At 41.5% G+C, this 72089-nt stretch overlaps 2 protein-coding genes and 1 long non-coding RNA gene across 3 annotated transcripts; 2 read left to right on the forward strand and 1 right to left on the reverse strand.

The window, feature by feature from the left end:
* The first annotated feature begins 4490 nt into the window (after window positions 1–4490).
* On the forward strand, window positions 4491–23157 carry COLEC10 (collectin subfamily member 10). Its single transcript, XM_027726970.2, has 6 exons — window positions 4491–4804; window positions 16674–16745; window positions 18161–18232; window positions 20224–20277; window positions 21127–21222; window positions 22693–23157. Exons 1-6 carry the CDS (start codon window positions 4657–4659, stop codon window positions 23082–23084), a joined length of 834 nt encoding a protein of 277 aa, XP_027582771.1. The 5' UTR covers window positions 4491–4656; the 3' UTR covers window positions 23085–23157.
* An 11069-nt stretch (window positions 23158–34226) lies between these two features.
* Window positions 34227–39011, reverse strand: LOC120323428. Its single transcript, XR_005563843.1, has 2 exons — window positions 38933–39011; window positions 34227–34439 (listed from the first exon to the last, which is right to left on the reverse strand). It is a non-coding gene; the product is annotated as an uncharacterized LOC120323428 (long non-coding RNA).
* MAL2 (mal, T cell differentiation protein 2) lies at window positions 38603–49563 on the forward strand. The gene is made up of 4 exons (XM_027726971.2): window positions 38603–38963; window positions 41106–41276; window positions 45266–45424; window positions 47671–49563. Exons 1-4 carry the CDS (start codon window positions 38829–38831, stop codon window positions 47749–47751), a joined length of 546 nt encoding a protein of 181 aa, XP_027582772.1. The 5' UTR covers window positions 38603–38828; the 3' UTR covers window positions 47752–49563.
* The last annotated feature ends 22526 nt before the right edge of the window (window positions 49564–72089 follow it).

Here is a 72089-nt window from a genome sequence, read left to right on the forward strand (position 1 = left end):
ATGACTCAAGACATTCAATTTCTAGGAGGAGACTGAAGAACAACTCTAAAAGATAGAAATGCCTGAGATAAGAATGTAAAAATCTAAGGCTGGGTAGATGCCCATAATCTCTCATGTGTAAACAAATAGTTAAATTTATGTCAGGGAGCAGCATGTTCAGTTTTCTGAAGAAGACATGTTTCCCAGAAGGAATTACATAAATATTTATGAAAATGAAGCAGGAAATATTTTCCCAGGGTAGGACACTGTTCGGCACTGCATCAGGTCAGTAGAAGCTGGGGTTTATTTTGTCAGTCTTCCCCTGGAACTGAATCATTGCCCTCTTGTTTGCAAAAATCTGTTCTGACACAGGAAGAGGTTGCACTTATATAAACACAATTACAAACCACACTGAGTATTTCACTTTCTATCACATCTCTGAATGCATATGTGAATGACTTATATTTTTGGACAGCTTCTCTGAGTGACTGCCTGGAAAACAATAGCAATAGGTATCTCTTAGGCCTCTCTGGAAGGCTGGCACTGTAAGTCAAAGGTGTCTTCAACAGAACTGAAAACCTGCATCCTAACTGATAGAGAAGTATTCTCAATCCTAGTGTTCACAATAAAAGTGCATATAACACATTCCCTGTAAGCCAGGACATTTTTGCTAAGTGCAAAAGTTAGAAGTGCAAAGTTATAATGCCGTGCTACCTGCGTGAGCAGAAGTCACACACAGCTGAGGTCTATTTAAAAAAGGGAGTACAGGGTTCAGTACTGCTACTCATACAGCATCCAGTAGCTCTCTGAATCTGTGGTCTGCAACCCAAGCTCCCTCTGAAATTTCAGTGCTGACCAGCTATTCTTCTCCCTGGACAACAGTTGTCTCCAAATCCCTCCTACCTCACAGCAGACACTTACAGCTGGAATCTGGGTCAGCGTTTCTGTTTAGAGGCTAAAAGCTGAGGCGGATAGGAATGTGGAAGGAGAGGTAGGAACATCCCAAGAAGGGGCTGTAAGCTCTAATGTAGATCTAAGGATCCCCCAGAGCACCATGCCTGTGTCAGACCAGGAAAAGCTCACACCTATCCCTCAAGACACTCAACTCAACAGAGAGTAAAACTCATCAGCAGGAAACCAGGGGGATTATAGTTGAGAGGGGAACATATATTTCTATACTGCTGAGGTTGATAAAGCCTTTCAAATATCCAACAAGAATTATCTATAACCATTAGAGTCCTAGAAGCTCTGTTTACTAAACATATAAGCAAGGAGATTTTGGAGAATTTTGTCCTTCATTTGTTTTTTTTTTTTCCAGTTATTTTCAGGCATATCAAGATCTAGTAATTGTTTATATCTTACTCAGAGGAACAACAACTGGTGAAGACTGTGTTTACAGGCTCAAGTAGTCATTGAAGGGTGTCAAAACCAAAAATGAGGTTTTACAAAATAGCCCTAGGATTACTTTCCTCCCTACACTTTGCAAATCATGTGTTACTGCTCTTCCATTTTCTCTAAGCTTTGCCACTGCAATTGATGTATACGGTATGACAGACTGAAATATCTCAAATGATCATGACCTCTGACACCAGGAGAACTGAAACCACCCCAAAGTGGAGAAATACTCTAATTTTTTTTTTCTTTCAGATGTTCCCAGATTTACTCAGTACAGTAAGGTACAGAAGAGGAAAGTTCTCCTTAATACTCAGTTTGGGTTAGAAAGGATGCCATCAGACTCTCAAAACTGATGGCTGAATCAGCAAGATGTATTAACCTAGAGTCCAACCACAGGATCTGGGACTCTATAAATTATTAAAATTGTTTTTTTATGAACACTATTTCAGGATGTTATCTGTATTCTTTATAGTGTGTTGACACTTAACTACTAACAGCTGAAGAATAAGCAAATGAAGGAATTACAAATTTTGAAGGAAGTTACTTGGACTCCAAATAGGCAATGCATGACACAAAGATTACCTGACCAGTGCTCATCTCAAAGAACAGAATCTTTCAAGATATTCTTTTGCGTCTTAGAGTTTTCTTGTAAAACATTCATGTCCCTCAAAGTGTTTGCTTTATGTCTTTTATGTCTGGACAACGCTGTTTGTTTTTCTCTCTTGCCTACAGACATTTCTTTAAGCCTGATTCAATGAGAATTAACATGCACAATAGGCACTTTGCCTCATTAAATCTTCATCAGCAATGAAGCTGCTTGAAGATTTTTCAGTGAAACTGGTTTGATAAATACTGATTTGCCAAAAATCAAGCTTTTCATGCTAGTATATCAATTTTGATGGATTGCCTGCTAAGGGAGGTTTTCTAGCTCCAGGACAGTGTTTCTGGTCCAACATACAGTAAGACCTAACTGATTAGCATACAGCCTTGTAATAAGGGAATATAACCTTAAGGCTCTAGTGCAAACATTGGTTTGAATTAGGCAGAGAAATAATCTGAATCTGGAGCTCCTACATTTTAAGTGTCTCCGTTACCAAGTTTTCAGATACATTAAACTGAATTTCTCACTGTGTGTTCAGGAGGTTTCTGACTGTCATGCAGGGGGGAAGTAGGGTCTTGATTTATTTTCTTATGTGGAATGAGAACATTTGTAAATGATCACAGCACTATTAGAAAAATGTTCCCTGCTTAGTCCCAGACAGTGACTGAAGTGGCTAAACAAATGGTTTCCTCTCTCACTTACACTTACCCCTCTTTATCCCCGATAAATAACAAAGAAGTCGCTGTAAGTCTCTCAGTACTGTGTAACAGATAGCATCATTCATGTCAGTTTGGCAACAGTTCCCAAAATGCCTCCTCCAAAGCTAAGTACACTAGCTTCCCACTCCTACGCTCTCTATTCTTGCTCTTACGTTGACCTTCTGCTCACAAAATGGAAAGTGAAGAAAAAGATAAATAAAACAGATTTACAGTGTACAAGTCAGAGGCACAGTGCCCAACGCAAATCACAGAGGAACAAGTTTTTCCTGGTATGACTCTACTCAACTATAATCCTGCCTTTCTCTTTCCTCCCCCTCTAACTGTGTGTACCCATTATCAAGGCCACATTTGAGGGGGTTAGTTAGATGACATTCTTTAGGATAGAGACCACTATTTATTTCTGAAGTACTGTATACATTTTAACAAAAAAGAAAAGTGTTTTGAAAAGGCGGACAGTCTGTGACCAGTCTAGAAAGAAAGAGGGAGAGGAGTGCCTTGATGCCTCTTGGGACTTAGGCCAACATTTTATCCCAGATGAAAGCCTGAAATTGAAGCCTTCCTTCAACCTTTACAGAAAGGTATTCGCTTTTACATCAGTACTGCTATTTATTCTGTCTGCCCAAAGGCTGAAACATTGTAGGACTAGGGAATTAATACTCTCTTAAATAATGAGGAAAACCTCTGATAAGCTATTATCATATTTTGCCTAGAATGGAGAGCAAACACGCTCTCATACACTACACAGTTCAAAACCATGGTTTGGCTTTTAGAGTAGCTATGTCCTTCACTGTGGGTGAAACCAGAAGTTAACAAAATTACTGGAAATATTACAAATACTCATCTCCCCTTTCTTTTCTGCCAGGCTATGTCAGTCTTCTGTCCCTGGTTACTGTGCTCTCCTTAAGAGAAAGTTAGAGTTTTTTCTAGGAAGGGAGTGCACATAGAGAGATATCTGTCACAGTTCCTTTCAAAAGGAAGGATGCACACTACTTGTTCCTCCATCCAAGAGGCCTCCTACACCTATTTTCAAAGTCTCAGCAGCCAACTGAAAACCTGGTAGCTGCCTCATGCAGATTTGAACCAGCTGCAGCTTCCTGGACAACCCGAACATAATATTACATATGCTACACCACTGTCCCAGTAGATGGCCTTTCCCAGTGCACGGAAAAAGCGTTATGGGAGGAGGTGCTGCAGTCATTCAAGTTCATCTTGTTCTGTGTCTTCAGTTCTGAAGTGTGCCCTTTCTGTACTGTGTCTACCAACATAATCTGGGCTTGGAGCAAGCATTGTGAAGTTATCTCTAAGCATAAAACCATCACTTGTGGGTTTGGGGCTAAAATACCCATTGATCACATAAACTTTTCATTTGCCGCTCTGGGGACTGTGGGTACATGGCACCCAAAGGGTGTGAAATAGCACCAGTGATTTCCACCCACAGAGAACTGGCAGCTCGTCCGTGGTCACTGACAGTCCCCTTGGAGGAAAGCTTTTGTGGAAAAGTATCTCTATATGTTATATGGAGTTTGCATTACTTTCAACCCACAACCTGCCAAAAGTATCCTATAACTAATTAGTACACACTTGGATACCATACCAAAGTCTTTTGTCTCTTGAGTAAGTGAAAAGCTGAGCATAAAAAAAATCAGTGCTGAAAGGAAAAAATATTACAAAAGAGATATTCCCAAATGTTGAAGAAATTTTCCACAGCAAATGTAGCTAAACGTCTCGCAGATAAGAGATAAATTGGAATAAACAGCTGTCAGTGTTAAATAAATATCCTGGATAATGTGCAGGACAGAAATAACTACAGCATCGTCAAACTTCTTTCTTCACTTTATTTAGCTGTTCTTGCATGTAGCTCCCAATCTTTCCACTGCTCCAGTTAGTGAAGCATTTATTTTTGAGTCAGCTGCATTTCTTAAGACAGTAACAACGAAAGGCATTTCCTGAGAAGCTGCAAGGATGAGCAGCAAGAAAGAACAACAGCTAAGAAAATATGGGACCCTTATAGTGCTTTTTATCTTCCAGGTTCAGATTTTTGGTTTTGATGTTGACAATCGACCTACAACAGATGTCTGCTCAACACACACAATTTTACCTGGACCAAAAGGTGAGGAATTATCAGGTTGCTAATGTGGAGACCAGTACTGACAAAGGCTGATTTTTTAAAAATTAGAGACATGGAGGGTTTGTGGCATGGGCTGGGCAGGAAAGATGTGAATTACTGTGGACTGTACAAACATCTAGGAAAGTGGAACTGTAATGGGGGAAAATGATGAAGCAAAGACAGTTAAATTTGCTTTTCTTCAGTTTCAGGAACAGTGTCACATATTTTCATATAAGTTAGAGGTGTCCTTTTGCATCTTTCTCCAGCCATATAAATCTTCTCTTAACTTTTTGTGTTCATCACGCAACTAGTACAGCAACAAACTGAGGAACTTGTCTAAAAGTAGGTACCTATTGTGAACTGTTAGTTGTCTGCTTTGCACTTACAGATAGAGAGAGGTATGCAATATTTAAAATGACCGAACCGTCTTTATTCCCAAATGTTTACTTGTAAACACATCTCTCTCTGCTGCACTCATCAGACCTGATCCAGTAGCTCTTGTTGAATTAAACAGGACCTCAGCTACAGATTTCAAGAACTGGATCAGCCCTGGCATATACAGGTCTTTTATTTTCAAAACACTTTGGAAATACGAGAAATCAAATTTTCTGCATTAACTAAGCTTTTCTGTAACACAATTAATGTTGCTGGAATTGCCTGGAGGGTATCTTAGCAAAAAATTCAGATTCATGACATACAAATCTATCTTGTACTAACAGATCTAAAATATATATTCCACACCATGGCTATTGCAGTTCAAACTATTGCTTTCTTTTTAGTAATTCATTGTATTTTTCTATGGGTTACAGACTGAGAGAAAAAAAAAGTACAACTGATGTAAATTTAAAGCAGAAAAAAGATTATCAAATCAAGAGCACTGCTATAGACTCATTTGTTTTTATGATGGATTATTCAAATGCATGTTGCTTAAAGGACCATTTTTAATCAGCAAGTTAATTTCTTTATGATTACAATCCAAGCTTAAACTTTTGCTGCCACAGCATAAATGCAGAGAGATTTAATGATCCCCAAGGGAGCTAGTGGGCGTTAGTTTATTTAGTATCTAAATAATGGCAGGCTGGAGAACAAAGTTTGACAAGACTGTGTTTAACAAGTCACAAGGCTAATGAGGTGGTCTCATGAAAACACAGAGTAGCTGGAACTCCGGCTGGTTTCTGTGGTCTAGTTTGTATAGGGAGCATTTGAAGGTTAGGTATTATGGCTCTTTGTAAGTGTGGTGCTGAGAAAGTCAGAATTTAGTTATTAGCAGTCCTACTGCCTCCTGGCTGACACCAAGACACAAGATGAGACAACTAACGTATTGGCATAGCCCGCACTACCACTTTAGATTACTATGCCCAAGATCCATGACTGATAGAAGGAGTATCAAATAAATCACCTCCAAATTACTGGCTCTCATCCACTGCAGGTCATTAAATACTATTTTGCAGACTATGTGATGTAATTCTATAGATTAATTTCAGTTCCTACCAGAGCTGAGCTCATCTAGGACAGTTACAAGCAGCTCTCAGTGGCACTAGTTTTAACTACCAGTTATCTGGGCAACTGGAGACCAAGCAGGCTGAGTGTATGAACTATCCTATTACTCCTCAGGCACCCCTTGTAGTCAAGTATGAAAAATGCTGACCTAATATGGCAGAAGAAAGTCTGTCCTGCTGCCAGTTTTCCTCTATTCATCTTATGTCTATGAACTCAGAGCACATGATCCAAGCTTATGACCACAGCCACAGGCAGCAGTTTGCTGCTTAAACTCTAACCTCAGTAGTGGACAAGCCTCTGAGTTTTGCTGCTGTAGGTTTTATTTCCTGTGCTACATCTGTTGTGTCCCTTTGTCCACCGTTCTCACAAAAATGGGTTTTGACCCACCTGGCACAAGTTTCACCCCCTCACCTCCCTCTGCTCAGCATCCCAGCTATGGTAAAACATGGTGGTGCTCCCACAAGACAGAGGTGCTGAGGTCACTCAGTATATTGGCCAGCTTTTTCTACCACCACAGGTCAGATTCCCGTCGTGGCAACTTCCTCCTTCCATGACAACATGGAAGTGTCTAATGGTTCAAAGCAACCAGAAGTCAAAGGAATTAAAAGATATTCAATAGCTGTTAAGACTTCCTACACTGTTCCACCTCACCTATCCCAGTGCAAGGTACAAATTGTCCTGTAGGCTAGACCCAGTCTGTGTGCTACGAGTGGGATGGCTCCTGGTTCTATGCAACAGCAATACTGCCATTTCCATCACACAGCCCAGAGAAGAGTAGAAAGCTGAGGGAGAAGTGAGTTTGTTTGAAGAGGCTCAGAATTTATAATCCTTTATTGCTTGCACTGTTGGGGGCTGCATTTCTCACTTCATCATCTAGGCATTCACAGTTGCTACAGGAGCAAGCTCCCAACCTCTCCACATGCTCACCCTGAAAATTACCTGTTTAAGAAGGGTCATTAGTGTTGTGAAATTAGGCCACTTTGTCCACATGTAAGCCACATGTAACTCATCCAAGTTACTTTGTGCAAGGCATATTCTTCCCCTTCAAAAATATACTATTTGGTATGCTCATAACTGAGATGTCCCAAGAGTAGTATGACATGAGTGACGGGATGTAAAAAAAAAGGGTAATTCCAGGCTAATTATCAGGAAAGCCTTCAAACCACTTATGACACTCGCACCAGCTCCCACAAAGCATGAGGCAAAACGAGAGGCCATCGTGTATAACACTGAGCTAGAAAATACTCTCGAAGACTGCAGTCTCCCAGCAACAAAAGGAATGTACTAATGTCCTGTCAGCCTTTGCACTTTGTATAGCAATGACAGAAGTGGGTCCGAGTTAAACTGCTCAGTGTGACAAACCATCAGGGTTCAGCCTGACCTCTGGTGGTTCACGTGATGATCACCAGGCGCCCGCAGTCCGTGCCATCCATCTGCTACTTTCCATCGTTGGTGCAAGAAAATGAAAACTGAAGTCTGTTTGCAAAGAATTATGCAAAGAAATTTGCTAAATTGGCACTCCCTAAAAATGGGAAATTAAAAAAAAAAAAAGAATAAGAGACAGGCAAAGGCTGGCAATTTTCTCCCAGTTTCCTTTTCTAGGCAACACTCAGATTTCTTCTCAAAAAGAGGGGATTATTTTCAATGAAAATAGCCCCACTGCAATGGTTGTCTAGTGTTGTCTTTCTGAAAACGCTTTTGAGATACACAACAATCTGGCTTACATGGCAGTGTGAGGCATTTTCTAGGGTTCTTATTGAAATACCCAAGGAACAAAACAAACAAACAAAAAGTACAGATTTTCAGTGTTTCTAACTAGTGATTTTTGGTGTTTGATCTGAATCTGAGGCGTTAGGAACACCTTGGTCCTAGCTGGGTTGTTGTGGCACAGGAACTGGGCTGAAAATTTACACTAGGTAATGCTGATCCACAGCTGAGCAACTGGGGCAATAAAGGCCAAGTTCTGTACTTCATTCACTTCTTGGGTCCAAAGAGAACAAGATCAAGCACAAACAAAACAATGAATTTTCCAGGGCAGCCAGATGCTTGGCCTAGCAAAACTAGTCACGGCCCTATTGCTTGCTTTCTACCCTTCCAAGCTTGGAAGCAGGCTGGCTGTTCCTGCTGCTGAGAAAGGATCTGGGACTGTGGGGAGGCAACAACTAAACAGTTAGAGCAATGGCACCAGTTGTTGGTCCATGCCCTGGCAGCATCAGGAAAACCAGGCTCTGCTCCCCTGGGCTCTGTCCTTTCTTCCAGCTTGCTCTTGCCTAGAGACTGCAAGCTCAGTTCTGTCTAACCCACAAAGGAAATAGACAAGATGAGATTTGACCTGTTCTGAGGAAATCAATAAGCAAGAACATGAGGGTAAAAATAAGCAGAGAACCCAAAGCTTTGACTCCTAAACTCCCATTAAAAACATGAGCAGGGGGAGAAGATGACTGGGGTGGGGGTTGGCTCTGTGGAAGCTCATTTCACATGGATTCAGGGGAGCTCAGCACTTCAGAAGGTTGGCTCTAGATCTTGCTGTCTGTCCCAGGTCCCAGCTCATTTCCTTTGAAATCCAGACACAGAAACTTTGAAGGTCTTGAATCAGATCCAGGTTGAGAAACTGAAATGAGATGAAATCTGAAGAGTACTGGGAGTTTTCCCCAGCAATTTAGATGTTTCCTTATCATTATTTCTGACAAGTGATGCTTATAAACTCTTTGACATTGGCTGTTGCCTCAAAATAGCATTTACTGTGGTCTCCAATATAGCTGTCCATCTCTCAACTTTAATTGTGCTTACGCAATTTCACTCCTGGAAAATCTCAAACTCTCTCAGAAACCAGATATGCTCTTATGCACATTTCCTTCCGAAAATATAAAATGCTTTACCACATCCTATAAGCCGTTCAAAACTATAGCTAAACTTCCCTCTTAGTGCCTCAAGTTTGATCTGAAGAGCCCTTTAATTTCAACACATAATTCTTTTTTTCATGGTTTTTAAAATTCCTCATTTTAGTGTACATTAAATTTCTGACATTTATCAGCCTGAGCTACAAAGCATGTATGTGGGGGCTTAAATACATAAATTCAAATGATAGTGAGTCTGTATTTCTTACCAATGGCAGTCTGATTCCTCCCTGAAGCCAAAATAATTAATGAGTCTCTGAGACCATGCCAGAATGGCAGGGAAACAGGCTGGGAAAATTAAATCAAACAGATGAGGTAAAAGGAGAATCAGGGATAATTTAAATTATTTCTGTTATTAAAGAAATAATGTATGTTCCACTCATGCACAAAAGCCCCCAGTTTCAAATAATATAAGTCAGCAGAGGTTCACTGAGCCTCCTGAAGGCTTAGGTATGACTCATGCAATGCAATAGGAGTGGAGGGTATTCCTACTGAAGTCAATGGATATTTACAAGTAGAAAAGCAAGCAGAGAATTCAGGTTTTTTTGAAGATTCTATTTCACAAGGAAAGAGATTCTGTTGTCTAGTTTGAATCTGGGTGAAAAAAGACAACATGTCTAAGAATGGAGGAATATGTGGGAGCCCTGTATGTTCCTGCAGGACACCTGGGAGAGTGGCCATGGGTGCAGTTTCCCACTGCACTCAACTTTCAGGCTTTCTACCAAAAAGGGAGGCCAAACATTATCTCCTTCTTACACTTTGACCATGTGGCCCCACCTTCACCTTGTGCTGGGTCAGCTATTTACTCACCATACTTTTCACTGGGCTGATTCAGCTCACTCACTAAAAATGTGTATTTGCCTTACCGGTATTCCTCTGTTAAGGGAGTTGAATTCCTTCAACACAGAGTCAAAAGAGTGCTCAACATCAGGCAGAGGGGAGGGAGGTGTGCAGGACAGTGCTGGGAGCTGAAGTGAGGAGGAAGGACAGGGAAGATGACATCATGTCAGATAGGCAGATGACATCAAGAAATCCTGTCCTCACTAGACATGTATAGTGTGAAAGCAAGAATGCACACTGCTATGGAAATTTGCTAAGGATCTAAAAGACGCTGAAAGTGAAATTAGAGGAAATCTTGAGTCTCTCCACTGACGTAACTGTGACGTGCTCATACATTGGAAATACAAACTGGGATGTGTTTGCTTATTTTTTAAGGTCTGTGACTCCCTCTGGTGACAAACTCTCTCAGGAGCTATTGCGCATGTGAAAGTGCTGCAAAGGTTCTCCCTGCTCAGGGTCAGTCGGCACCCCAGGCTGCAGAGCTAATCCTGTGGCTATCTGCAAGGTTCTTCCAGGAGGGCAAGGCATTCAGTTGTTCCTGCAGGGTTCTCAAGGCTTCAGAATTATGCACATCTCCTTATCCCTTTAGTTTAACACCCAAGACAGGCAGAAATCATCTGCACTCTTCACACTCTCTCTCTGGAGATGGGGGAGGTCTGTCCCTCTGGTGCCTCTGGTGGGACTAAGAGCATGAAACGTTGCTCAGCAGAACTGTGTCACACATAGTCAGATGGTAAAACCACATAACAAATTCCATACAAAACCTTTGTGATGGGACATTGGCTATGCCCAGCAATGCTAAATGTATGCAAGGCAAGCTGTGCAAAGCACCCATGTGGTATACTAATCGAGATTAACCATCCTGCCCCCTTCATAGCAGATTAGTCATGGCCCAGGGCTTCTCAAGGACTTTTTGGCTGGTAGTGGGCTTTTTTTCATTTCAGAGTATCTGATGTAGGAGGACAACTGCGCTGTAGCCCAGCATAAGTGGTGTTTCATTTGGAAGGGTGGGCATGCCCTGGAGTGTGGAGGAAGATATAGCTGCCAAAGAGAGGATGAGAGAGCATTAACATTTCTGTAGTGGTTTTGCTCAGAAGACAGGAACTGGAGCTGACCTGAGGCCATGGCTTGCCAGCACACCTGACTAAGTGTCCCTGCATGGACCCAGGGAGTCTGAGCAGAGCTCCAAGAGAACAGGCTATGTGCTGAGAGAGATACACATGCATAAGCCCAGATAGGAGTCTCCTCCTGGTGTTAGCCCTTAGGCAGCCTGCAGATGTGCTCTCACCCTGATGCAGGGCTGCCTCTGTTGATAAACGCGGGCTCTGTAACCTCTGGGAATTACACCCTGGTTCTCCAAAAAACAGGGTCAGCCCTTGATCACAAGATTCAGAGAGTCATTACATATATGTGAACAATATATATGAACCAGAAAACATCCTCAGTTCATGAATATAAACGAAATAAATTGCCTACAAAAGATTCAGCAGGGAAATCTAAGCCACTTGAAGGTCAGTAAAACCTTACTACTTAAATTCTTACCAAATGTAACCTCTCAATACTGTGTTCTCTAGTGAAAGTCCTAAAAAGACTGAGCCCCTTTCAACTGTCTAGAAATCCTGCTGGTGATTAGACCTTTAGCATTTTCCTGAACTTGTTTATAGGAGAAAGAAGGTCTGTTGTTCCCTCTCAATTATAATTAAAATTTTCTAATGGCTGCAAAAGTCACTTTCTATTTATGGCTTCTGCTTTTCTTTTGTCTTGCACAGTCCCAAGATGGAAGAGTCGAGTAATGTACTGCTTCAGGTGTTCAATTCAGTAATCTGGTATTTTAAATCTGTAACACAGAAGAAACAAATCAACTTGAGGGAATACTAACAAGGTTGAGAAATGGTCTTACTTCAGTTACTGACTTCAAGTGCTTCTTCACTCATGCTTCAAATGCCAATGCAGTGCATTATCTGACATCCCTGCAACCACAGTTTTAAGGTGACAATCTGCTAATTAGGTTAAAATTTAACCAGACACTGCCACGAGTGTAAAGCAGCACAAAGGAGAGGTGATCCTCTAGGTATAGATTACAAGCATATCAGGTCAAGGGTCAGAAAAATCACGTTGCACAAAGCACAGTAGTACGGAATTCAAAAATCCAGCCCAGAGTACTAGCAGGAGAGATTTTTTTTTTCTGGATAATCAAAAAAACAACAAAAAAAAGGGGGCTAATACAATGGGATGGCTTGTCCACGTGAAGCCCCAGAGGAAAGGGAGGAATAGTTATTATAAATTAGAAAGGAAGCCAACTCAACCTCTGCCCAGAACAGTCAGCCCCTCCTACTTGGTTGCAAATCATAGCGAGACCACAAGAGGGGAGCACAACACAAGAGTTCAAGTTTCGTGCCAAAATTTGAGATCACTGCACACAACACCAGCTAAAGGAGGACACAAAACATTTTAAAACCATATTAGCAAGCACTGGGCTTAATCCAGTCTTAAATTAACAATTAGATGGTACCACTAACTAATACGGGTTTGTGTCTACCCTTGTTTTGTAATGGCCTACCTATTCTCAGCTACATGGGGAGAAAAGCAGGATTACTCTCCTTTACAGACAAATTATTTTTCTTCCCGTTTTTCTGGATAGGGAAACTAAGACAGAATGTGGTAGGCTGCTTTATGCCAAGGTGATAGATATTACTTCCCTCTCCCTTAGGCTTTTGGATGGTTTAAGCAAAAATTTGGACTATACAAGGTATAAACAATAAAAGTTGAGGCCCTTCCATAACCTCTCAAAATCTCAGAACAAACTTTCCAAAACCTATCATTCCTTTCACCTGTCGGCTCTCAGTCTGATGGTCCATACAGGACAACCTTCATCTGCAGCAGTCCCATGTGTGAAAAGCTTACTCCAGTGTCTCTCAGAAAAAGTCACTGTAGCTTTCAATGGCTCAAAATGTTGAAACTGAGATAGGAATAAAACATCTTTGGAAAGGAATCACAGCTTCTCTGCTTTTATACTGGCTTTCTTTTTTGGGTTCTATTTCTAGGATTAACTGTCTAAGCAAGGTTTCTTTAAAAAGAAAAAAAAATGAAAAGGCATCTTGCACAGAGGTCTTTCTTCTGCAGCAAACAAGAATCCTTCTGGAGATTTTAACCCCACAGAGCAGCCTGCAGGCCACAGGGAATGTAACTAACCAGCCTGAAAGATGATGAGGACTGCCAGGGTGACAAGCAATGGTTTGAAAGGTCAGCAGAAATTTGGTTTGCTCCAAAGAAACTCCAAAGAAACAAAGCTTCTATACCAGACTCAGAATTACAACCTATCTTACATAAAGCAATTAATTGCACAGGGAAAGGTTGGACCTGAAAAGCCTCCCACAATTCTCTCTTGTCAGAGAACATAGTCCATTTGTTAAATATCCCCATATTGTATTTATAGTCAAGATTCATCCAGTTTTTCCAGTCTTTGAATCATGCCCTGTTTCCTTTCTATTATCACACAATTTTCCCCCTGTATGGGTTTCATGATTATATTGGTTCTTAACCTCCTCCCAGAATTTCATTTCACAAGCTCTTTGTCAGCCTCTGGGAACCTTTTCTGAATTTCTGAGCTACTGAGAAGTGACTTTTACACTTTTCTCAAGGGTTTCATAGATGGATTTGGAGAGGACAATATCTTATCCACTGAAGTCAACAACAAAATTAAACTGTACATTCTCTAGCTCTGCTGTTTGATGACCAGTAGAATCATAGAATGGCTTGGGTTGAAAGGGACCTTAAAGATGATCTAGTTCCAATCACTCTGCTGTAGGCAAGGACACCTTTTACTAGGCCAGGTTGCTCAGAGCTCCAACCTGGACTTAAACACTGCCAGGTATGGAGCATCTACAGCTTCTCTGGGAAACCTGATCCAGTGCCTCACCACACTCACAGTACAGAATTTCTTCCTCATATCTACTCTAAACCTACTCTCCTTCAGTTTAAATTCATTTCCCCTTGTCCTGTCACTACATGCTCTTGTAAAGTCTCTTCCATCTTTCTTCCTTCAGGTACTGGCAGGCAGCAATTAGGTCACTCAGAGCCTTCTCTTTTTCTGGCTGAACAAACAAAATTCTCTCAACATTTCCTCGTAGGAGAGGTGCTCCATCCCTCTGATTATCTTGGTGGCCCTCCTCTGACTCGATCCAACAGGTCCATGTCCTTCCTGTGCTGGGGACCCCAGAGCTGGAGGCAGTACCCAAGGTGGGGTCTCACCAGAGCAAAGTAGAGGGGTACAATCACATCCCTCACCCTGCTGGTCATGCTGCCTTGGATGCACCCCAGGACACAGTTGGCTTTCTGGGCTGCAAGTGCACATTGCCAGCTCATACCCAGCCTCTCATTGACCAGCACCCCCAAGTCCTTCTCAGCGGGATTGGAAGCCAGTAAAAGCAGGCTGATCCTTCCATCAGCTTCAGGCTCAGACCCACAGCTTCAGCTGAATATTTAAAGAGCTTGGCTTTTGGAAATATATACTAAGTTTTTCAGTATTTTTAAGACCCAGTGGAAATAGAGATGTTTAAAATTTCTATTGCTGCCTGCTTATAGCCTTTTCTCTTCCTATTTTGTCCTGTGGCAGCTGGTGTTAAAAACAAAGTGCCTGAGTGAGCCAGCCCACACATACATCATGTTTCCTCTCCTTGTCTATCCCTCTAGAAACTGCTTCCTCCCTCCAACACAGACTGAAGTTCAGCCCTTTATCTTTCTCAGCTTGGACCACTGACCTTTTACCCCAAATGGTATCCTGACCAACAGACTGAATCTGCTCTCCACAAAAAAGTCCCAACACTGAAGGGTTTTTTGGCAAAAAGGGACAGACTCAGCTCGGTCCATGCAACTGGCACGGAAAGGTGCCAGACATCTAAAATTACATTTTATATGCTACAACCAATATGCAGCACTTCTCATCCGGCATCACTCCACAGAACAGCCTCATGGCACACTACCTATGACTACAGAAGTAGAGGAAGGTAAATCAGGAATGAATGGACAGTATTTCTCAGGAAAAAAAATGAGACCAATGTAATGATCAGTCTTACAGCAACCACGGGAAGGTACTTTCTCCTCACCACATAAAAAAACCACTGAGCTCTTTGCCACAGGATATTTATTATAAGGGCCAAAAATATACATGGATTTAAAAGGCACAAGGCTATTTGGTGGAGGGAAGAATCACTAGTTCATAAGAGGTCTGGATGCAGTGTTTGGCTCAGGTGAGCCTTTAAACCACTGCTCGTGAGAGTCTGGAAATGGCTGCCTGGGTCATAGTCACCCTCAGTACACCCAGTTCCCTAAACACCTCCTGTCAGGGCTTGGAGGCACCATCCTCAGTGAGACAGGTTATTGGTCTTGTCACATACTGCTGTTCTGTCCTCATTTCTCATTTTGCTGACGTCCAGGCAGACTTCCCTCCCCTGGTTCTCCATACACTGAACTGCAGCCTCTTCTTCCCTTACGTGCTGCAGGCACAGCCACAACTGGCTGCCAGTAACAGGTGAGATCCTGGCTGAGCCAAGAGACTGTGGCACTGCTTCCCACTGCATGGCAAGGCTTACTGCCAACAAGGGTAGGGAACAGGGGGAGAGGCTTTGGAAGACTGCCTGTATTCAGTGCTGCTGTTTGGTGCAGGTGAGTTGTGTCCCCTGCCTGCACCTCCTGGGGGAGGGTAGGGGGGAAAAACGAGAGAGAGCAAATCTCTTCTTGGGATTTGGCTCAAAACTAAGAAGTAAAAAATAAGAAAATCAACTTTAGTTGTGCCTCAAATTTCCTGCGTAGTGCAAAGAAACATTGTATGCTACCTATGGAAGGAGATAATATTTCTTTCCGACTAATTGCTGCCCTGCACCTTTGGACTGTAAGCTGCACAGTGAGAGACTGTCTGTTACAACAGTAAAAATGTTTGTACGGTACTACACAGGAACCTGTGTAAGAGGGTCTTGATCTCATTTGGAGAAATCTCTGCACTACTATAATAAATGCAATGATTTTGCCTCTTACAGATACCCTGTGTATGATTTTTCAAAATAAAGCATTGGAGTAACTCCAAAACAAGTTTGTTATATCAACATACAAATGTTATCTGTCGAAAACTGAAGGCAAGAATTCTGCCATATTAAGTGCCAAGGTCTATGTTAAGAAATATTTCAACATATTTACATTTCTCCCATTTTGAAAGCATCTGCATACCTTGAACACAGAGTCACTAGGAAGAGAATCACTAGGAACAATTAATAAACACCTACTGCCTCCCCTGGTAGTATGTCTGTGTGTTCACAAGTTTCCCAACAGAGAAAGATTGGTTTATTTATCTGTTTTATAGCTAATAAGGCTTAACGTGTGGGAGTAGGAATTGGTGTTGTTGAATTCTCATGTTGTAACAGCCTCTCAGAAAGGGAAAGTTAATAGCTTTTCCTAATGATGGTCAGATTCACCATCTCTTCTCTGGAAATTTATCCCATGGCTACTGTGCCTTCAATGTGAAATAGAAAGAAATTAATAGGAAAAAAACCCTGTGAACTTTACTTTCTGAGCATGTATAGTTGTACTTACTGCACTGAGAGAAATGTACCATGTTGTTTTATTTTCTGGTTTTTTGGAAGGGGATGAAGGTGAAAAAGGAGACAGAGGAGAAGCAGGCAAACAAGGAAAGGTTGGACCAAAAGGACCAAAAGGTATTTATAACATTTTGTTGGTTATTACTGATATATGAATATCATTATGCACAACTGTAATGATGCATATGATTGCTGATGTTTAATGCTTTTCATTCCTGTTGAACCAGTGGATTTCACAATCCTGTCAAACATTAATCAGAGAACCTAACAATACTAAGAGAGCTTGGAGCAATTCCTACCGATACTTAAGACAACCATATATGGCTGTTATGAGTGTGATTCAGAAGACCCAGATCATATGTATAATCAGAAAGATTACTGATCCTTATTCAAATGATTCTTTAGTTGAAACTGAATTTTGAAAGTTATTTCCTAGTAATACATCAGGATGCTCAATAACATTGGGTCTCAGTTGTCTGTATTCTGCAGAAGAACCAACAAAGCCATTGAAAACAGAAGTTCCTCTAATCAAGCAGCATCTGAGCTGAGAACAAAGAGTCACAGATGCTTCAGAACTTGGCTCAATTAAACATATTCCATATCCACAGTGTGACCTGTGGAGGGCATTTGGAGGCACCAAATGTGATGGTGTTGGCCTTGTTTGCATTCTGCAATTCAAAACCTTAATTTATCTTTAGAGTTTGATGATAATGTGTATCCATGGTCTTTCTTCCTTGATAGTGGTGTAAGACTAACCAGGAAAGTTTTTACTTTCCTAGAACCTTTAAAATCACCCTGTTATTATTGCTATAATAAAAAACTTTTTCCATTTTTAAATGCATTCTTATGATTTTGATTCTTACCTTAAAATGAACATCAGGTAAGACACAAGGGAGTCAGCTAACCAACCATTTACAAAGCATCTTACTGATGTTAAATTCAGTGTGCAAGCTGAGATTCCCTAGATTGGCCTGTCATCATTAGACAGTTATTTTAGAACTTGAACTACTAATCAATTAAAAACTACATCCGTTATTTTGGTGCTCTGAAGACAGGGAAAGCACATACAGCAAAACTAGCTCCCTACTTGCAATTCTGCTTTTAGAAGGATTCCCAGCAAAGCTGCAAGGACTTTACCTCAAGAAAGAAGGGAAGACTTTTGTCAGGGGTGGAGAAAAATGAAAACAAATAAAGCTGCTGTCAGCCTTGTTTGACTGTGAAGTAAAATCAATATTTGAATATTCACTAGCAGTTTTAGTTTGTATTTTCTGTAAGAAAATATGATATTTCTGGGCATTGAACAGGCAGTTCTATTAAGGTGCCTTGCAACGTCCCACTGTCGTATCCTACAGCAGCAGACATCTGTGCTGTACTCCTCCAAACATCCTCAGGGCTGCGCTCATTCTGACTTTGCCACACATGCAGACTAGCCACACTCAGGAAAAATAGCAGCAGTAGATACCTAAACAGTGCCTTGGAAAAGAAATTACAGAAACCATCCATACTCATTTCCTTTTTATTTCTTCTCTTAGGAAACGAAGGACCAGTGGGGGATGCTGGTGACCAGGGAATGCTTGGGAAAATTGGCCCAATTGGTGGCAAGGGTAAGCTCTGGTCTGGGAGTTTTCTTGGTTTTTTCCCTTAAGGTAAAAATGTGTTTTGCAAGAGTTCCAGAGATGGAGTAATATCAGATAATGGCTGTGACCAATGCTCTCCAAATAAAGTTATGCATAAAAATTGGTGATGAGAGCTAATGGAGATATTCTTGTTTTATTTCCCATGTGCGCTATATCTGTCTTATTTGGATAAAATAATTTGGTTTATGAGTTAAAAAACCAACTCTTTTCGATGGATCTAGCTGAAGGTGTCTTGGCTCATTGCAGGAGGGTTGGACTAGAAGATCTCTAAAGGTCCTCTCCAACCCAAATTATTCCATGATTCTATGGTAAAAGAGGAAAGGAGAAATCTAGCCCTTGTGAGGCAAATCCTCTGCATGTTATAAAAAAGAAAGACAAATTTATGCCTCTCATTTGGACACAAAGGCCTAAGTTAATGTTCTGCTGCTGTTCAGGATGCCACCCCTGGTCACCTGCACTGTTCTGGGTCACATGTGCACAGGACAGCTTGGTAAGGAAGGGATTTAGGAGTCTTAAGAAGATACTCATATAAGCAGGGACAACAACTACTTGCAAATCAAGGTAGACTCCAAGTCTGCCTGGACAATAATTTCATGAAATTATGCTCTATTTATCTTAAGAAGAAGCTCAGGCATTTCTTTCTGGTATTTCTAAAGAGTTACTTAAGAAGGAATATCAATTCTGCCACAAGGAGACCTTCCTTGAAAGCTGATCAGAAACTCCACCATCCCCAGGGGAACTCTGTGGTCTCTAACCAGTGCATCAAGCCAGGTATGCTGGTGAATGGGAGGAACAATCTCTCCAGGGAGCTTCTCAAACCAGTGTTTTCAGTAGGCCTTTGGTGGCCTCTAGCCAGCGTCAGTATCAGAGAAGAAAAGAATTTTGTCTGAGGGACTAATTTTAAATGAAGTATCTCACAAATTGCTTTTCTTTATCTGAAAATAAACCAATGATCTGAGCCTTTAAACCAAGCTCTCTCAATCTGAATGCACAATTTTCCTCTTACAGTTTTTCTCATTTTCTTTATTTGTGGAAGCAAAGGTCATTAAGTCACTGTTTAAATCTACAATTAAACATTTTAGTTCTTAATGAAGTAACTCTGAAATTCCAGCTTGCAAGTATGCATGTCAAGCAATGCTAATTAAAATGACAGCCAACATGTAAATTCTTTTAAAAATCACAACCATATAAAGTAAAAAGTTCATCAAAACATGGCTTTCAATAAAGCAGAGTAAGCAGTATTTTTTCACTTCTAAAGGTTTAATTCATAAAAGAAGAGCTGACATGAATTCCAGATAAAGTCCAGCTGCTCCTGATCCAAATTACAGCTGAGATCTTTTAAAAAGCTAGTCACCTCCACTTATATACTAGCAGAGCATTGTAAATCATTTTTATGATTTACAAAAGAGGAAAGCAGTTGGATGAAAATAATTCACATTTCCATAAACTGCAACTGAGATTAAATGCTGTTCCTTACTGACCTCCCTCTGTGCAGCTGCCAACTGCTGCCCACACACACAATCTGTGGCACACATGAATTCAGTGGCTTAGTGCACATGAGCCTTGTCTGGTGCCTCAGCCCATCATGGAGCTACTGAACCCAGGGAAGGGCTCTGTCCTGTAGCCCGTGAGAGAACCCAGATCTCACCTCTCCAAGATTTCTGGAGTGCTTTCAGCCTCTGAGGATCGTTTTGCAGTTTATATTTAAAGTAAGTAGTACCAGGAACCAGCAGAACACAAGATGCCTGTGTTATCAGCAAGTTAGCTATTAAAGGGTTCTCATTTCCATACACCAGAATTAATCATGGTTTGTTTAACTTGGCATGTCTTCCAGCACAGCACATCAGAGCTTCCTATCAGAAGCACGCTGTTAATATATTATTAAACAGGTTTTCGAATACACTCCCCTGACATGTGCACTGTCTGAGATCTGAGAATATATTCTCCTCTTTATTCAGGTGACAAAGGAGCCAAGGGCTTATCAGGGGTTCCTGGAAAAAAAGGAAAAGCAGGTATGCTATGCATCCTTCTCTGCAGAATGGTCAAGTCTGCTGGATTTTTGATTTCAGGACTGGTTTGTCTGGAGTTTCGGGAAATTTTGAGGTCCACGGGAAAACATGAGAATAAACAGGAGGAGACTGAAAATGTTTTGTTGAGCAAAATGAAGACTAGGATAGGACGTGACTGATGCCTATGAACACACCAACACAAAATAAGAAGAGTCACCCAAATTAATGGACAATGTTTGTTATCACAAAAACTAACACATAGACAGGCCAGCAGTTTACATTTATACTGGATTCTAGAAGAAAGATACTAACATAGTTAGTTCACTAACATAGTCCTTCTACCGAAAGTTTTGCCAATCCCACCTCTATGCATACTCACAAAACTCCTTCACTGAGAAAGCAGCAGTTCCCCATTTCATGGATGCTGTTTCTGTTAGAAGGCTGGGGGACCTGCGCTGATTACAGATACAAAGGTAGATCTTTGGTATTCAGAGGTGAGGCTGTAGTGATCCTCCTGACAAGCCACATCTCTGGAGCTAGATGGAATCAATAATGAGAGGGGCAGAGGATGTACAAATCCCACACTGATATGGGTCAAAAGAAGATGGCAAACTCTTCTATCCACATTTTTAAAAGCAGGGACTCTTAAGCCAGTAGCAAGGGATTATACAGAGCCAAAATATTTAGCGCTTTGATCAGCAGAAGTACAGTCAGTGGGTCAAGGTGAGACTGGCTGTCCACACGTAAAGCCTGGGTCTTCAGAAGCTGTGGAAGTGGGCTATGGGTGACTCTCCATGCACACACACAAATGCTTCTAAACAGATAAATCCTCTACCCTTTGTATTGCATTAGGCACGGTCTGTGACTGTGGAAGATACCGCAGATTTGTTGGACAACTGAATATAAATGTTGCTCGTCTTAATACATCCATCAAGTTTGTAAAGAATGGTAAGGATCTTTATGTATTTGATGGGTTTTAATTGGCTTCAATAGCCGTTATCATTGCTATTCTTCTACCATTGCTTCTCTATGGCAGAAGCCACAAATGACCCAGAGAGAGGGTCCTGCTGTGCCAGGCACTCTAAAAACCTACAAGAGACAGTCTTATACCTATAAGAATGTAAGGACCAGATGACTAAAGGCAAAAACAATAAAGAATTATCTACAGCACAACAGAATGAATAATGAAAAGCACAAGGCACAGCTTGCTAATCACCTCTGCACTGTCAGTCTGCTTAGGCTCAGTGTCCAGTCACGCAATGTAAGGAAAAAGTTTGTGTCAATCTAATCCAAAGAGGCAGGAAAAGCAATAGGAACCTCTTGATCTTTCTGCTGCCCAGGAAGGCTGAAAACATTGTATTCCTAGTGCTCCCTTCAGTGCAAGCATCATTTTTCTGTAACAGGGAGCCAAAGTTCAAAGACATGGGTTATAAGAAGCCACATTTGCAGGCAGTGCTGTCAGGTGGACAGTGCAAACTGCCTCACTGAAAGGAAAGCAGAGAGTTTCCTGGCATATCAGAGATTTTGAGACAGTTCCACCACTGCTTCCAGGACTAGGGCTGCATCAGTAAATTAAATGCATTTGAGACTGTTCTCTGTCGCTGCAGGCATCCAGCACAGAACTCATCTGTATTATAAATCCCACAAAACTGAATGACATATTATCAAGGAGTATCTCTCTACTAACTCCTAAACTGTGCGTGGGATAACTCCTAAATTGTTTGGGAGAGTGTTAAATGTCCCAGGCCAAACACTGCTCAGGACCATGCCAGCAATCCATCAGCAGAGACTACCAACTTCCAGCTGCCCAGGCACGCTCCTTGTCACTGCTTAATTCACGAGGTTATACACTGGTTGAGAGGTCTGCCTTTTAAAGCTGCTGAGCAGCCACAATTTTCTTCCTAGTCAATGCCACATGGTGCTACAGCAGCTCTGAATATCGGGCTGTATTTAAAATGTCTTATTTTAGCAGTCACATTCATTTTGCTCTTTATGGAAAGGACCTGAAAAGCTATCTATATTCCTGTGTTTCTATCCCTGGGCACTCTTTCACAATTTATATTCAAACACGTACAATGGAGGTGATTCAGAGTTAGACATTGCTATTTGACCATTTAGCATGCCTTAATTTGGTTAGTACTAGATATCTATGAAGTAAAACTTATGTGTCACAGGAGACACACCAACCAGGACTGAATAGTTCTTGTCCAAATGCGTGCAAGGTGCTTGTCAGTCCCATTAGTTGCATCACTCTCTGATCATGTCTTCATTGTTCATCACAAATTCAGTGCTGCGAATACTTTTCCTCTTTCCCTTTTATCAATTCTAATCTAAAAATCATCTCGCTGTCATGTTGGAATAGAAGCACCTTCAGCACCTGTTGACATGCCATTAAGCAATTTTTCTTCTCCTTTAAAGTAATAGCAGGTATCAGGGAGACAGATGAGAAATTCTATTACATCGTGAAAGAAGAGAAGAATTACAGAGAAGCCTTGATCCACTGCAGGGACAGAGGAGGAACACTGGCCATGCCTAAAGATGAGGCAACCAATGCCCTGATTGCCGACTACATCTCCAGCAGTGGTCTCTTCCGAGCCTTCATTGGGCTGAATGACATGGAAAAAGAAGGACGGTTTGTGTATGCAGACAACAGCCCACTGCAGAACTACAGTAACTGGAAGCAAGGGGAGCCTCATGACCCAGCTGGCCATGAGGACTGTGTGGAAATGCTCAGCACAGGAGAGTGGAACGACTCTGAGTGCCAAGTCACCATCTACTTTGTATGTGAATTCCTCAAGAAGAGGAAATAAAGGTGCTAGAGAATGTGCCTGGCACCTGCTGTGTATACAATAACCCATCCTCATTCATCTGCTGTAGAGAGAGCAAACCTCATTCATCTGCTGTAGAGAGAGCAAACCAGGGATAGCAAACTAGGGATAGGACCGAATCCAGCCTTCACGTCACTGGGTTAAACAAGAGCAGCTAAGGTTTAGTCATCAGTGACGATAAAGTCAGCAAAGATTTGCAGAGGGCATCCAGCCAGTTGTGAATTTTTGTTTCATTTATACATGCATTTTAGGGTGGGCATTTCTTTGTGTAATTTAGGGGTAAATTTAGAGCATGCAGAGGTGAATATAATTTCACCAATGCCAGAAATAGTAAGCTCATTGGTATATTAATCACTGATGTGATTTGCAAAGTCCACAAAGTGGAAAAAAAGTGAAAGAGTATGATTTTCACTAATCTCTGACCTGTGCAGAAGTCCCAGCAACCTCCCTGGTGACTTTAGAGCTGGGAGAAGAGATTTACAGCTTCTCTTGAAAAAATCCTTCTTTTGTTAGAATCATAGAGTAATCTGAGTTGGAAGGGATCTCTGGAGGTAATCTGGTTGAATCATCCATGCAAAGCATGGCCAACTTCAAACTTAGAAGTTGGAATATTCCCTTAATTTGGCTGTGCAATTATATTGCCTGATATGCATTTATCTGGACTTCTGCGAAGCCTTTGACATGGATGCCCACAACATCCTTCTCTTTAAATTGGAGTGAGATGGATTCTCTGGGTGGACTATTAAATGAATAAAGAATTGGTTGGACTGTGACATCCAGATGTCAGTGGTTGATGGCTCGAGTCCTGATGGTCATCAATGACAAATGTTGTGTGTGTCCCTCAGGAGTCCGTTTTGGGACCAGTATTATTTCATAGCTTCATTAATCACATGACCAAAAGGATTGAGTGCACCCTCAGCAAATTTGCAGATGACACTGAGCTGAGTGGTACAGTTGACAGACCTGAAGGACAGGGTGCCATCCAGAGGGACCTGGACAAGCTCAAGAAGTGGGCCCATTGGAATCTTATGAGGTTTAACAAGACCAGGTGCAAGATGCTGCACCTGGGTCAGGGCAACCCCTGGTATTAAAAACAGGCTGGGGATGAACAGACTGAGAGCAGCTCTGCTGAGAAGGACTTGGGGGTGCTGATGGATGAGAGGCTGGACATGAGCAGGCAAGGTGCACTCACAGCCCAGAAAGCCAATTATGCCCTGGGCTGCACCCAAAGCAGCGTGGGCAGCAGGGCAAGGGAGAGGATTCTGCCCCACTACTCCACTCCTGTGAGGCCACATCTGCAGTGCTGCATCCAGCTCTAGAGTCCCCAGCACAAGAGGGACATAGACCTGTTGGAGTGAGTCCAGAGGAGGGCCACCAAGATGATCAGAGGGATGGAGCACCTTTCCTGTGAGGAAAGGTTGAAAAAATTGGGTTTGTTCAGCCTGAAAAAGAGAAGGTTATGGGTGACCTAATTGCGGCCTTCTAGTACCTGAAATGGGAGCCTACAAGACAGTTGGAGAAAGACTTTTTGCAAGGGCATGAAGTGACAGGATAAGGGGGAATGAATTTAAACTGAAGGAGAGTAGGTTTATATTAGATATCAGGAAGAAATTCTGTGTGATATCAGGAAGAACCACTGTGAGGGTGGTGAGGCACCGGATCAGATTGCCAGAGAAGTTGTGGATGCCTCATCCCTGGAAGTATTCAAGGCCAGGTTGTATGGAGCTCTGAGCAATCTGGTCTAGTGAAAGGTGTCCCTGCCTATGGCATGGGGGTTGGAACAAAATCTTTAAGGTCACTTCCAACCCAAGCCATTCTATGATTTTACAAAGGAGAGGTCTTGCTTATTTCTGCTTCCAACTCTATCTTTTATCAGGCTGGTCTGAGTTGTGAGGAATTAATGGTACTTCTGCATACAAGCCTGCACAGCTTGTAGGAAACCTGAGAATAGGTGGAGAAGTTCTAGTCTCTGAAGTCTCCCAAAATCTATGAAAGACAAAGAAAAATAAATCTAGTACAAAGAGAACTGCGCAAAGGAAGCAAAACCATTCCTGTAGGTTGTAAACAGCCCCATGTAGTATAAGCTATACCTTGTGCATTGCTGGTTTAACAAGAGATTCTAGAAACATATTAACTCCCTAACTCAGAAGGCAGTGACATGTGATGTCTAATGCTAAAATCACCCATGCCTTTGCAACACAGGGCACAGCTATGCAACAGGCTTTATCTCCCAAGAATTCAGGTGTTGTTGAGCAACTTAGTCATGCACTTCAGAGGGACTCCCCAAAAATGATAAGCAGTGAACATGAAGGCTCTGCCGTCCGTGCCTGGCTGCTCACATCTGTGCATCAGAATGCCCACAATGGATCACAGCTTCATGTCTTTGAGAATATTGACAGACCTTTTTTCTTCAGACACAGCAACCACTTTGCCTTCAGAAGTGAGCCTGTTCTTAATCATGGTTCACGTTTCCTCACAGCAGGAGATGTCAAGAGACATCCCAGGGCCATTGCCATGAAATTTTCCTTTCCCACTTGACACTAAAAATTAAGGAATGATATCTGGAAGCTAAGGAGAATGCTAGACATTAAGCACCATACAGCGACGTACCCTGCAGGTCACTCTGAGCACCAGCTGCACACAGTCTTCCTCTGAGTGTATGAAGAGGTGGACATGTCATCAGCTGGTAATGCAGAGGATCAGCTCCAAGTCTCCTACTACTTTACACAGCACTGCAAAGGCAAACAGACAGTAGCCAAATTTCCTCAACCTCACCCTCAACAGGAAAATCCTCCAAACCATTTAGCTCGTTGTTAGTTTGACTCCAGGTTCACCTCTGAGCAACGACCAATGCAGGAAGATCCCAGAAGACTCTGTGACTCAGAACCACTCTTGTAATCCAGTTTCTCTGACACTTGTTCCTCCAGAGAACCTGTTACCAGCAGTAAAATATCTGTGTTGCTACACGCCATCCAGAAAACTATTCAGGTACATGAATGAAGGGGTGGGACCACATTTGTTTTCATTGCTCCCCTACTGTGCCATGAGAGTATTTGGGCAAACAGGTTCACTTACCGCAACATAACTCAACATGAATTGTTCTTTCTCTGGGAATTGATATTCCCCAAAATTAAGCAGCATTACACTTTTTAGGATCTATACTAATAAACTCATTAAGCTAAACATTTTTGGTTTAGAATCATTCATGGGTAATGATAGAGTTAATGACTAATTCGAGGCCAAGTTTCTTGACTAAAAGTAATACCTTTTAGAAGTTCAAGGCCAGGGCTGCTGGCCTCACTCACAGCAGATCAGTTCCTACCAGTCATGCAGAAGTGTCATAGTAACATCCCTGTGAGTAGGCCCAATCATTTCTCTTCATCTCATCTTCTGACCCAAAAAGCCACCAAAACATGCTTGCCAAACTGGGAGCCATATTTTGAAACCCTCTAGCCATACTGAGACCACTGAATGACAAAATTTAGAGGTGTCCTTAATGCTACAACCATCAGGAACTGGATATTTTCCTGTTCTTTAGGAGGAAACTCAGAGCTCATAGAAGGTGAAAGAGGAGCATTACTTTGCTGCAGGATCAAGTTCTGCCTCATATTAGACCAGGTACTCTCCTACACATTCAAAATTGGGGAATACATGTCTAAATTGAAACTCTAGGGGTTTTTCAGGTGACCATGAGTTATGAGTAATCCTGAAGCATGCTCCACATACAGGAAGGAGTGACTGTCACAACCTCTGGCTGCATGGCTGAGGGAAGTGAGTGAGGACCTTGTGTCAGGTTTGTACAATGGAAAGGCTGGAACTGCCCTCATCCTCTCCTACCACACCAGCTTCATCCTTTCTTAAACAGAAAAAAATAAACAAAACCAATCCTTTTACACACTATGTAGTAATGTAACACTGGGCAAGGCAAGGCCAGTTAAAACAAGCAGGCTCGAGGTTGCAGTTCCTTTGCTGACTACAGAAGAGGGGCACAGCAGATGTTAACCCAGCCAGGCATAAGTGTGATCAGGCGCTTGTGCAACCCATTCCTGCAGCACTAGGTCCCAGTTAATAAATTCTGCCAAGAAGCCTAACCCATAGGCCAGGCCAAATAAATAAAGCTATCCCATAGAGGAAAATTGGCAGGCAGGTGCATGCAGCCCTGCACCATGCCATGCAGACACTGGCTTGAGCCTTCACTAACTGAAATACTACAGCTGTGTTTTGCAGAAAAAAATATTCTTGTTATAATTAAGAATATGGGATATATCAAAGGTTTCATTGCTAGCCAATGGAAATTCACCGTGGTAGGTAAAGTATCTTAGGTTTCTGCACTAGGTAGATGGAGCCAGGAACACAGGAAATGGTGTCTGACTATTCACTATTTATGGTCTGTTAGTGCTTGACACTAAACCATTTTACCCAATCCCAATATTATTTTTCACATGTTTTTCTTTTCATCATTGCCAGGCTGAACATTTCTTGTTTCAATTTATACCTGCTGTTTCTTGTTCTCCCACCAGTTACCACTGTGAAAAGCTTGGCTTTTTCTTCTTGAAAACTCTCTCATAGGTCCTGGCAGGCTGCTACCAGGTCCACCTGAAGCCACTTCTTCTTCAGGCTGAATAAATCCAGTTCCTTTAGCTCTCTATCACATGGCTCTGACTCTAACCATCTTGGGAGGCCTCAGCAGAACTCGGCTCCAAGTTTTCAACGCCTTTTCTGGAGGGGCTCAAAAGGACACAGTGTCTAGATGCGGTCTAACAGGTGCTGAGCAGGAGCATAATCCCTTCTCACAAGCTCCTGGCTGTGCTCCCTCTAGCACAGTCCAGATGCTGTTACCATCTCTGCTGCCAGGGCACTTTGATGCATGAGGAGCGTGCTCTCTGCCAGGACTCTCCAGAGCCTTTGCAGTAAAGCCAGTCAGCCCCAGTATGTATTGATGCAAGGGCTCAGCATTCCCAGGTGACAGAAACTTTCATTTGTCCTTGCTGAATTTCATAAGGTTCCTCTTGGCCCATTCCTCCAGCCTGCCTAGGTTCCTCTGTACGGTAGCACTGCCCACAGCATATTCACTGTTCCCTCCAATTTGGTGCCATCTGCAAATCTGAGGAAAGTGGACTTCATCACCTCCTCAAGGCAACTGGTGAAGATGTTAAACAGGATCTTTCTAGCATCTAGATCTCTGTGGTACTCTACTAGAAAACCAGGTAAATGTTCTCAGGGTAGAGAACAACTCATTTAACCATCCTCTTTTGAACCAAATCATCCACAGACCACAAAATTCTAACTCAGATGTAAGAATATTGTTGGAGACAATGTCAAAAGCCTTGCTAAATTTGAGGTAATGACATCCACTTCTCTCCCCTCATCCATAGATCCAGTCATAGAATCATAAATACAATCAGGTGGTCAGGCATGATTTACCCTTGGTAGATCTATGGTGATTGTTTCCAATCACCTTCTTCATATGCCCAGAAATGTGCTTCAAGAGGACCCATTCCTAAAGTTCCAAGGGGACCGAGGTGATGTTGATCATTTTACAGTTCCCCAGATTGTCTTTGGCCTTTTTGAAGAAGGGTGCAACATTTATCTATTTGCAGTTATTAAGAACCTTCTATTACCTCCATTACTCTTCTGATTTGATAGAGTGACTCTGCAGAGACATCTAATCAGTTTTTTTGGCACCTTGGACCACTCCATGGTCCATGTGCTCCCATGGAGTTTTCTCGTCAAACTCTCTCAAGTAATCCCTGGCTAAACACTTTAAGTTCTCTTCGGACCCTTTCCCTAAGCACAGAGGAATGGGATATTTTGGTGGTAAAGATGGCAAATAAACTTCAGAACATCTCCATTCTATCCGTGTCTGCCGTCACTGCGTCCCCTCCTCCATTCAGCAATAGTTCCACGTATTCTTGCTCAGGCTTTTTATACTAATACAGCAGTGGAAACTCTTCTTGCTCTGCTTCCCATGTAAGTCTCAACTGCATTTAGGCTACCCCTACAAACTCAGGCAATGTTTCTAAATTATTCCATTGTAGCCTGTCCTTGCTTCCATCCCCTCTACACTCCCTTTTTGTATTGGATCTCCACCAAGCTCCATGTTTAGCCACTCCAATCTCCTGACACATTTGCTTGTGGATATACAGTGAATACAAGACATCTCCTTAAGATCTTGCTACATCATAGGAGGAATACTTCAGCACACTTCCTGCTCTTTCTCAGTCAGCCAGGAATTTATGATCTTCTATATTCTGACGACTGTCACTTGACTCAGTGCAAGCATTATCATCCTGTTCTCCCAGGCTCATAACACACATATGGCAAGGATACCTATGGTAAATATAATGTTTTAAAAACTAATTATAATAAAAATTATCACAGAATCAATATACCCCATTAAGAATACATTTTCCTCAAGCATTTTAAACAATCTCACACGGGCAGTTCCAATTCTTTCTTTCTTTCTGCTTCTTTCACTGCCTTTAATCACTTTTCTAAAAAAACAATTTAGCACCTAGAGCAATGAAATGACACATTCTTGACCATAGCCACAAGAATATGTAGGCATCTCTATTTAGTTCCACATACAGTCTTAAATAGTATATTGCAGTTGTAGTTCAGCTGACTGAAATGGTTAATGAGATGTAATTTGACACCAAATATGATAATAAAAATAGTAAATGTCTCACAGAGAGAGGGATTACCATAGTTATTTGGAAAGCATTGCTCTAGATTGTCTTGATTTAATAAGGTTGCACAGGTACAGAAGCTGCAAATTGATATTTCTTTTTTCCCTCTCTTTTTTGTCATTTATTGAAGTCACATGTAACCTACTCACGTGGGGAAAAAAGAATGAGCAAGATCAAAGCAGTAGCTTCATCTGGGTTTCTTTTATGCTTGTGTGGTAAGGAAGAACAGCAAATTGTAAAAGAATTGTCTGCCTACCTGCTGCATACAGCGCGCCCGACTGCAGACTCGGGGCCCCACCCCCTCCTGGCCTGGAAAGGTTTCTCCACGCGGATCTTTCAACATAGGGAGGAAAAGTTTCACTTGATTGTCGTTATGTGGGTGGGACCAGTAACTCTCGTCACTCTGTTTTGCCGGCAGCAGCAACAGCCTACCGAAGTACAGTGGCTAACCACACAAAACTCCATGCCTGGGAAGTGTGGGTGGACACGTGCATTTCTGAGTTCTGAATCCCTAAGGCCCTTAGTGGTATACCTCAGCACCCTCAGTGCTATACCCGTGCTTAAATCCCATGGAGGGATTGCACTTGCCTAATCAAGTGCAGATCTGCAGGTGCTGAGCTGTAAAGGGACTGTAGCTTCTCACTGGGTGTGATGCAGTGCATCACAGGTGCATCTGCAGAGCCATTACCTTCACAGACAGTGCAAATCCATTATATATCTTCTCTTTTGTCACATTTGTCTTTTCTCATGTGCTTTACAAAATAGACGTAACTTTATAAAAGTAGCCAGATGCCAATCATTACTTGGATTTTATTGATGCAGACATAGTTCAATCTTTAAGAGTATAACAAATAAAAGTAATGTCTTTTTGGAAACAGATTTCAGTCATGAATACCCTGTTCATTTTCTTCCCTTACTAGATGTTTCAAGCTTTTGCTATGTTACTAACCCCTCAGCAGTGAATTGTCTAGCAAGAGATGCTAATTTTCCTAACTTCATACAATAGAAGTCTTTATAACAGTTACCCCATGACAGTCCCTGAGCACGTCAAGCACTCTACTCTCTGGAAGATGAAAGTAGTCACAATGATGATCATTCAGTAAAAGGCTAAGTAAAATAGTGCAGAAAAATGTGAATACAGAGTTGGCAGATGCTTAGCATGTGAACTGATCAATTTATTTCCCCCTGTGAGACAGTTTCTAGGTCTTGAAAATGCTTTAAAGTTTGTCAGAGGAAATCTAAAGGGTTGTCAGTATGTCCAACAAGAAATTTCATTTTAACAGCTCAGGAATACCAGAGCTTTCTGCAAGCTCACATATGCAAGAGAGAGCTTTCTCAGGACCTGAAGAGGCAGAAATACATTTTTTGCAAAACCAAGGACAAAGCAGAACACAAATGATTCATATGATCTATTTCCAGATACGTACTTTAGTACTAAACAAATTGTTCCTCAAATGCAGCCATTTCTTTCCTGTTTGTAGTGGGGGGTCTAGCCAGGTAACTAGAGATACACAGAGGCACTTGGTCAGCTGAATCCCAGTGTGCTTGCTTTCACTGTGCACCAGAAACTCAAAAAGGCTTCAAGCAAGTTAAGTATTTCTTTTTGAGTATAGCTAGATGTAGAAATGTATGAACAAAACATTAGTCCTGTACAACAAATTACATCTTCAAAGTACCCTATAAACCCTAACTACACAGCAGTTAGACTATGCTACTAGTAAAATAAGGCACAGAATACTGACTGACCTATTTATTCTTTTGCTATTATGTAAAATTAATGAGCTGTGTTTTTTGACCACTGATTCATCCTTCTTCCAAATACCTGTGGATTAAAATTTAAGCTACTTAAATAGCTCCACAAAACTACTGGTAGGCAGAAAATGGCAAGGCCACTCAAGTGTTTGAAATGCACTGCTGTAAACGCTACAAAGGATATGTGAACATAAGGTCCCATTCCAAATCAGATTCCAGGGTAGAAGAATAATTTTGTTTAAAGGTGCAAGAAAGCTGCTGTTTAAAGTTTGTTTGGTTTTATTTATTAATTACTGTCTTGTAAATAAATTACAAAATTTTCCTGGTAGCCAGTCCACTGTCCCTTTCTCTCCCCTCATCCATCACCTCTGAGAACAAGTCCACTGTGAGGAGTTGTAGTGAATGAAAACACCCACTACATAAGAAAAGCATGTGCAAGAAGTGGAAAGATGTAAGGAAACAAAGCACAAAGACATTAATGAATACAAGAAACCATCAGGAACTGCAAATGAAATAAAATATTCATTTTCTGTTTGAGTAAATTCTGTGGTTGTCTCATTTAAAATCATGGAGGGAAATTGAGACAGTTGGTCTTTAACTTATTTTTCATAGTCTAAACCACATCTTAGCAGACTGTGTCTCAGTATCAGCACAACATGAACCACCTCATCTTCCTTAATGATTTGTAAACTAAACCTGCTAGTAGAACTACAGTTTGTTTTCTATCCAGAAATTGCATACATACTGTGTGTAACACTTATTTCTTCATGAAGGACGCCAGGCCAACAGGAATGCAGTTTAACTGGTTTAGGATTTATGAAAGAAAGGAAAGAAAAAAAAATCAAACCTGTTTGCTTCCCTGTGAATCAGAACCTACTTGATCAAATGTTTAAACTTACCAAAACATTGTGAAAGAATCTGGGCCTGGGTTCAGTAGGAACTAAGTAGCTGAGACAGGCCTAAGAAACATATTCATAGTAATTCCATGAAATAAAGATATTGTTCTCATGTGTTCTATTAACTTCTCATGTGGCTTCAGCACTTGGTGAATCAGAAGCAGCTACTATTTGGAACTTGCCATCAGTATCAGGGCTGTTTTTCAGAGGATGTAAGCACATCAGTGGGAAGTATTTCTCAATCTGATGTCAGAAGATCAACCATTAGAAACAGGGTTCCTGTTCTGTAAGTGGCATCCAGCTCCTGAAAACACCTGGGTGTCCTAGGGAGTAATCATTGCAGAGGACAGACAAACTCATAATAAGCTCATAACTCTAAAGTTCAAGGTTACAGAACACGTATTTCTGCTTAATCTAAGTAAGGAAAATGAGAAAAATGCTAATATATTGTGACCCATTCATCTCAGTTGAGACTCTTGGAGTCCTCTGGGATGTAAAACACCGTAAACGTCACTCAAGAAAATACACTCCAGATAGCATTTTCCCTAAAATCACCTATACATAAGAATGTTAAAATACCTCTTTACGAACAATTTGAATTTCATAATGAAATCAATATTCTTCCACTACAAACAAATAACTGTGATAATTTAATTTTTCCCTTTGCTTATGGGCATGGCAGTAGAGTGTCTAAAGATTCAGAAGCATGGCTCAGACCACCAGAAGGCTTCTAGAAGCTGCATCAGCATTTCTTGTCTAAAAGAAAAATTCTAATAATGGCTTTCCATCTATGATCTTAAAAGAGAAAAAACATCCAATGTACTGTACATTCTATGAAGAAGATAGAACACGGTGGTGTATCTGATTCACAAGTTTTGTGTTCATTTTTAAACTGTCCTTTTGTACTGAAATTAATTAATTTCAGCATAAACCTAATCAACCAAAGAGAAACAAGGAACAGTTTTGCCTTGGTCTGAACCACTCTGTACCCTCATTTTCATTGGGTTTGATGCAAAGGAGGTAGAGGGAAACCACGGCTGGGGGAATGGGATCCCTTAATTAGGCAGCAGCTCAGTTACACTGGCTTATGTGCAGTTTGAACTACCACGAGGAAGTTTGTGAACACCAGAGGCACTGGATGCTTGGAGGCTGGAGGCTTGGAGACAGTTTTGAAATGATGCTTAGTCAGTAAAAGGATTACAGGTCTGTCAGTAATTTGGTAGCAGAAGAGCTCCATCTCAGCCTTATAACTCCAGTAGTTACTGTAAGTAAAAACATGTGTCAGTAGAATAAGACGCTGCTGTTTTAAGCAAACTGAAACTAACTACAAATATATATTATATATCCTTTAAAGATGCCCATACTTACATACAAATAGCTCTTTACCATCCTATTAACAGTCATCAGATAGGTCCTAATTATTTTAACACTGATAAATCCTTCTTATTTACAACTAAATAAATTCAGAGTGCTTTGAAATCTATGGATTCACTGCTTTTGCAGCAGCATTTTTATGCTATATTAAACCATTACAGTGCTTTTTTATACAACCCTATTTTAATGTCTCCCTGCTTCTCCTTCCTGAATTCATTCATCACAAAATAAAGTCACCATTGTCTTTTGCTTAATTATCCTTTGCCATCTATTGGATTTTTAGCCAGGAATTTGCTCAATAAAACAAACAGTCCCCAAAAGGTAAACAAACTCCAACTGAGGAAAAAGGTGACTTTCTGTCAGTACTGATAGTTCATCAAAACAATAGATACATACTCATGAGCAACAACAGATAAGATCAGAGGTCAACACATTATGAGTAAAGATTAGTAGATCAAGCCTTGAGTGATGACAGAGTGAGAAGAGACCCACGCTACCAGCAGTACCAATGGCATGGTGCTGTGCTGCGTCCTGCACTGGCAGCATTTAGCAAATCCTCCTGCCTGTGCTGCTGAACGTGAGTTCCTCTGCGACTGGCTGGACTGGTCCTCTTTTACATCATGAAGCTGGAGGGGGACAGGGAAAAAAACAAAGCATTAAGTATTGCTGCTGTGCAGTCCGTCTGCTGGTTTCCCTGGGCAATTCTATCATAAACAATCAGTGTCATTTACTAATCTCATCTGCAAGAATGTTATGCTCCCAGTTTGTACCTCTGAGACTTCCACATTCCCTTCTGGGGATGATCCATGCAAAACGTTTTTCCTGCTGGGTCACCTATGACAAGAGCAGCACATTGACTTCTGGAGACATTTTCCCACTAGGTAACTTTGCTCTGCTCTGCCATGTCCCTCTCTACACACCCCGCCTCCTGCACCATGCCAGTTCAGGATCCTCCTCTCTACTACAATGAGATTTTGCATTTTTACCTTTGCTGCACCCTTACACATCTAAAAGGAGTTCCTCAAAGTAAACTAAAGGAGAATCCGCCCTTTGACTGTACCTTAAACTACACTGCTAGAGAACAGCAGTGCCATCAAGTCAAACAAATTAGGTGCTGGCAACGTTAGGAACATGGAAATGATGTTATAGGAACAGTCAGAGACCTCAGTCCGTTCTCTGTAACACCAGCTTACTCCACCAAGGAGGGCCCCTGGCTCAATGCCAGACCCCCAGCTGTGTGGTGCCTGTGTGAAGGGACCCTCAAATGCCCTTAACCAGCCAGCTAAGGATTCCCAGCTTTAAAGGGCATTCTTAGACTGTAGAGAGCCAAAGTAGCCAGGTCAATGCCTTTCATCCCAAAGCTGTGGGCACAGAAGACACTTCTGTGGGAAGAGGTCATATCCAGAGTACCACCGCAGGCTTATGAACCAGCCAGAAATTACTGCTTGGAGCAGCTGTGAGACTGCTTTAAGCTACTGTAGGGACTGGTTTGGTAACCAGCCATCCCTGGGACTGGTGGGCCAAACAGGTGGCACATTTATCTTAACCTGCCCTCTGCAGCACCCATCCCAAGCTCAGTTTAACTGGATGAAGTGAGAGATTTCAACAATTATTTTTCCCTTAGTGTAATGATTCGAAAAGGGGCACCATGCATTCACAAGCCTGGCCCTGCCTGCTAGAAATAAAAACTGTTGCACTGCCTCCCAAGAAACCTCAATAGTGTAGTGGTATTTGCACACTAATTCATAATATGCATAGGTCCAACCATGACTCTCAAGTTCTGTTACCACTGAGTAAATACACTACACAAATGATGCAAAAGGGTTTCCTTATCACTCATCTTATGCAAACCAGTTTTATGCCTATTTAATTTCACTGGCTAAAGGGGAATGACTCCAGAGTTTGTACCAGTATGAGATCAGAATCCTGCATGCAATTTCACGGAGCATGTTAAATTAATTAATCCATTAAAAAAACAGTCTGCATTTTATACGATCAGCCTCAGGTTTTCTATTTTTGATATGTAACTAATTATGGGATTAAGAGAGTCTGTGTTCTTTCTTAAGAAAGAGCAGCTTTGAAAATCTAAAAGAAACACAGATGACTTTTGGGGGCAACTTCCTCCAGAAAAAGAAAGTTTCTGGAATAAAGAAGCAGATCTTAATACTATCTAATCCTAATACTTTCTTAGCTCTGCTCTGGCTTGAGGAAATCTGTTTGTGTGTAAACATAGCCATAGGAGAATAGAGCTACTCTCATTTATTGGTTTTTTTTTTTATTTTTCATCCCTTTGGCCATTTTGGCAGACCACCCTTGTGCACACTGCAACATGGGACGTGAGATTACATCTCTTCCTGAAGTGCTTTTGATAACATACTCCGGTAAGGTGTTAAGGACCATGAATTCTTACACTGACATTACTTTCACCTATTACTCTAGTATCCTTACTAATATTCAGCTTTTCGATAAGTGTCATGCCACACATTACAAAAGGTAGCCTGAATTTTGCTGCATAGGACTGCTGTATAAGTAATTTTCATATCCTTACTGCATTTTTCTAATGGTTGATCACTTGAGGGAGAATTACAGTATTCCAAAACAGATATTTTAATTTCTATATATAAGATATCTACATATTACATCACTGTACATGGAACTCAAATCATCAATTATTTTGCATAATCTAAAATTGTTAGCAACTGGTTTTGTAGTTCTATGACAATGCCAACTTTGTGTTAGGCTGCTAGAAGCATAACAACATGAAGGGGAAAGAGTTTGGATTTTATGTTATAGCCATTTAGGAGCAGTTTTTAGTCCTTGTGGTTATATAGACAGACCTTCCGTGGCACAGTGAATCAATATACTTCTGTCTACTTGTTGACTCTGGTGGACTTGAAGCAGCGTCATTAGTTTACCTTGTAACATGCCAAGATGCAATTAGTTACATAAAAATGCTATTAAAAAGCAGTCCAACACAAACATGTGCTTTTGCCATGGAAATTTAAAAATGCAATCCTGACACTAATCCCTTAAAGAATCCAGATCTTTAAAGATTCAAACAGGTCACGAATCAGTATAAAAGCAATCCCTTATGGTGCTGTAGTGCATCCTGCCTGAACACAGTAAAAATATTTTAAACAGTCAATTTCATTTAAATTATTATGATTCAGGGAAAAGCCCTGCCAAAAATCTACTCAGCATACCTATACCTCCCAGTGAAATTTAGACTTTATTGTAAAAACCTACTAAAATTCTAGAAAAGAAGTGTTAAAAAGAATGTGCAGACTAAAAGGAATGGTATTTATAAGCAAGAATCATTAGTAAAATCCAGTGCTGCTGGAGTTCACACAGATTAATTGCACAGCTGGATAATAACACTGGAGATGTTTATGACCAAGTGTTATTTGTACTTCCTTTGTATAAGATAAGGACAACCACAGTTCTCCTTCTGAATCATAAACTGATCAACCCAGCTTTCCGCCCACTGAGATTTCTCCCTCTGCAGGGCAGTCTCAACAGATTTAGGGCCAGACTGTGAAACTACTTGGACATATGGTCTTCAGAATGCAACCCCAAGAACAAACCACCTACACCTAATCACTTAGGCACAAGTCTGAACCCCATTCCTTTCCAAAACACGCACAAATCAGGTCCTGTAGGCATACACCTCCAGAGCCCAAGTCCTTTCCTGAAGATAAATGGATGGGACACAAGGTTCACTTTTAAAATAGGTCTAGAGGAAATATTATCTTATTCAGTAACTGATGGGGTAAAGCACTTAGAAAAGAGGGAAGACTGGGCTCAGCGCCTTCCTCAGCCTAATGGGGATTCAGTCCCACATCTCCTACTTAAGTGCAAGAGGCATCCAGCTACAACAGGCATGCGGATGAAGAGTGTAAAATAAAGAATGCAAACTGTTGTTTCTTTCTCCTTTAGAAGCCACAATTTCAAAGCCAAGCAGCTTTTACTGCATTTTAAAAGCATCACAAACCTATTTATGTACTAGGTATAGTAGAAACATGGATGAGTCGTGTTTACTGGAGTCAACTGCTCTCCACCTGGAGCTTGGATTGGGGTGGGGAAGACAGGCATTCAGGCTGTGGCATTTCTTGTCATGACAAAGGCACATCCCAGAAACATCATGCATCTAAACATAAAGGAATATAGTCCTAACACCCGAGCTAGCTCAACTTCTAGAGCTGCTGCTACACTTGCATGAAACCTTCTTAAAATGTAATCTGTAAAATCGCAGCTATATGTGTTGTGGATAAACACCCAGAAACACTGCACAGTTTAACACTGGGGTGAAACAGTGCTCAGTCATCCCATAGTCAGGACACTTAATCCTAAACCAGTCTGGGAGAAATAACAAAACTGCTGCTTAGTGCCACATCCTTCATCTAGGGAAGATGTTTATACAAAGAAACATAAGAAAAAATGCATTATAAGTGGTCTGGGGAACGTGTGCCTTTCTAGACCCTTCCCCACCCAAAACTTTTACAAACAAACATTTTCTATTACTTTTAAGAAACTGTGCATAGTTGAGCCAGTCTGAACGAAAAGAAGATACACACGAAATGTTTTCAGTATTTTGAATGGGCAATGTTCCTTTCTAAAGGTTCCTTTAAAAAAAAAAAAAAAAGAAAAAAAAGAAAAATGCCACCTCGTAATTTCGAAGCCCCAAATATCTGTAACCAGAAGGTAAATAACAACCTTTTGCAAGCCGGCATTAGGAAATCACGGACTGATTCAGGACTTATGAATGCGGAGCGCTGCGCTCCCGGGGAAGCCGGACAAGCACCGGTCGGGCACGGCCCAGCCCCAGGTCGGGTGCCCGGCACGGCGGGGCCGCCCTCCCAGCCCCGGGCGAGGCGGGGCGGTGCCGGCCCGGGGCGGGCGGGGGGCGGGAGGAGGCGCGGACCGACCCGCCCTCACCTGCCCCCGCCCCCTCGCCCACCTGGCCACAGCTCGGGCGGCCCCGCCGCGCTCGGCACCGCACCCGCCGCCGCGGCAGCATGTTGCCCAGGGCAGCCTCGTCCATGCCGCCGCCTCCCAACCCCTCTCCCTACTTCCCGCCTGCCCGGGTCACGCTGCCCTCCGGCCTGGAGATCCTGCGCACCTTCTCGGGAGCCGTCATCTTCCTGGAGATCGTGAGTGCACGGGGGAGTTCGGGGAGGGGGGAAGTGGCCACCGCCTTCCCGCGCTCTTCCCTGCCCTCCGCGCCCGCGGCCCCCCCGTTCCCCGGGGCGGCCGAGCAGCGGCTCCGCGCCGCCCGCGCTCCTCACCTGCCATTTTGTGAGCGGGGCAGGTGCGGGGGCCGGGCCGGGCCGGGGGGAGAGCGGGACCCGGCCCCAGCGGGTCCGCTCACCTCGGCCCCGCCGAGATGGTTTTCGCGGGGTTGTTTGAGCTGTCGAGGACTGTAAGCCACTCAGTGACCCAGACCCAAAATCGCACCGTGGAGTTACACCGGGTTTTTCCTGCGCGCGTGCGTTACTGGTCCTGTGCAGACTCCTACAAGTGTGTTTAGTGTCATGTATGTGTAAGTCCTCGCTGGTGTACACGGGGCTGAGACCTTTGAGCTAAGGCCGTGTATGAGGCTCTGCAGTGCCCTTGTACTGATAAGTAAGAGGGAAAAAAAAAACCCCACGGTAGAACTGATTTTATTAACTTTTTTTTTTTTTTTTTTCTCGGGATCAGAGCAGAATGCTGCTTGTGAGCTGGGTCCCGCCCCACAAGCTATAAAACTCCGCCTGAGCAAGGAGCTCAAAACACAAGTCCAGGCACTAAATCAGGCCCTGAGTCAGTAGGAACAAAAGGTTAATTAGGTTGGCCCACCTATTGTATATCTGACAGCTGAGCTGAAGTGGACAGGTGTGGTGTGAAATAACACAATAGTGAGTGCTGAGATTAGCAGTCTCTACAGTATATTTCTAAATTTATTTTTAAAGAACCCTGCAAGTTTGCACATTCAAAATACTGAAAACATTTCACGTGACTCAGTTTTTTTTGTTTAACAGACACTTTCTGATATCCCTTCTGCTTCCTAACTGCCCATCACTATCTGCTCACTGAGTAACAGACTTGCACCTGCAGTTTTGTGAAACTAGAGAAAGTTTGGTTCTTCACAGCAGCTAAAAAAGGAACCCCAGAGAACAACTTGAACGCTAATACATAAACCCTTGGGAGCTTTGAACTGAGACTTACAATGCATCTTTACATATGTGCTGCTGCAAAGTAACATGAGAGAGGAACCAACTAATTTTATAGCAGACATTATTTAAAAGGTATCTCTCATCCAACCTTGATACAAAAGGAAGTTCTCTGAATCTGAAAATGTAACCTCTGACTTCCTGGTTGTAAATCTGTAGAATTTAAACAGGAGAGAAGTAACTTGCTTGGAAATTGATTGTGGTTGTCACTATTCAGCAGGTTGGATTATGAAGTTAAATCTTTCTGTAATAAATGAACATACTTCAGGTGACAATTGTGATTTACTCCATTTATCCTTTTTTTATTAAGAGGCAGGATTTGCAGGAAGAAATAGTAGCCTTCCTTACACCAAGAGTTGATTAAACCAGGGAAGTCATAGAGTACATAAATTCTCCATCAGTCCATCATAGCACAGTGTCCCTCTCACTCATTCGCTGTGATCAGTATGCTGAAATGAAAATTGGCAGTACTGAATTCTTCCTCAAGTTATGATGATTCTGGAAAGCTGTATATTTTTCTAATCTTTACAACATAATTTACAACATGCCTTATTGTGTATTCTAGTTTTCTCTTTCACTTTATTGCTTAATGTGTTCTCTTTCAGTTTGTTATTACAAATACATTGAAAAAGAGAAGTAGTTTCATCTTTTCTGTATCTCATCTGATTAGGACTACTAAATTAAATAGTATGAGATTGAATCAAAAGCTGAAGTATGTCCTTCTCATGCCAGTTTTAGTATATGTAGATAGATTTGCTTCACATTTCTTATATTTTCCTCAAAATGAGAGTAAGGGTAGAATTTTCAGCAGCAGCAGGAGCACACAAATCACTTGGGTTTGTAAATCCCATTTTCAAGACTATTTTAAGAACTTTGAAGAATTTCAGAGTGGCTTTGTCCTACCACCACTTAGTGCCTATCATTTCTGAGAAGAGGACTTGGCTTTCTGAGTAGTTTGGAAGTGTTTCCTCTTGGTTCCTAAGAGTAATCTGATGATGTGTCATGTGTGATATCAGTTCTTAGGCAGAAATGACTGAATAAAAGTTCTCTCTCAGTTCATCCTCTGTATTCCTTCCCTTGCAGCTTTTTGGAACAATAGTCTGGATTTTGGTCGCTTCTACCCAAGTTCCGCTGCCACTGCTGCAGGGATGGGTCATGTTTGTAGCAGTGACTGCATGGTTCCTGTCCATTGTGTTCCTCTCTGTGTTCCTCTTCGGCTATGCAAATAGAATTGCTGTCAACTGGAACCAGGCGGTAAGATTTTTTCTTTATTTAAGGGTTCCCTTTGTTTTATAAACTGATAATGATCTAATGAGAAGTGCTGATCCAAAGTCTTAATGACTGGCCTTCTGTATCAGTGGAAAGTTTTTCAAAACGGAAGAATTCAAAACTGGAAAAAGAATAGGGTTACAAAGATGACAGAGGAAATACAGGACCTGTTTTATGATGGAGGTTGAAGGAGCTTTCAAAACTGAAGGAATATACTTGTCCTCTATGAGCACATAAAATGCATGAGCAGCAGGAAGAGGACTAGTTTAACAAGGCATGACAACAAATTGGTTTAAATGGCCAGAAATTGTTGTGGACTGGTAATCAGAAAATACTTTCTGGTATTAAAGAAGTGGTAGTAACACCCTGTGAATAATGGGACATAGAAAGATACATCTAATATTGTAAAGGAAGGGATGCATTTGTGAACATTCTGTGTGATGGGATTGTCTGAGATTCCACAGACTGGACTTCAGTACCCAGAAGGTCCCCTCCAGTTCCTAAGAAAGTCTATGGGTGACTTTTGGGCTGATTCCTTAAAACTAGGGCAGCAATGCTGAGTGGCTGTTAGACCTTAGGTGGTCAAAGACAGAATAACCTGCAGGATGATATAGCTTCTTATTAGGAGACTTAACGTTCGTCTGGTGAGACTACAGATATAATTATACTCTGCTCAACTTTTCCTCATTGTGAAGACAAAACCTGATTCTTGCTGTAATCGATTATTGTGGCTTGTGCCAGCAGTTCTCACAAGACTGTACCTTCCTATTAAAAAAGGGAAGTTGTTTGCTCTGGTTTTGTGAACCATATGGATACCTCAGGTTATTGACTGCTAATTTATGTGCTCCTTTTTTGTAATTAACTGTTTTTACTTTGAGTTTTTAGTACTCAAATAGTTGAGCATGAGATGATATCACACTCTTTTATATTACTGGAAGTGAGTAAAAAGGGATGGCAAAACTGTGATCAGAATGGAAGTTTTAAAAAAATCTAAAAGGATTACAACCTCTAAAACACTAAAGTATGGCTGTCTGTAATTGCTGATCACCTTCACCTTCCTCCTACATGGCTTAGTTTTCCTGTTGACACTTTCCTTGATGACAGCTAGAATAGCATACTTCAGTATCAACATTTGTGGAATCTGTTCAGGTTATTCACCGACAATCCCTTAAAACAAAAGGTCTTTAAAGCAAATCATAGAGCTTCATGAGTTTGGAGCTCAGATAACTTCAAAGCCTATCAGTGATAACAGACTGGATTCTATTAAAAAAAAACTTTAGCACTGTGAGTACACAAACATACAGCATCAGCTTTCCAGCACAATACAGGCAGTAATTAGGCTAATAATGAGTTACAATCACAGAGACCTTTACAGGGATTTATGCTGCAACGTCCTCACAAATTATGATGCAACAAAGCCCTTGAGCATGTGCATAACTGAAGTAAATTAATAGTGTCCTGGGTTTCATTGAAACTGTTTGCCAGTTTACAGTCATGCATCTATTTAAGAGTTGCTGGGTAAAGACAAAGCTTTCTATAGATTGAAAATGCTATACAAATTTCATCTTATGACAATTGTGTGTGTGTTACACCTTGGCTACTTGATACTGGCAGTGATTTGTTGTACTGTTCATTTTGTCCCCTTGCATATAATAAATGACTGGAAAACTTTCTATGTCAGGAAATTGCTACAAAACTTGTATAAAAGCTGTATCTGTAGCTTCATCTGAAAAGCTGTCATAACTCAGTCAACATCTTAAATAAATGCAGAAAGAATGATTTTATCTCTAACTTGGTAATTAAAACCCAGCCCTTTCCAGCTGTCAACAAAAATAAGACTAGATAGATCATTTGACCACTATTTTCGGGTACCCAAATGTTCAGTAACTTATTGGCACTAAACTCTTTAGCGGCACTTCACAAGGTTTTTTACCTTCTGTTGCAAATAAATAAATAATTACTGGAAACACTAGAATATTTTTGTTACAGTAAATGCAGCTCTGCATTTAGCAATACCTTACGTAGTATAACGGATATATCCGTTAATGCTAATAAAGATATTAAAAAATAAGATGCTACACAGTGGAAAAGATGGACCTTATGGAGCCACATCACTCTGTACATCACTGTATTAAACCAGATGGTATGACAAATACTGTCCTTTGCAACCTGACTCACAACATACTCATTTGCAAAATTAGATGTGAACTAACTTATGCAGATCTGTTAGTATTTTACGAACACTTTGTATGAGGTTCCAATGATTATACAAGTGTGGAGGCAAGGGAGAGTTAGGCACCATGCCAACAATTACTAAAAACCAAAAAACTCTCCCCCATAAGATCTTGGGGTTTTTGGTCACAGAACGTTTTTGGTTCATGTGAACGTGAAGCCTTACTGATGCTACATAGCTTCACTGTCATTGCTTCCAGGAGAAGGAAATTAGAGGGTTTGGCAGGAGAATGAAGGAAATGAAAGAGTTTGTCTTCTGAAAATATCTCTCTTGTATGCAGTCAGTCCTGATCTAAGTGGAATGGGGAACTGTAGTAGCAGCTTCTATTGTAACTTATCAAAACCGATGAGGGTGTGATAAGTAGCTTTAGCTGCTATCAAATATGGAACAAGTCATGGGTTTGAAAAGAAAATGCTTTCAATAAAAAGAAAATCTCACATCTGCCAAGAGACTGCATGTTTCTAAACTGGGAAATGCAGCACTTTGATATTAGGTAAGGATGTCACACAGTAATTTCTAGTGCATATAAATGCTGACTGCTGCTGTGCTGGGCACACATAGTGTACCCTGAGTTCTCACTCTTGACATGCTGGTAGTCCATTGCACTTGAATGAAGTTAAAGTTGATAAAGAATTCATTATACTGGAGATAGACTGTATATCATGGATATCAACATCATCAAAAGCATACATATACTTGTGTGTATTTTAAAAATTGTGTCTGTGGCTTTTGCAGACATGCATAGGTATAGGCACAAAGTACATGTTGTATGGGCTCAGGAATTGAGTGCAGTGCAGATGTCAGTGCAATTTTCAGACTCAACAACAAAAGGAGTTGTCAGAAGAATATTTTAGATGTTTTGAAACTGTACTGGAACATGTCTTAGATCTTGCTGCTGGAACACTGGACTCTGAAATAGAACGTGCAAAGATAGTTGAGCACCAGACCTTTTTCCTGTGTGTCAGTAATAGAACCCTGAAATGAGAGTTAGATGTTTAAACCTTACATTCAGTTAGTATTCGCCACAGAGGAGGGAATAGAGAGGGCCAGGAGAGAAGCATATTTAAAGTAAATCCTAACACCCGTCCTCTCAAATCTCAGGCATTTTATTAGACAGTGTCATGAAGAACTTTTAGATTACTGACTATTGGGTAGAGCCAAGTCAGAGTGAGTTGAGGAAATGCCTCAGGTCTTGTATTCTGATGTTGGGAAGTAAATTTAATCTGTGTCAAGGCTGAGGTGTTTCTGGGCATTCACAGAAGCAAAATTTAAGCACAGAGGGGGCATTTTTTGAGCTTTGGTTATAGCTGAGAAGGGATGTGGGGGGCTGCAAGATCATATTGTACTGCTTGAAATGTGATAAAGTTGGCCTGTATGTCCCTTCTTTTTTATCTAAGCTGTATGAAGGGAGACTTCTGTAAGCTCCAATAGCTTTAAAGTGATCTAAGAGGTCAGCATGTGGACATAAAGATGAGCACATGCCTCTTAATTTGAAAGAATGTAAGGTTTGGAGAGAGAGAGAGCTGCACTTTATCACTAATAATGTTACTGAGTTGCTTATAAGTACAAGCAGCTGTGAAAACATGTTCAGGTTAAGCTCCTGCATGGATTTAACACAGCTTATCTAAAGTTATTGTTATCAGTGCTCGTTTCATGTTTCAGTGTTGGATTTCGTTCGTACTGAGACAGAAGAATTACGTATGGATTGCAGCCCAGACTGATTCTGTTATTTGTTTTTTAGGATTTTATTTTCCATGGGGCTACTTTTGTCTTTTATTTTGGAGCTTTTCTACTCCAAGCAGCAACTACATCTCTGCATCACTTTCCCCGCAAATTCAATTCCACCGCACAAGAGAGGATTCTAACTGGTCATGAATATAACATCAGCATAGCAGCTTCGGTATGTATTTTGTGTATTTGTATCAGGGGAACAGAAATCTGTTGTAAGTCCTTGTAGCCAGCCATTCAACTTGGGAACTTAACAGCAAGATGGAATAGAAAGAGGAACTGTGAGAGAAATGATTGTCTTTGAGAGCAGCAAATAGTGTCTAACAGCAACGTGCAAAAACTATTGGTATAAGCTAATGGGATATCTACTCTTCACTGCGGTGTAGAGTTGCTACTCTTCGCCATAGTTTTTTAAGTATATGATCACTACAGTTTATAATTTTTAGACAAGGTAATGTGTAAAAATGGTGTTGGTTATTTGAAGAAAAAATAACAACTGAGGCTTTATCAAAGAATGAGGTATGAATTTCATGCCTGCGATCAAATTTTCAGTTGCCTTTTTTTTATACCATTTAGATAGTCCTGAATATGCCATGGGAAAATAAAACTTGGACTAGATCTTTGTGAAGCTCCACATACGTACTTATTAAATCAGACATAAAAGTTATGTGTCAGGGCCGTGCTGTCTCTTATGGCAATTATTAGAGTGCTTTTCTTGATAGCCTAAGTTCAGAATGCATCACTGAATCACTGTATCTGCTTATGTGGGCATGCATAGCTGAATCAGAAAATATACCAGGTTCTAGTTTTCTCCCTGGCTGGACTCCTCAGGGGCAAGTAGAGGTATGCCATGTAGGCTTAGCTTAAAGTACTAAAACTAATGCTCTTATTTTTTGTTCCATCCAGAGGGTCTTGCATACCTCAGGGAACAATATATATTTATTAAGCTTCTCAAACCCTCCTCGAGTATCTGTTGTCCTTAAAACTTAAAAGTACATCATAAATTTTACATAGTAAGCACCCTCAGTTCATCTTAAGATAAAAACAGATGAATAGTTTGAAGAGGTGAAGTGGTCACGTCAGTCTCCAAGTCCGGAGTTCCTCACCATTAACCACCTCCCAGTAACACACAAGCACATCTGATTTGTGTGGCCATGTGGCACAAGGACAGAGGTGGTGTCTCATAGCTGTGTCTGAACTAAGGGAGATCTTTATACTAAGCAGGTATCTCAAATTCTACCCTTAAGTGTACCTCTTCAATCCTAGTTTAGTGTGTTCAGATCCCACTGAATATATGGTCACTTAAGTAATTTTGTCTGACAACAGGATACTGGCGACTCCAAGAGACTGTTTCCTCCTTCCGTACTACTTTTTTAAGGAAGAATTCGGTTCTTCAAAGCCCTCAAATACCTGTCAAGATAGGGGAGGAGGAGACTCTTCTGTAACTTGCCTTAGTATCTTCAATTAAGAGATGCTTGAAAATGGCGAATCAGATAACTATAGTCTTTAGTGTCTTTGCATTTTTTGCAAAAGTGTGTATTTAGGAAGTCAGAACACACAGAAAAAAATTTGTAATCCTTTGAAATACTTCATTAAAATGGTCCTGTAAGCTACATGACAAAAAAAATATATAAGGTTGCTAACATTCTGTCTTTTTAAATTACTTTCATATACCATGATTAGAAATATATATGTTCATTTTTTACAGGTGGTATTTCTATGGTGTAGCATCTATTCAAAACTTCAATTGTCAAATTAAGACGTGTATGCAAAGCATTCATGTTATGATTGAATTCGTATCTTCAAAGAGACATAACCCATTATTATGTATTCAGTTTTGTTGTGACATGACCTTCAGTTCAAATCTGTCCAGTTCAGTTCTTGAGCAAGAGCAACTTCCTGGTGTTGTTCCGGAAGTTGTTCTAGTTAGACTGGATACCTGGTCGAGGAGGCCAGACTTAGAGTTCTTTCTGTATTTCTGCAAGTAAAAGAGCTCTGCTATTTAGAGGGATGTCTTCCTAGATGTTTGCTGATGGAGACACTCACTTGGAAACAAATATGAGATTAATGTTTGATCAGTCTAGATAAGAGAAAACTGAAATGCACAGTGTATGTATACATGTTTACTTTGTACCATAACTTTGCAGGAATTCTGTTTAATATTCTATTTCAAAATGTCTTCTGAAGCAATCAAGTGTAAAGTAGTAACATAGGGTAGTAGTAAAATGGGGTTATAACAGAGAAGTTCCTAAAGAGACTTCTAGTGATCCCACACTTATCTTTACCTTAAATGTTTTGGTGGGAGGGGGATAACTTTTAAATAATTTGTGTTTATATATTCATTTAGAATAAAAACAATTGTAGAACAATGTAATGTGTGATTCACTTTTTTCTTTTTTTCCCCTGTTTCTTCTCTAGATTTTTGCCTTTGCAACAGCTGTTTGTTATGGTTTCAGCACAGCCCTGGCATTGAGGAGATGGAGACTAAATAATAGTTGAAGAGAGATTGACACCCATGTGTTTCACTTCAGATCAAATTAAGTGCTACTTGTCTGTTTTACTGTAATTCCAAAAAGACTTTTTTTCTGCTTAAAATCTGTTTTAAATGCAAATAACCCTTAATTAGGATTTCCTCAACAAGTTTCCATCTCTTCCCTTTCTAATATTTACTTTTATTGTGTATACATTTTAAGTGTACTCGTATGGTATTAGGGAGTTCAGAGATAAACAGACATGTCATTAGCAGACAGCAGAACTCTAGTGCTACATCAATAGAGGAAGAAAATGGAAATTAAGCCAAGATGTTGACTGCATAGACAGAAAAAAAGCTTCCCTCTTGTTAAGTCCTGGGATTGGGCCTTAAGTGTCTTGCAGCATTATGGTGCACTCCACACAGGTCCAGCCTTGAGGCTCCTTGTAGAGTCATGGATGTTCTGTGTGCTGCTCTTTGCATGATCAGAGCTGACTTTGAGATATCAACTTAGTATATATGTATTATTAACTTCGATGTACAGAGAATATATTTTAAAATAACCATGCAGTGAAATTTTTTGATACTCTTTTGTAGCCATATCTGGCTGTGGTCATCTGATCCTTGAAGCTTATTACATTCTATACTAGATGAAAACTGTTTGGGACTGACAATCAGTAGTTCATTCGTTTTAGGAACTATTTATCAGATCTATTTATACTGCAAAACAAAACAGTGCATTTGTGTTGTGTGTGTATATACATGGTGTATCTTTGTTTAACAGGAATATTTGCACTGTTTTACTTCCTTAGAGTACAGATTTGTTTTTGTTACTTAAAGTGCTGCATTTGTTGGGTATTGTGTGAGTCAATATCATTTGAATGGAATGTTACCAAATGGTGAATAATGTCTGACCTCAATTCTTGCAGTGTGTTATTTGTTGCATTCTAAACCTGCAGTGTTGTAAAGGTGTTTTTATTTGGACAGATGCCTGTGCAACATCTTACTGAAAGCAGTGGAATGCAAAGCAATCCACCCACTATGGAGTTTGCTTTTCACACGAATGAAGTTTAATTGAGCCTTTCTTGAATATCCTGTTGTATAATGACATGCAATATTTTATATAGATAATTGATTTAGCAAAACTAAACGATAACGTTGTGCTCTGCTCCCTGACACTCACGTCCTTTTGCAGATGGTGAAATTTTTTTTATATTGCTAGCAAATAATTTTTGCTGTTGCGAATAGTGCCAAATAGATAACCTGGGAGAATAAAAGCTCCCTGTCATTCGTAAAACAACTTGTTCACTACATCCTGCCAGTGCACCTGAATATTCTGCAGAGACCAGCAGTGGTTGGTAAGGGAAGACAGGATTTCCTTCATTCCCAGGTGTACTCATTCTCCTTGAGCCAACAACGGTATCTGCCATGGAAGTTGCTTTATCAAACTTGTCAGGGACAAGCATTTCTGAGAGGCAGCCACCCCCAGCAGTGCCCTGCAGTCCCTCCTGACGCAGGATAGGTTCTCATGGGTGACACGGCACTGAGTGGCAGCCCTTCTGACTACGGAACCACTTGGTCATCTGGAATTACTGCAATGGGATGTTTTCCATTATCTGTTTTCTGAATCTTTTTTTCTTCCAAAGATTTTGTACTCTTATCTGATTTTTTTTTTCCTAATTCTCTAATTGCGTTGAGACTTTTTGTGAACATTTTATCTAGAGCCATATACTTTTAAAAATACTTCATATTGTAAAAAATACCTTTACACTGGAGTATATGGATGAAAGTATATAACAAAGACTTATGCTAAGCAGCATTAAAGTTACTTAATATATTTATGGCAGTAGTCTGGTTAATAATTTTGTCTTTGGAAAGTCAAAAAAACTACCTTGCAACTTTGACTCGCTGACGCTAGACATACAAAATTAAGGCTAAGATTTCTTGAGAAGGCACAATTGCATTGGGGCTGGTTTCATATATATATATGTATATACATAGTTTCACAGCTGTTTTGGCATGTGACACTGCGTGAATATTAGTGAGAATAGTAAGGCCGGCTGCAACAACATTTCAGATGGATGCTGATCTTTGGTGTGGTTTCTTCTGTATCCTGCAACCTGGCTGAGCACTGCTCACCACAGACTCTGCATGCCACAACTATGGTCTTGGCAGCCAGCTGGGGTGATGGAGAGCAGATCTTAATATTTTGACTATTAAAACCTACAGAGTATGAATCCCACACCTGGTGTCAATTAAAAAGCTTCCAAAGTTTCGTCAGCATTTGTATCTAACTTCCAAGTTCAAACCTGAGCTGTAAAGGTCATGATTAATGGGTGCTACTCAAGTCTCCCAATCTACTTGTAGAAGTCCAGATAGCAGAGTGTGGTTAGTGTAGAATGGAAACTGTTTGCACAGTGAGGAAAGACTGAACTTTTCCCTCTTAAATATCAAAGGTAAACAAAGGACAGAGAAGAGATAAAGGTAAAAACTACAGTAATGAAGAATGACTTTAACAGCTAAAATGGAGTGAAAGAATGGAATTTTTCTCATAGTATGCACTGTACTTTGAGGAAGATCTAAGGAAAGACACACCAGAACATGCAGTTACATTCTTTAAAAAAAAAAAAAAGGAAAAAAGTCAGTAGTTAATTTGCTATTACTTTGTACTGGGAGGTAAAAAGATAGGTGTGACTCAGAAATGGTATGTGATTGCTGGATATCTGTATGCAGATACTGATATGGGAATAATACGTAATCCTTGTGATAGGTATTATAGATGATATATGCAAGCTGGTTCTAATAAGTCTCACTCTTCCTTGTACAAAAATTCCCCCAAGCCTATAACCTTGAGGAACGCAAGCTTAGACCTTCCAAAGAATGGAAAGCATAGGAGGGGACATAGGGAGATAAATAATCTCAATTAATTTAGGGCAACAGGAAGAAGACCACAGATGCTAAATAGTGTTTTCAGCAAACATCTCTGTTTGATGTGAAGTTGCAGTGCAGCACTGTCTAAGACACCAGGCAGGTCCCTACTCTTAGAAGATATTTCAAGGTGTTTTGGATATGACTGTGTGGTAGCTGCTGGTAAATAAGAAGAAGCCTCAAAGGAGACTTTCCTTCAAAGGCTACAGAGATAAGCAGCAGTTTATTGCTTTTTGCTAAAGAGAAATGAAAGTGCAGATTTTAGAAAACTAAAACTTTATTAGAATTTTTTCAGAAAATATGCACAGCAAGTGCTTCACAGGAGTCCAGACTCTGCTTCTACCTCGCTGAATGTCTGGAAATAATCAAAAATTATACAGGTCCTGCAGTGATTATTGATCTGTGAAGATCAGTCTGTTCAGGTTCTCATGATTTCTCTGCTGGGTACATTGGTTATAACTCCTGATGTGAGTAAAGTTATGCTACGTAAAATACTGCCTTAAAATACAGCTGTAAAACACAGCTGTAAAAGGTGAGAGAGGTAGAATTAACGATCACACAAATCTGTGCCCTTCAGAAACATTAAAGAAAAAGCACTGGATAATCACTAAACCAGCTGTTCTTTGTCTTTTGCTTCCAAAATGATGACAATGCTGACTCCCGTTGCATTTCCTCTAAGCATAGTATGTTTGCATTTGCTTTATAACTTTAAAAAATGTTGGCCTTCGTAATTTCTCCATCTGAATTTGAAAAAATAGTGCTAAGAGAGCTTACAACTCTAATAGCTTGTTTGTTCCATTTTTATCTAGATACTGTGAAATCGGTCTCTGAATGCAAATGTCCTGATGCCTTTCACGCTCCTCTGCCAGGCTGCCCAAGTCATACAGAAAGGCTTCCCAGGGTTTTGTCTGTGGATAACAGTGAACTAGTTCTCAGACTGAGATGCAGTGTGTTGTATTTCTTTCTTAGCTGTATTTTGTACAATTGGTCATGATGCATTAGCCTTGTTGAAACACAGAGAAAACCATCAGAAGAAAAAGCAAACCTGATGTACTAAAGTCAGTAAACAGCAATGGAAAGCCCATAATATTTTTTTAAGAAGTTGAGTTCAGCATGAATATACCCCTTTCTCCCATTGGGTTAAGTTTCTTTTGGTCAATGATGGTGTTTATCTAGATACCCTTATAACATGACCAGCTCAGAATTTACAGTATTTATCCTCAAGGTGCTCCTGGAAAGGGGGGAAGTGCTATTCCCATTTCACAGGTGGGAAACTCAGAGACACTGAACAACAACTTGCTTGCCAAAGGCCTGTCGTGGGAGATCTGTGGTGGAGCAGTAAAAGGAAACCTGGTTTCTCAGGTGAGAGTTTCTCCATGCCCTGCCCAGCAGCCCCTACTGCTGCCCACTGTGGGCTGGAAGGAAGCAATGTGGTGTGGATGCTATGTGACCTGTCCCACTCCTGTCTCTGTCCTGGTGGTATTACTCTGGCAATTAGTTACATGGGGTTAAAAGGTAGAATGAGGAGAATTATGAGTCAAAGGGAGCTTTAACGTGCCAATTTGGCTTTCCTGTATTAAACATAATAGTTTCTGGGTGTTCTAACAAATTTTGATTATGCATGATACATGGAGTTTGAGGTTTGAGGTGTCGATCAACCTCCTGCATCTTAAGAGAGGAAACAGATCCTCAGGAATCTGCAAGTTTCAGCTGCTCCCTCTTATACAGCATGTTTGAACCCTAAATTCTTGATGCTAGTAAAATATTACCTGCCTTAAACCTGCCAGGACATAGCACCTTCAGTTCAGAAACCTGAGCTAAGTTTTGGCAGCTAACCTGTCAAGCTATTCAAGGAAATCCAGTGATCAAACATGATTACGCCTAGGTGTGGTTTTAACACCTTTTTTGCCATATGGTTATTGCAAATATCTGTTGGGATTCTGGAGATTATGGACAAAATATTCATATACATGTCCAGACTTACTGTGCCTGTCTCTAGAGAGGCTCTTATGCACTTGATGATCCTTGTGGGTCCCTTCTGACTCAGAATATTCTGTGATTCTGTGATATAAATATCCCAAAGGTGAGTGCCAAGAGGATGGTGCCAGACTCTTTTCAGTGGTGCCCAGTGACAGGACAAGGAGCAATGGCCGTAAACTAAAATACAAGAAGTTTTGCCTCAACATGAGGAAGAAATTCTTTCCATTGAGGGTGGCGGAGCACCGGAACAGACTGCCCTAGGAGAATGTGGAGTCTCCCGCTCTGGAGACATTCAAAACACACCTGGTTGCATCCCTTTGTCACCCACTTGAGGTGACCCTGTGTTGGCAGGAGGCTTGGACTAGATGATCTGCAGAGGTCCATTCCAATCCTAACAATTCTGTGATTCTGTAACTGAGCCCTATGGATCCATACAGAGTTTGATTATGGTTGCACCATTACTAGTAATCTTAAAAGAATGACTGGAGATATTAATCTCATCTGAACACCTTTTCCTGTTCATCTCAGCAAGCTGTGGCCTATGTCATTGGGCCAGTGGTGCGGCAGAATAAACAGCAGATCAGAACAAGCCCAGAGGAATGCTCTACTTCCCTTGCAGAGAAAAGCATCATAGTATCATAGAATAGTCTGGGTTGGAAGGGACCTTAAAGGTTCTGCACTCCTGCTGCAGAGCTCGGGCCTCCCACAGCCCCGTGACAAAGGTGCGGGGGCTTCATGATGAACTGATTACAGGCTCAGACAGCTCTGCTTGCAGTGCCCACCAGTGACTGGCTGTTAACTTTACTTTGTGACAGGTGGTGTTTTGGGTTCAATAAGCTTTATGAAAATAATGATGCAAAAAGGGTTTTATTTCTGTAAACACTTTGCTGACTCTTGTTTTTTCCCATACAAAGATCACAGCCATTTTAATTTGTGATTACTTTTTAAGTGGAAAACACACTTTAACATAAATTAATAATGTGATTAATCATATCATATGTCTTGCTCTTCACAAATTGCATGGTCTTGGAAGTATTTCCAGACACTTGGGTCAATGTGAACTCCCCAGCTTGGTTACAGCTCTGTGCCACAATAAGACCTGAAAAAGCATTTTCTCTTCTCCCTGCCTCTTCCCTGGTTTTAGAAAGAAAGAAGGGAGCTGCAGAATGATCTGGACAGTCTGAATAATCCAAAACCCAAATGTGGTGTATTGGAATATGATTCCTTCTTTAGGAGCACAAAAAGGCGTGGATGGTCTTAAGGTTGTTACACCAAGATAAGATACAGCAAATGGGTGAAATGGGGTGGGAGGCCTGCCAGTTAGAAAAGGAGAATACGACCTTAGTACTTGGCTACAACTGTTTGCTGTATAAAATCTGGCATTGAATCCAGCACTTAGCTCTATAACATACCTGTTTTTCAAACTGTAAATACCTTGGCCTGGGATCTAAAGCCCTGGGGAACCTGTAGGGCCAGCTTAGAGCTTTGGGCTGTTGGAATAAGAGGCAAGATGAATCATCACCAGATGCTTCAACCCAAAATTCAGGAGCAGAGGAGAAGGGAAATTGTTTTCAGGTCCACTTTCCAACTTGGTATCAGCTCTAAGAGTTGGGAGAAGGGCAGGAGTAGTTCTCCTCTACCTCTGTTCTCTGGCTCCAGTTGTCGTGGACCCTGGATGACCTGGGGGACAGAAAGGAGGAGGACTTGGACAGAGGTGTCATCTGAGTCCTGAAACACGCCTGACTTACCCACAGCACTGGCAGCTGTTCCTGGACCAAATCCAACATCCAGCCCCTGACTTATAATAAAAATTAAATATATGCCATAATGAAATTGTCAAACAACAAGGCCGAGTCTTAGCTGGAGCAAATGTTCTTAGAAAAAGACACGGTTACCTCAGAGAGAAATTTAATGGTGAACAAGAGGCCAAATTGTTCTTTTAGTTACATAAATGCAACTTCCAGTCGCCAGCAAGGAATTTCACTAATGGAAGTAAGAGCAGAATTTTCCCTCAGCACTAAATAGAGCTGACCTTTGAAACAAATGGTATTACAAATTCCTTGGCCTTCTGTTATTTGCTATTCCTCTTAAGGATCCTGCTGCTAGAGCAAGGTGCTGCTGGGATATGTTTCTGCTGCCATTAGGGGACAAATAGCCTTTGTGTTCATGGCAGACTTAGAAAGTGTGAAGACTCCAAGATAAAAATCCAGCACTTGTAGAATCTCATTATTTTGGAGGACATGACTTATGGCTTGTGAATGGTTTAGGGTTGGCAAAGTGGAGAGGGAATATGAGGTACAATGTAGTATAAAGCTCCTAAGATGAAAAACTGCTACATTATCACCAAGTTCCAGTGGTCTTTTAGGGATCTGAGTACCTCTGCTGGCTGAAAGGGTAGCAGGAGAAGAGATCCATGCCGAATTGACTTCCATCCAATGTACCGTAAGATTTTTTGGTAAAAGGAGACCCGCGGAGATAACCGAGCAGCTGCCGCAGCCCGTGGCTGACCGGGGCAGTCGGTACCGGCAGATGGAGCCGCAGCGCCGGGAGCCGCTCGGTGCCAGCCCCACTGCAGGGCTCCTGCCTACCCTAATCCTGAATAAACAAAGCTCCCAGGAGTGCAATTAGGAACACTCATTATAACTTAGGTGATTCATCTGAAAGGACCGGGCTTACTTTTTCATCTTTTTGTTATAAGAAGACATAGCAACAACTTAGCATTGCACATGACTTTATACTTTTGTCACTATGGTTGTGTTAAAATTTCATATTTATCAAGAACAATCCTAGGACACAAATCCTACAATGCAAATTCCCTTTTTGTGGAGTTGAGGTAGCTGGAGACAGTACCCTTCACTCTTCTTCCTGCAGGACACAGTTGGCTTTATTGACTTCTAGAAATCATTTGTGATTGAAATCCATGTAGCTCCACTAGGTTAGAGAAGTAGAAACTAGCCTTCAAACCTTAAGGGGATTTTGAAGGGATTTCTTTTTCCTAGGGATTTTTAAAAGTTAACCAGGTCAACTAATTTAAAATGGCAACAGAACCAGTTCATACCATGGAATTGCTGTCATTGCAGTTTGTGGATGATACTTTAGACAGTCAAGTTCTGTGCAGGCCATGAAGACATCATCAAACTGAGTTGGCTCAAAGGTGGCAGATGAACTTTGTATAGATAAATCCAGGGCAATGCATCTAGGAAAAAATTATCCACACCAAACTTGGAACTGTGAGTTACAATTTAGGCAAGAGATCTCTGAGCCACTGCTGATGGTACTCTGAAATCATCAGCTCAGTATGCAATGGCAAACAAAATCCAATAAAATGTTGGAACTCATAAGAAAGTTATTAGGAACAGGACAGAGAGTGTAATGTTACTGCTACATTAAAAAAAAGCCCCAAACCACCCTAATGCATTCCTGTAGTAAAGGGCAGTAAAAATGGTCAAGATTTTGAAGCTGCTGCCTTACAAAGACTGAAAATACTGGGACTCCACTCTGAAGTGAAGGAGGTAATGGAGTGGGGTAATCATGATTTACCAGACGATGAACATGCTGGTTAAAGCAAACATGTAACTGTTGTTTAGAAGGACCTTGTGTGGGATCTGGGGGACACTTGAGGCAACTACCAAAAGATGGGTTTAAAAGAGATAAAAGAAAGTATTTGCTGACACAGTGACTAGTGAACTTCTGAAGCTTGCCACCACGGAAGCTTGTGAAGGCAGACAGTATTAGCATGTTCAAAAAGGGATTGGACAAATTAATGGGACTTTATGCAAAAAGGATGAGGCAGGAGAATACCTCTAGTATCCCTAATCCAACAGTTGTGAATGCTGCATATTAGGGGAAAGGGCTGCACGTAACAACCAGCCTTTTATGTTCTTCCTAAACAGCATGTCCTCTTGCCACTATTGGAAACAGAGCAGTGGGTGAGACGGCTCACTGTGTGACCCCAAGGCCATCTCTTTTTTGCAGCTTGTGACTTCTTCCACGTGGCAAGGTTCTCCTGCAGGATACAGCCTCACCTGAATCCTCAGTCCTTGCTCCATCACCAAAATGCTGAGTTCATCCTCAGGCTGAGGTCAGCTGTTAGTTTAAAATCAAGCCAGCTAAATAAAGATTTTCAGGAAAAGGTGCAACTTGTTTATCCTAGCATAAACAGAGCTACTTGATTTTGTACAAATGAATAGCAGTGTTGGCTCCTGTTTCTTTACAAGGCAATTGGAGAACAAGAGGCAAGATCAGCTCATGCTCTTTTACACAGTTTTGGGAGGAGTAAATGGGTACAATACAAGATGCCCAAGTCAGCTGAGGAAGTTCTACCTTACCTTTTGGTACTGCTCTTCGGAGTTGCCCCCAGAACATTTTTCAGCAGTGACAAGGTGAAAGCTAATCATAAAACTAAGTATTTGTACAAAGTTATTGAAAAAAGATTAAGGAAATTTTCATGTTATCTCCTAGATACTTCCTGGCCTGTTTTTTTCTTCCCCGGTTCATTACCTTTTCTTACACAATTCTGTGAGGGTTGGGCTGCCTGTACACACATATAAACACACACATGCACACGCAGAGACACAGACAGACACCCACACTTCCTCATCCCACTCACAGTTTTCACAGTCTAATTCCCTTCCCAGTCTCTCCATAGCATCCTGGTTCAGCCGTTCTCTCTGCTCCATCTTGCTTTTTTATTCTTTTAATAGTCCCAGTTTCCTTTGTGTAGTGTTTTCGGGCCGGTATGCCTTGCTGGTGTTTCATGCCTGTCTCTTCTCACTGTCCTTGTGTCATGTTTTAATATTCCTTGTTGTCAGCCTTAACCAACTCATCACTTGTGTCAGACACAAGATGGGAGTGTCGTCCTCCAAGTGACTTGAACAGGGCTGTGGGACTTGAGGTAACCAAGGAATTACACTCTGCTGTGGGCATGCCACTGCTTCTTTGTGTTGAGTGAGGGACCTTGGAGGTGGTCAGGTACCTGCCTTTCTCTTGTAAAACGTGCAGCTGCTTAGTAATATAGATACAGAATTATTTCACTATAGGCAGAGCAGTTTTTCCCCGTTGCTCTGTTTGAAAGGATTGAATGACTTCTGATGAAATCTTTCCCAAACAGTTCAGCAGCAAATAAGCAAACATCATGGAGAATTTCAGCCTAGAAGTCTTTCAAAGGAAAGGTTACATTTCTTTAATGATAGGCAATGCTTTCTGCTCTGGCCATGGGATATTTAAGCCTTCACACCAACAAGTCCCTTGACACCAAAGCAACACTGCCTTTTTTGGATAAAATTTCAGCTGTATGATCATCACTGGAAAATGCTTGTATTGTTATGACCAAATTTTCTCAATTACAATCTAAATGCCATTTTTCTGAAGTAAATGAGAATGAAGTTTGCTTTTCAGACTGAGTGAGAAAAGTATTTGCCACTTTTAAAGTCCCCCTCTCCTCTGAGTATATGTACCACTTTTCTGGAGGTCTGAAGCTGAGGACCTCTCCTCTTACTGCTGTGGGGCATCTGTCTTGGCTTGTTCAGCTGTGCCAGCTCACATCAGCTGAGCATCTAACCTGGCCTTTAATTAAGTTCTTTTTTAACCTTTATGCTTTGTGTTTCTTTACCCAGCAATCACCACGATGATGAGGAACAACTGACAATAAGAGATAAAAGCATATGGGAGCAAGTGAAGGGAACAAACTTCCAGCACCAGTTTTTCAGAGGTTCACAATAACACACTTCCCCCAGAGAGTATTCTTTACTCAAATATCCATTAAAGGGTAGCAAGTAACCATGGGATTCAGTATATCTCTGAGTATTCAGCACTGAGACTGCACAGCTTCCTGGATTGTCTTTAACAGGAGACAAGGCAGACCTGGAAAGCTTTCCATTTTCCAGCCTGCTGGCTTTAGCAATAATGTCATGTAAGTCCAAAGGGAGGCAAGTGACCTTCTAGCTCATGCTATTGTGCTGGTAACACACATAAACAAAGCCTGTAGCTAGAGGGGGAAGAATTTCACCAAAAATAAGGTCTAAGGAGAGGTCCTTTCCTTTTTACCTTCTCATATAACCCTCCTGTCGTGAAAGCTCTTCCAACTGACTGGTGTTTTTGTCCTCCATCCCCCTAGGGGGTTTAAACTCACCTCTCCCACTGTCAAAAGAGATCCTTAAGCACCGCACTCTCAGCCAGGCTGGAATAGCTCACAAACATACATACACACACATACATACACATGCTGAAGTTGTACCATAGTGAACAAAAAGGCATTGTTTTCACATGGTGACAGGCATCAATAAACTTCAAGTGATAACCATTTTCCCATCATATCCTTGTCATCCATTACCAAATGGCTATAGAATATCCCCAACAGGCTACAGGGATTAAAATTTTAATAGCTGTAGAAGGTGGTCAAATCCTTGGACTATTAGGTCATTACTACTGCCCATAGCCACTATCAGCCTGGATGAATTTTCCACTCTTCTGACAGCACACAGTATGCTGAGATCTGGCCCCAGATGTAGTCTCAAGTGAGTCTGCTTCTGACAGCAACTTTGGAAATCCCCTCCCTGGCTGCTACTGCCATCCCAAGGATGCTGCTGCCCCATCCTGGCCTGCTGGCCCCGTGGAGGGTGCCTGTCCTGCAGGCAGCTCTCTCTCTCCACAGTCGTGAGCAAGGCATACTGAGCAGCACATCCAACAGAAAGGGGGAAAAAAGTATTTAAAATATTTCCTATCTTTAACATTTGAAAAATCTAGACTGTTCCAGTTCAATAGTGTGCCCCTTGTGGCTTACTCTACAGCTCGGTCCAGCACTCCCTTTGATGTTTTGCCAACAGTATAATAAACTTCACCGAAGAATAGAAAAACAGCTTGTCTCTGTGAAGGCCACAGACAAATTAACTGGAAATGTGAAGTGAACTAAAGCTATACCATGTTTTTTGCAGGAGCAGATTCTTTTATATTAAGTGACCTAAAAGTATACTGTAAAATTCAGCCAAACAGAATGGTGGTCAACCTTGCTAGCATTTGCCTGGGTGGCAAATGCTGTGTTTATAGCAGTTTTGGTAAATTACTAAAATTTGTTACGTGCAGAAAAGGGAAAAGGACTTTCTTCAGAGTTAAGTGTCTTAGTTTTTATTGCTCTTCAAATTCCTGGTTTCAGCTTGTTCAGTATCAAAAAAACCAAACAAAAGTATGAAAAATATGACTTCTGGGAAATAATCAGTTGTGGGAAGAGCAAAACTCAGGTCTGAGAATTGTAATTGGAAAATAATTTCTCTAAGACCAAATCCCCCGTGCCCTATAAGTTTAAAAAGGAAATATTATGTCTAATCTATCCTGAACAGTGGGAGACTTTTTCCTCTCCCTGTATTCATTTCTGTTTGTGTCATTCCTGGAAAGGGACCTCTTTTGTAGATATCTTCTAATTTTGTGGTGGGGATTGTGGATTTTGGTGAAATGCCAAAGTTTAAAGACTTTCAACACTGAAAGTTTCTAAGAAAGAAATTATGTCAAATAGTCTCTCTTACCTCATATGACACTTGGCCTGAGATTTAATGCTGCTTTTTTCTAGGATACTAGAAGAAAGCTATGCTGCCACTGAGTGAGTAGCCTGTAGTTCATCTTTCAAGCAGCCCTTCACTATGCTCAGAGAAACAGAAAACTAATAAGAAAATGTAGTGCATCAGCTGTAACAACATGCCACATGAGTTAAATTTGGGGTATATTTTTAAAACCATGTATATGATATGAAAGGCTCAAAATCCCATTGTCTTTTTAGGTCAAAAAGGGTCAGCCCCTTAGAGGCCAACTGTTGTTGTGCCTAAATATGGGTGCTCAGTGCACAAACTGTAGTTTCCTGACAGGATTCAGAGTGAGAAGGCAGGTGAGCTGTCCCAGTGCATGACCAGAAGATATTGTTGTGCCTATAGATAATTTTCCTTTTATTTTAAAGGTATCGTGTGACAAAGCATACTGGAAAACGGTACAGGAGATGAGGAAGAACATGTCAAATGTCTAAATGGCAATTGCTGCTACTTGTGCTTCCACTTCTATTCCTAATTTGAACAGTCCTGTGCAGTGTTTTACTTAATCTCAAGAGGAGTTCCCACAGCACAAGTACTGCGATAACCACAGTGCTTTACCCTTGTCACTCCCCTTTTTGCAGGCAAGGACTGTGCATATATTTCTCTGTCCAGGGCACTGGTCCCCTCACCCACACCCAGCAGTGATGCTGAGGTGCAGCTTAATAGGAAATACCCTATTTCTCTCTTCCTGTTGGCATCTGGTCTAGCTTTTGAATTTCACATGGTTTTGTTCTATACTGGAAGACCTGGAGCAGGGACTAGTGCTAAATGCAGCAAATTAATCCCTCAAGCTGTTGCAGAACTTATCATCAGAAAATCACAATGTGGGACAGCCTGTGGGATGTATCTGCAGACAGCCCTTATTGGGAACAATTCTGTCAAGGCAAACTAGACCCCAGTTCAGAGTCTACCTGCAGTGAGTTTGTAAGATTTGCTATGAGAAGTCTTGCAAGTCTGCCTTGTGCCTACCAAGCAAGGCACAAGCTATATCCACCTAATTCTTTAATTAAGACATGCTGTTCTATATACTGAGCTCACACCTGCTTGTTGCTCTGCAGATGTACTCCTTGTTGACTCACTAGGAAGCAGACCATGAAATCCCAAAAGACTATCTTGAAGAATGTCTGCATGTTCCCTAACAGCTATCAGACCTCATGGGGATGGGAAGAAGCTCTCTCCATAGAGTGCCATGCTCTATCCCCTGACACCTCGTTGCTCTTTTGCAGAGTATTCAGTGATGACCCCAATAGGAAGCCTTTTGGGATTTTTAATTGAGCGAAATTCCCATTGCACAGTCAGCCTTTACGCATTTGAGGGCAAAAGTTTTATTATTAGGAACAAAAATTAGGCATACAAATCCATTCATTAATACTCTTTGGCTTTTCCAAAGCATCTCCTCATCTAGGTTAATCAGAAGCCATGCGAAGCAGAGAGGATTAGGAAGGCATATTTTCACAAGGAGTTTCTTTATTACTTTTCTGCTCTAAGGCTCAGCACTAATGTGCTGGTTTTGGCTGAGGCAGAGTTAATTTTCTTCACAGTGGCTTGTATGGGGTTGTGTTTTGGATTTGTGGTGAAAACAGGGCTGATAACACAGAAATGTTTTTGTTATTGCTGAGCAGTGCTTACACAGAGCCAAGACCTTTTGTGCTCCTCACCCCACCCCATCAGTGAGGAGACTGGGGGTGCACAAGCAGTTGGGAGGGGACAAAGCTGGGACAGTTGATCCCAACTGACCTAGGGGATATTCCAGACCAACCTGATCTCCTTTTATGATCGGGTGACCTGCCTGGTGGATGAGGGGAAGGCTGTGGATGTGTCTACCTGGACTTCAGCAAAGCCTTTGACACTGTCTCCCACAGCATACTCCTGAAAAAGCTGGCAGTCCACGGCTTGGATAGGGGCACTGCACTCTGTGCTGGGTTAGGAACTGGCTGGAGGGCCGGGCCCAGAGAGTGGTGGTGAACGGTGCTGCATCCACTTGGCGGCCGCAGTCACTAGTGGTGTCCCCCAGGGATCAGTGTTGGGGCCAGTTCTGTTTAATATCTTTATCGATGATTTAGATGAGGGCATTGAGTCCACCATCAGCAAATTTGCAGATGACACTAAGTTGGTGGGGAGTGTCAATCAGCTGGAAGGCAGGAGGGCTCTGCAGAGGGACCTGGACAGGCTGGAGAGATGGTTTGATTCCAACGGGATGAGGTTCAACAAGGCCAAGTGCCGGGTCCTCCACTTTGGCCACAACAACCCCCTGCAGCGCTACAGGCTGGGGACAGAGTGGCTGGAGAGCAGCCAGGCAGAAAGGAACGTGGGAGTTTGGATTGACAGGAAGCTGAACATGAGCCAGCAGTGTGCCCAGGTGGCCAAGAAGGCCAACGGCATCCTGGCCTGGATCAGGAACAGTGTGGCCAGCAGGACCAGGGAAGTGATTCTTCCCCTGTACTCAGTGTTGGTGAGGCTACACCTCAAGCACTGTGTCCAGTTCTGGACCCCTCAGTTCAGGAAGGATATTGAGGTGCTGGAGCAGGTCCAGAGAAGAGCAATGAGGCTGGTGAAGGGACTCGAGCACAAGTCCTATGAGGAGAGGCTGAGGGAGCTGGGGTTTTTCAGGCTGGAGAAGAGGAGGCTCGGGGAGACCTCATCACTCTCTACAACTACCTGAAAGGAGATTGTAACCAGGTAGGGGTTGGTCTCTTCTCCCAGGCAGCTATCAGTAAGACAAGAGGGCATGGTCTTAAGCTGTACCAGGGGAGGTTTAGGTTAGATATTAGGAAGAAATTCTTTACAGAGAGGATAATCAGGCATTGGAATGGGCTACCCAGGGAAGTGGTGGATTCTCCGTCCCTGGAGGTTTTTAAGATGAGACTGGATATGGCACTTAGTGCCATGGTCTAGTAACCATGGCAGTAGCGGATCAATGGTTGGACTTGATGATCTCAGAGGTCCCTTCCAACCCGGCTGATTCTATGATTCTATGATATGGCATTATGCTTAGCACATAAAGCTGGAGGAAGAAGAAGCGGGGAGGGGGGTATGTGGATATTCAGAGTTTGTCTTCTCAAGTCACTAATTATGCGTGATGGAGCCCTGCTTTCCTGGGGATGGTTGAGCACCTGCCTGCCCATGGGAAGTGGTGAATGTTTTTCTTTGCTTGTGTACACAGCTTTTGCTTATCGTATTAAACAGTCTTTATCTCGACCCATGAGTTTTCTCACTTTTACTCTACAGACTCTCTCCCCATCCCACTGGTGGGGGAGTGAGTGAATTTCTCTGTGGTGCTTAGTTGACAGCTGGGGTTAAACCATGACATTTTATATGATGTAAACCCATGCAATATCACACTATACTGGAATACCAAAGAGATACTTTTGATTATTACTTTGACTCTGTGATTCTCCAAGGCACTGAGTGTCCCAATGAAAAGCAGAGCTGGAATGCCAATGGAAAAGGCTCCAGCACTGGTGTCTCAGGAAGGCTACAGGCATGCCTTTGCAAGGAGTCTTCCAATGAAGTGCCGAGTACAAGCTAGCTTGGCCGGCAGGCACAAATTTCACCACAGAAATCTATACAGGCATAAACTGCAAGCCTCTGGCAAATCATTTTTGTACAATTTCCTTGCCAAGTGCTTATGCTGGGGCTTACACCAACAGCTGTGCATGCAAGTCAGAACAAAACCAACTCCCAGTTCCAATGTTATTCTATCCCCATTTGGCTTTTGATGAAATCACCTTGCATTTCATGGCTCCTTAGTTCAGCTGACGAGACTTAAGACTTGTAGAGGCCATATACTAACACCAGACCAGTTTTACACAAACTGAGCGAGTTCTGCAGAGGAGCAGTGACTCTCCCAATGCATCATCACAGCATGTGTGGGTGTCCCCCTTGCTGAGTGAGTCTGACCTGGGACTGGAAGAGGGACAGGATTTGCTATTTAGTCAAGAGCAATATTACAGAGGCCTGATGAGAAAGGTGCCAGATGTGTTTTACATGGATAGTGTGGCAGAGAAGCCACATCAAGTGGCTTCCAAGCCAAGTGACAGCAGAACACAGTGTCCAATAACCTCGGATGAAGTCCTTGGCATTTGCTAATGTCTTGAGAGGATACTGTGAAGAAGATCATCTGGGGAAGTACATTTATGGCAAGAGGCTATCACAGTTTATTTTTCAGTAAGGTTTCATCCTCCATCCTATTCATGTTACTAAGCAGTTTAAACCTTTTTTTTTATTATCTGAGTGCTTAGCCAATATTTGAACCCACTAAGGGTCATTTCCCATAGAAAGAGAAACAGTTAATAAGATTTAAGTATGCACTCAGAAAAAAAATATATTTATAGAAAAGAGTTTTTTTAAAAAAACCTTATTTTCACTAAAATCACAACTGAAATAAACAGCAGCAGCCAACTACCCCCCACCAAAATTTGCCCTCCAGCAAGCTTTGGGCTAAAAAGCCTGAATCTCTTCCTCCTTTTTCCTCTCTTTCCCTTTACTTTCAGTGTCCCAGTGACTAGCTGCCTGTTTCCAACACGCCTGTTACATTTCTACGGCCTTGAAAACGCAAGATCTCAAAAAGTCTCTCTGACACACGCAAGGTACATTTCTCAGTCTCCTTCCCTGCTGGTTATCACCCCAGGTCCCTGGAGTCCTGCTTGGGTTCACTGTACCCTGACATTGGCAGCGTCACTCGAGGTGGAACCAGTACCACCACTGTATTCCTTTGAGGGGAACACTTCTCCTAGTGACAACTCTGAGCATACTGGCGGAAGCTAAGGCTGCTGGTCCCCCTGCAGGACAGTCCTCATGCAAGGAGACCTCTGTCAAGGAACCTGTGAAGTGGAATTTGATCCCTAGAGTCACAGATTATGGATGCATGTCCTAAGTGTCTCACCTCTAGACTGGTCGATTTGGAAGACCATTACAACTCAGTAATGGTTTTGAACATCTTCATTAATGACCTGCTGGGACAATGGGACAGAGTACACTCCTCTGCAAGTTTGAAGATGATACAAAACTGGGAGGAGTGGGTGATGTTCCAGGGGGTCATGTTGCCATCCAGAGGGACCTGGACAGTCTGGAGAGTGGGGCAGACAGAAACATTATAGGGTTCAACAAAGGGAAGTGCAAGTCCTGCCCCCAGGGAAGAATAATCCCAGGCACCACTACACACTGGTGGTCAACTATTTGGAGAGCAGCTTCATGGAAAAGGCTCTGGGGTCCTGGTGGTCATGAAGCTGACCACGGGTGCCCCATCACTGGAAGTGTTCAAGACCAGGTTGGGGCTTTGAGCAACCCGATCTAATAAAAGATGTCCCTGCCCATGGCAGGGGGGTTGGACTACATGATCTTAAAAGGCCCCTCCCAACCCAAACCATTCTATGGTTCTATGATTCTATGAGCCAGTGATGCTGTGCCCTTGCAGCAAAGGCAGCCAGTGGCCTCCTGGGCTGCATGGGGCAGAGCACCGACAGCAGGTCAAGGGAGGTGAGCCTCCCTCTTTGGTCTGCACTGGTGAGACAGATCCTGGTAATGTTTCTAGTGCTGGGCTCTCCGGTACAAGAGAGTCTAAGTGAAGTGAGTCCCAGTGAGGGGACAGGAAGGTGATTAAGTGCTTGGAGCATTTGACACACAGGGAGAGGTTGAGAGAGCTGGGAATGTTCAGCCAGGAGAAGAAAAGGTGCAAGGGGATTTCAAAGATGCAAGTAAATACCTGATGGAGAAATTAAAAAAGGCAGAGCCACACTCTCCTCAGCAGTGCCTAGTAACAGGACAAGAGGCAGTGGACACAAACTATAACACAGTAGTTCCATTTAAGTGTTAAAACACCACTTTTTGTTATAGGGAGTGTTGTCAAACACTGGGACAGATTGCCCAGAGAGGCTCCATCCTTGGAGATATCCAAACCCCAGCTAGATACAGCCCTGAGCACCTTGCTCCAGCTGACCATGCTTTGAAAAGGTTGGACCAGAGATCCATAGTTTCCTACCAACCTCAACTATTCCATAATGCTGTGATTTTGGCAACACAGGCAAAACAAATCTCAAAGCAGAAAGGCCTAAATGAGACTTGACTTAGATGGACTTCCTTCAGGCTTCTAAGCAGCAGAGCCCATTGTTCTGTCAACTCAGCTGACAGGTCATAACAGCTGGACCCCTGTAGCCTTGCCTTAGGAGAGGCCCAGTAGGATTAGGATTTTTACACTTACTGAAGTTGTCATAAATCACAGAAATACAGAAGAGCTGAGGTGTGAAAGGATCTTCTGAGACTGTCTAGTAATTCTCTCCCCACCTGCAGCCAGTTCAACATGTTAGAGGTACTGTATATGCCATGTCACAGACAATCTCACTCATCACAGTAAGATCCTCTCTGCAAAGCCCAGGGACTGTTGGATGCACCTTTGGGTGTAGATGACAATGGAAATCTTGTGCCCATAAGTCCTACTTTGCCCTTAGAGTGCTTTGCCAGTCACAGTGATTTCAACTTATTAATCTTTCTTTGAGTATTTTTGGGGGGGTCTTTCTCTTAGTTTTTCCAAATCTATATAATTGAGCGGTTTTCCTCCTTTTTTTTTTTTTTTGCCAAGTTGGGATTGTATCACTAACGATAATATTTCTCTTTCCTGATTTTTGATCAGATGGCTTTTCTTCAGATATAAGCATTTAATCTTTTTCAGTAACTACAAAGCACTTAGAGACTTTGTGTTAGATGTCCAATAAAGAAGTGAAATTTAACCAAAGAAAACCACTGAATGACATTTTCTATATTGCTGACATCCTGTGAATTAGGGCAACAGAAATGTTTGACCTACTTCTTTAATCAAGCCTGATCCAGTTCCCCTCGAGGAACATCGTAGTCTTTCCACCAGCTTTCATATGTCTGGAGCACATATACAGTGTATGCAGTGTATCTCCACCACATCAGTAACTCATGGAATGTTCTCCTAACCTTTAAAGAGTATATGGTACATTTTATGTATGTTTATATACATATGTAAAAGGAGTATGATTTTACTGCCATGGCTAGACATAAAAGTAATCATTAGGAAGTCTTACCTTGTACCTTGTGCCTATTCCAATACTGAAGTCTACAGCAAAATCCAAATCTGGAGGAATGAAGGGAAGTCATTATTAGTTTTTCTATGAAAATGCTATTTTTATTAAAAGCAGAAGGTGAGCTGAAGGCACCAAGCCTCTTTAAAATAACTTAGGGTTTAGTATCAATAATGGAAATATATACACTGTGGCTGGGATAAGTCTAGCACCTCTCCCATCTTTTCTGACTGTCCATAAATAAGGAGTTTAAGGCCAATGAATATAATAAATGAATGATCTTAAATTTTGCTCTCAAATTGTTTCCATTTCACAGGAAATTCAAGTTTCCTTCAGTAAATGGTTTATACTTTTCCAAGTATTCTTGCATTCTATTACAATCTATTTTATATGCATTAAGGCTTATTTTATTTATTGGGGAAGAACAGCAACACCACAATCAATATTATGACATTTTAAGGTTACATTTCTTTAAAATAGTCAGCAACTCCTTTTCTCCTGCCATTTTGAGTAGGGTGTGTGCATCACTGCTTTCACTTTCTTGATAGTGCTGATTTCCTAAACAACAGCCTTACACTGGTTTAGAAATGAAAATTTGAAATGCAAGTCTAAGATCAGAAGTGATGAAAAACCTTTGCCAACAGAGTTCTCTACTGCTTTCCATGGAGCTCTGGAAGGGACAGCAAGTCCCTGTGCAAGAATCAGATCCAGGTCTGAAGCCTCTTAATTGCTCCAGGCAGGGGGACTTTATCAGCTGGTATCCTGGACAATGGAAGTTTGGCACATTCTACTGCTCTTGGGTAGTCAAAACCTGGAGTGTCAAGAACCGAAAAATATGGTGGGAAAAACAGGACATGCCAACTGCTCCTAATGAATCTGGTTTACTACGTGTAAAGAAAAAGATCTTTTTTATAAAACCGCATAGTTATTTTCCTGAGAACAAGTTTTCTCAACAAATTAAACACTTTCTACTTCACAAGGAATACAAACATCTGTTCATTGCAAACACAGTATATCCTGCTAAAATACTGAAGGAGTTAAAAACCTAAGCATTCCTGTGGGAGTTAACTCTAAAAAATTATAGTATTGGAATCTTCTATGTTCACTTTACTGAAATTTCTCCTGTGTCTGTAATGAGTCCTTTATCACTAATTTACCTCAAACACTTGCTTGTTTTTTGGTACCAGCTCTAGGAAAATTGCTTTTGCCATTTTCTTTCCACTAGTCTAGAAGAAGGCTTGTTAACAGTCCTTCCTTGCCTATTTTTATATTCCTTCACCATGTATCATAAATATTTAACTCTTTCTCCTGGATCCTGGTTAAGCGCTCAGCACACAAAATCCAAACCATAAGCCACGTCCTTGACAAGGCTAGAGGAGGAAACCTTGGGTCCAGGGATTTAGAGGGGAGATAGGATGGGTGGTGGAGCCATTGCTAGCTGTCCCTGGAGTCCTGCCCTAGAGTAGGGATCTGCTGAATGGTCAGAGCTGACAAAAACCACTGGGAGAGGCAGCTATGAAAAAGTGCTTAAACTCAGGTATTGCACAGGTTCCCTGACCATAAGTTTATGGAGGACACGGGAAGACAGAACTAGTAACTAGAAAGGCTTTAAAAATGCAGCGGGTGGAATATATACTTACATGCATAGAGATATATAGATATATAGTTATATAGATATGGAGATATATAGATATCTAGATATAGATAGATAGATATCTAGGTATATAGATATGAAACCCCAACTCTGTAGAAGCCTGCTGCCAACATCTTAAACAAAGGAATTCCCAGTAACAACCCATTTGCCTTTACCTGCAATGTCTGGGAGACTGGAGAGTCTATTCAGCCTTCCACATCGTCTGAAAGCTGTCTCACTTCTGTACCCAAAGAGGCAGGTGATCTTGCCTGCACAAAGCACATCACTTCATGTTTTGTTCCTGGAAAACAGACCAGGGATATGGATGAAGCAAAACCATGCTTGGCTTGCTCACTCTAAACCTGGGGAAGATGAGATTTTGGGGCAAAAGGATGAGTATTTTTGATATCCACTTCTGGGAATTTTCTTTAAAATGCCTCCCATTTTTTGTGTCCTGGTCTGGGCCAAGAATAATAAAGAAATAAATGTGCTCCTTGGGAGCATTTCAGTAATACCTAGTGATAAGTTGTCTCTGGCAGAGATTATTTCAGCAGGATCCAGAGAGGTTTAAAATCCAAACAGAGACAGGAAAGCAGCCCAGCACTCCATTTGAACTGGGGGTAGAATTAAATCAAGTGGCACAGCAGCACATGAGAACTCCCACCAAATATCTCTAAGATGGCATTTTAATATGGAATTACATTGTGGCTGCTCCTTTTGAGAGTCTGCAGGGACATAAAGGGGCGTTAAGTTACACAGACACTTGCCTGTACTGTGTCTCCAAATCTCAGTAGTACACAGCGAATGAGGAGAGAGCAGGGGAGGCACAACCAGTCCTGGTTTGCTGATTAAACTTCTGTGGCAGCAGATGCAGTCTCAAGCCTGCTTCCAGGGCTTTGGCCATGAAGGAAGGTCAGCAGGACAGCAGAATAAGCTTGCTGTGTACCCATAAGAGCTTGAGGAAAACAGCTCCTGTTATGGGATGGTCAGGGAAAGTGAAGTTACAGGCTATCTCATAGCCTGCCTAAAGACAGAACCTGGCTTTACAGAGGTTTCTGTCTTCATCTTTTCAGAATTTTCGTGTCAGGCCTGAGAACACACCAGGTAATGTATTTTGCAATTCCATCTCGTACACAGTGAAAGGCAGACATAGGTGTGGTTGGGGGAGGGGCATTTCTGCACAGCTGAGGTCGTGCTGTCACCTCTGACGTTTTGTCCCCAGCACTGGCAGAACTCATCCCAGCTACACCTTGTCTAATTGGAATAAGGAAAAACTGAGTCTGTAATTAAGAAAGCACTGAAAGCACAGGTCTCTAAATTGGGATGCTTATCAGGTATACGTCAGACTCCCTCTACCAGCAGAATCATGTTGTGAATCTATTTGTAGAACTTGATTTATCAAGATTAATAAACCAGCCAAATTATGTCAACTTATGGCAAAACCCATGTATTTGTCTTTCAGTTCAGATTCCAAAAGGTTATTTTCTTTCTCATAAGGCTATTTTTAATGGCAGAACCTATGTATGCCCTACCCACTCCTGCAAGGAATGCCAGGACAGCCGAAAGCACTGTGATTATGTGACCCACCAAAAGGTCAAACAAAAAGATATATGGTACTCACCGATACTTATTAGCCATTTCTAAACCTGGACAGAGACATGGCATTACAGTGATTCCTATTCTCTCCTAGCACTTTGGGCAGAAATCCTTGTTTCTTATTCCATCTGTGTCTTCATTTCTAGCTCAGTGTTAGCTGGAACATCCTGGTGTCATCTTCTAGTAAAAAAAATTCTGTTAAATCTCTACAAATATTAAACACCATGTGTCTCGACAGTCTACATTCTCACTGTTTCTTCTACCATTTCCTTAAACATGAAGCACTTAAGTTTCTGACCTATTAACAGACTTATTGATTACATCTGTTCTGTTGTACAAGAGAAGTCTTAAGGCCAAGCTTTAGGCCAAACTCAACAGCCCTCCACATTAATTGCACTCAGGAGTATTTCAGAGTTCTTTCTGAGGTAATTAATTGGATTTTTTTCAAATGGGACAGGCCCTGGCCATTTGCTCTGCTTTCAGATATATTCAAGGTAGTGGGCATCAGCCCATCCAGATTAAATTAAAAGTAGTGTATATAGATATAAATATAAATATGGGTGTCTCTACGTATACATAAATATGTAAGAATTTGTAGCTTTGGAAGCACAGACTTGTTTCAAGACTGGATAGCTAAGGTATAATATTGATGTAGACATGAGAGGAACTTTCTAAAATAACCTTCATGTGCCCTTTTAAAGCAAAGTTCAAGGTTGTTACCAGAAAATCCATTTATAGCAGACATTGTGAAGGGGAGGGACTCTGAACCCTATAGTGTCTTCATTCAAAATCCCAGAACGCTCTCCAAAAGTAAAGAAACAAGACCGGTAAAGGCATCTGTGCATTTATTATTTTATCAGCATATGTACATTTCTTTTGCTAGTCAAAGCAGTAATTTTGCTAAATTTGTTTGTTTCTGTTATCACATTCCTCTACACAATAGACATTGTTCATGCAAATGGATCACTCTTGGGCTTTCCATCCTCAGAAGGAAGAAAAAGAGGTTCTACATTGCACCAGCAACCACAAACTAAAGCCAGTGCTTGGTTGTGATACTTGGAGAAGTTTAAAACACAAGGAATGTAACTGTGTGCCCAAAACAGATTAATAAATGCCCAGGGCAAAGACAGGGGCTCAGCCAGGGCTGTGGCTAACTACAAGAACCTGGGGCCTGGCTACGCATCCACAGAATAATGACTCAGTGATTGCAAAACTACTGGCTTAGAAAGCTTATTTTAGTTACTGTTTTCATGTGGCTTTGTCACTGACAGGGCTTGAAACCAAGAACAGTTATAGAGAAAACAACAAGATGCATTTAGTTTACGGTCAAGTGTTTTTCTATTTTAGTGAGTAACATTTTCTTCCTAAATCTGGGAATTAATTACTAATTAAATATACATTCTTAATTTCAGAGTCTTAGAACTACAAATTCTTCCAAACCAGTGAAATCTACTTGCCTGGAGACTTAAAGCTCTCTATTTGAAAAGCTGGAGTTTACAAACCAGAATTTGAAAATTTTGTGTCTTCATATTAAACTATCACATGTATCGCACTGCATTTTTGAGCATGAATGTGTCTCTGAAAGATTAAGTAAATTATTATATTTCTCCATA

Source organism: Pipra filicauda, unplaced genomic scaffold, assembly GCF_003945595.2.
Source record: "Pipra filicauda isolate LSUMZ 115617 unplaced genomic scaffold, ASM394559v2 scaffold25_size4600443_pilon, whole genome shotgun sequence".
Lineage (NCBI taxonomy): Eukaryota > Metazoa > Chordata > Aves > Passeriformes > Pipridae > Pipra > Pipra filicauda.

What these genes read in the sequence shown, in the direction of transcription:
- MAL2 (XM_027726971.2), top strand. Translation starts at nt 38,829, where the DNA reads ATGTTGCCCAGGGCAGCCTCGTCCATGCCGCCGCCTCCCAACCCCTCT. An exon ending in CCGTCATCTTCCTGGAGATC is followed by an intron (nt 38,964 to 41,105) that starts GTGAGTGCACGG and finishes CTTCCCTTGCAG; the next exon opens with CTTTTTGGAACAATAGTCTG. An exon ending in ACATCAGCATAGCAGCTTCG is followed by an intron (nt 45,425 to 47,670) that starts GTATGTATTTTG and finishes TTTCTTCTCTAG; the next exon opens with ATTTTTGCCTTTGCAACAGC.
- COLEC10 (XM_027726970.2), top strand. Translation starts at nt 4,657, where the DNA reads ATGAGCAGCAAGAAAGAACAACAGCTAAGAAAATATGGGACCCTTATA. An exon ending in AATTTTACCTGGACCAAAAG is followed by an intron (nt 4,805 to 16,673) that starts GTGAGGAATTAT and finishes GTTTTTTGGAAG; the next exon opens with GGGATGAAGGTGAAAAAGGA. An exon ending in TGGAAAAAAAGGAAAAGCAG is followed by an intron (nt 20,278 to 21,126) that starts GTATGCTATGCA and finishes GTATTGCATTAG; the next exon opens with GCACGGTCTGTGACTGTGGA.